Source organism: Malania oleifera, chromosome 5, assembly GCF_029873635.1.
Source record: "Malania oleifera isolate guangnan ecotype guangnan chromosome 5, ASM2987363v1, whole genome shotgun sequence".
In the NCBI taxonomy this organism is placed as follows: Eukaryota; Viridiplantae; Streptophyta; class Magnoliopsida; order Santalales; family Ximeniaceae; genus Malania; species Malania oleifera.
The window spans coordinates 50471243-50543331 of record NC_080421.1 but is presented as its reverse complement, the minus strand read 5'-3'; the positions used below and the strand labels follow the sequence as shown (position 1 = coordinate 50543331).

General features: G+C 39.3%; 2 protein-coding genes across 5 annotated transcripts; one reads left to right on the top strand and one right to left on the bottom strand.

Moving 5' to 3' along the window:
* Window positions 1–16188: 16188 nt before the first annotated feature.
* Window positions 16189–38741, top strand: LOC131154859 (protein LOW PSII ACCUMULATION 1, chloroplastic). 4 transcript variants are annotated; one of them, XR_009136681.1, is made up of 6 exons: window positions 16235–16586; window positions 18659–19231; window positions 19326–19376; window positions 19525–19696; window positions 32805–32844; window positions 38647–38741. XR_009136681.1 is itself a non-coding variant. In XM_058107653.1 (5 exons), the coding sequence occupies exons 1-4, from the start codon at window positions 16360–16362 to the stop codon at window positions 19664–19666; spliced, it is 993 nt and encodes a 330-aa protein (XP_057963636.1). In that variant the 5' UTR covers window positions 16189–16359; the 3' UTR covers window positions 19667–19696; window positions 32805–33038. The 4 variants fall into 4 exon arrangements, 2 of the variants coding, with proteins under 2 accessions (XP_057963636.1, XP_057963635.1); XR_009136680.1 differs by lacking the exon at window positions 38647–38741 and adding an exon at window positions 33052–33543; XM_058107653.1 differs by lacking the exon at window positions 38647–38741 and having other exon boundaries at window positions 16189–16586; window positions 32805–33038.
* On the bottom strand, window positions 33481–35609 carry LOC131154860 (photosystem I reaction center subunit IV B, chloroplastic). Its single transcript, XM_058107654.1, has 3 exons — window positions 35139–35609; window positions 33832–33897; window positions 33481–33725 (listed from the first exon to the last, which is right to left on the bottom strand). Exons 1-3 carry the CDS (start codon window positions 35391–35393, stop codon window positions 33621–33623), a joined length of 426 nt encoding a protein of 141 aa, XP_057963637.1. The 5' UTR covers window positions 35394–35609; the 3' UTR covers window positions 33481–33620.
* Window positions 38742–72089: the final 33348 nt, after the last annotated feature.

Below are 72089 nucleotides of genomic sequence, written 5' to 3'. Positions count from 1 at the left end.
GAATGTACATAGTCAAGAATTCCTTTCGTCTTGTGAGTAACTAAACTGAATTTTGCCCTATTCTAATTCCTTTCGTCTTGTGAGTAACTAAACTGAATTTTTCCCTATTCTATTTTCCAAGAACACAAAATCTGTAGAATTCCAACTTACATGATTTTAAACCTTTTAACAATTTTCTCTTGTGTAGTTCTTTCATGTCATGTTCTCCCATATGTCCAAGGCACATATGCCACAAGAAGGTCTTATCTGATTTAGCATCCATGGTTGCAACTCCACCTACAACGGTAGTTCCCAGCAACGTGTAAATATTCCCATCCAGTTTCTGCCCTTTCATCAAAGTCAGATTACCTTTCCATACCGTCAAGATTCTACCTTTGGACTTGTAATTGTAGCCATTACAATCCAAAGTACCAAGAGTTATTAAACTCTGTCTCAACTTAGGTTTATATCTTACATTACACAATGTTCTTACAGCACCATCAAACATTTTTATCTTTACATTTTCTATGCCAACAATCTTCCAAGAAGCATCACTACCCATAAGAACTATTCCAGAATTTACTAACCTGTAAGTGCTGAACCACTCCTTGTTCGGAGTTATGTGATAAGAACATGCTGAATCAAGTATCCAAGAGTCTGTTAGATTATTCGACTCCATTGAAACTAATAGAACATCATCATCTGCTAAATCCTCTTCTTGAACAACATTCACAGATTTAGAAATTCCCTCATGCTTATTAGCATTTTCCTTCTTCCAATCCGGACACTCCAGTTTCACATGCCTCTTTTTACCACAATTATAACATTGGATTTCCTTCTTCTTCTTCTTCGATTGATTCCATGATTTCTAATTAGACCCATTTTAAAACTTTCCTTTGCCTCATTCATTATAACTCTTTACCACAAGTCTTTCTCCTTCATTCCATATTTTCAACCTTTGATGAAAATTTAACAAAGAACTTGTTACCTCTTCCAAATCAAGTTTTTCTTTTCCCCATATAAGAGTTGTCACAAGATTTTCGTAGGTATGAGTTGAGGGCAAAGAATTTAACAGCATCAAAACCTTATCATCCTCATCAAACTTCACACCAACTCTCATAAGATCACTTATGATTTGATTAAATGCATTAATGTCTTGATCCAGACTTGATCCTTCAACCATCTTAAGCCAATATAAATGTTTCTTAAGAAAAAGTTTGTTATTGAGGGATTTAGACATGTACTGACATTCTAACTTTCGCCAGATAGCCGCTGGAGAATCTTCCTCCATCACTCGATAGAGAACTTCGTCGGCCAAACACAAGTGTATTGTAGATGTTGCCTTTGCTTTCAAATCTACCCATGTTGTCTCATCCATTCCTTTCGGTTGAGTATCAAGCAAAGCCTTAGCCATTCCTTGTTGTACAAGAATGTCTTTCACTCTCCTTTGCCATAAACCGAAGTTTATAGTTCCATCGAATTTGACTACGTCAAATCTTGTAGAAGATGATGCCGATGTCCTAACAACAATCGGTCTGATACCAATTTGTTTTAATATGGATCAAATAATGAAGATACACAATGGAATAAACAATAAGTCAATGTAAATAACACACAACCAGAACAAGATCAACATGAAAATTTACGTGGTTCGGCAAAGCCTACATCCACGAAGCAATGGCACACAAATTTCACTATGGAAATCAAAATGTACACAAAACACTTCTCAAATAATCACACTCGCTCTCAAAATATGCCCAGATGACATATATAGAGGTTCCTCGGAGGTTTTCCCCCATTTGCCCAACCACCCAATGATTCACTTCTAAAAATGAGTAGCACTAGGGCTATCCTAAGTATAAGAGTTACGTCGTATAATAATTAGCCCAAATAGGTCAGATCGTCTCCACGGGGAATGCAGATTAGTCTAACTAGCGCGAAACAGGAAAGAAAAAAAATAATTTTACTGAACATTGTTCAGATTCCATTTCTTGGGATTTTTGAAAGTTTGTGATGAAATTGAAGTGACACAAAATCTAAACTAAAAATTTAACATGCATAAAACCAACCAAACAACTCACTAATTAAACAAAGATAAACTAAAATTAAACCCTCAACAATGACTTAAGATTAAACACCCAACTCGACACAATGATAACTTGAACAAAAAAATAAAGCAAACAAGACTCATTCAAGAAAAAACTAAACTCACAATAAAATAACTCAAATAAAAATATTCAGCACCAACAATGGATAAAGAGAATTAAACTTAAACAAAGCGTTAAACTAACATTAAAGTGAATAACTAAAATGGCAAGGAAGATAGAAGAGAAAGAAGAAAGAGATGAGAACAAAAATAAAAGTAGCTTAAACACATCAATAAAACAAACTCAGCATTAATTTAATCTGCAAATAAACTTAATCCACTAATATTTTTAAACATAAATAGACCCAACATTAACTCTAAGAAAAAATACTCAATATAATACTCAACTGAAACTAAATATTAAAACATGTATTGAAATGACAAATGAAAAAAATAACAATAAAAAAACTAACAAAAAAGATTAGAGAGAGAAAGATTAGAGAGAGAGATAGATAGAGAATAAACCCAACAATAACTTAAAATATGAATACTCAATTAATAATTATTCCAAACAACACTTTAAAATATCTATGGAAAATAACAATAAAAAATAAATAATAACTCAACAAAACAACATTAAATAAACAAGAGGAGAGAGAGAGAGAGAGAGAGAGAGAGAGAGAGAGAGAGTGCTGAGAGATGGAGTTGGAGAGGAGAGGCTCGAGTATCCACACTTCCCAGCTGTGGCGCAACTCCCCAAGTCCTCAACAGCACCCCCCCCCCCCAAAAAAAACTCCTTTGCTGCCCTTTTGCATATAAAAAAAAACCCCAGCTCTCCTTAGCTGCTGCTAGCGCACAACTCCAACAAACATACACACATATATTGGGCTTGCATGGCCGGGTCACATCAAAGACCCGACCCACTCCTTTTTTATTTTTTTTCATTTGCTTCTCACACACCTCACTTGTAGCCCAGCGAACAAGCATGATTTCGACCATACTGAAACTCGTATCTTTCAAAGATCAAAACACAAAAGTTGTGGAACTCTTTATTAGATTTATTTATAATTTTGAATTGTCTCAATCAAAGTTTGGACGAGAAAGTTATGCCCAGATTACAGAGTAATGCCGAAACAGTCCACAAAACAACGTATGGTAACTTCACATCCGATTTCGACCTTGATGCAACTAGTATTTCTCAAAACATAAAACATGAAAATTGTAAAGCGTTTTCTTATCTTTTGACAGCATCTTGAATCATTAGAATCAGAGGTTGGATGAGAGAGTTACCAATAGATTACGAAGTACCGTAGGTTTTTAGCTTCCAGTAATCGCCCTGTGATAAAAAAAAATACCAAAATTTCATAATTTACTCAATAAAACCCAAATGTTATAAACATGACACAATGTTAATTTATTGAAATTAATTAGTCATTTAATTAAAAATATAATTCGTAATGCATGAATTAAAACACCTAATTATGCAATTTGAGCGCGTAATCACACCCCCCCCCCCAAAAAACGCTTTGCTAGTCCCTAGCAAATAACGTGAATGCAATCAAACTAGGGGAGAAGCACTAAAATTTCAATATTTATGAAAATTATATGTCATGAAATATTTTTAATGAGTTTAGGAACACAGAACACAAATTAATTCAAGTTACGTCTCAACTAGAAGATTTATACACCATTTAATAAAACAACCAAGATAATGGAGTGTAACAAAGCTCACGTGTACAAGAGAGAATCAGAATTCTAAGATTGATCACAAGCAAACATTAACGGCTTCAAAAACAGTCAATTAGTCTAAGACAACTGCACGTTCTTACTCTAATTCAAAACCATTGTACTGGCGGCTTTCACACTATTATACTTTAAAAGGCACCCACTTTCTTGATTAGTTAGGACCCCGGTAGTAAGTAGTCGTATCCAGTGCATGAATGTACAAAGGTGGCTTTCACACTACTATACTTTAAGAGGTACCCACTTTTTTATTTAGTTGGGGCCTCAGTAATAGGTAGCCCTTTCCAATACATAATTTGTAATGACCTGCTATTTAAATGGGTTTTTATTTTTATTTTTATACTATGACATTTAAAATGTTCTGATACCACACTGGATTAAACCCAATCATCAACCTAAGCAGCGAGAAGTAGAAATCAAATAAACATAATCATATGTAATTATATACAATACCAGAGTGCTAAAGTGTTTCTCAAAATATACATATATGTCTGTTTTCCAAAATACCCTTAACTGGCTTGAGCTATACAAAAATACTCCCAAAAATACTCACACTACTGTCAGGGCAATACCGAGGCCCCTCTATTTGCGAGCCTGATCTGCTCGCCTACCTGGATCACCTAAAAAATATTAAAGTAATTGGGATGAGCCAACGCTCAGTAAGACGAAATATGCTATTACCAGTGTGTGGCAAGTGAGTTACAATTTTATGAAAATATGTTTCTATATAATCATGTATAACTGGATCTGTAAATACAGTACAAGTAATAGGAACCACTACCATTTCCATGTTGCTTAACATATCTGTATTTTAGCTTTCTATTCAAAATACTTCTAATGTACACAAATATATTCTCTATCTCTGTAAATCTGTATATACGTAATACTAACTGAAAACTTTCCCTGTGGATAACTGTGTGTCATGATTTAACCCCTCATGACAGGGTTGTGTGGCCCGTAGGCGGGATCTATACTGGCTGGCCGACCAAGGTAAATCACTATACTCCCTCGATCTGATCTGCCCTCCTCCACCCATATCTGATGGGGAGCCTGTCCACTTTAGTGCATTATACGATCGACCTACTACTACGTATTATCTGAATAGGTGGTTGCACTCTGTAAACTGTATGTACCTACGATACCATGCTCTATAACTGTATGGTCCAACATGGTCTGATACTATATATACATATATACTCTTTTACTATTTTCATCATGTTTCCAAAATTACCATAACACTATCTTTCTATACTGTAAATACTGTAATCTCTGTATACTGTATTTGTAGCATCTCGATGCTATCTCTGTATAACTGTCTATATGCTCTGTCTGTATACTCTGTATGTTATGGTAATAGAAAATATGTCATACTATAAACACTGTATATACTATTCTAAATAAAGCTGTGAAATACTAATCTGAGTACAACTGTATAATCATAATACTTTGTAAGTACTGTAAAGCATAGCCACTGTATATATATATATACTCTGTAAAACATGGCATAGGAAAATACTGTAAAACATATTTCTGTACTATGTCTATATTCTCAAGCCACACAGTAATCTTAAAACATATTAATCATATTTGAATAAACTGTATAAATCTTTACTGTGAATATTACTCTGGTAGAACATTTATAACTTATACTGAAATCATACTTAAATAACCTAGCATAGCATATTTCCATTACCTATTTCCTGCTAAAAATCTCTTACTATTACGGGTCCAACACCCATAGGGTTCCCCACTCAGCACCTTGAAAACCACATTTTTTAGAACAGAATATCAATATTTCTTGGCCTACATCATTTCCTACAATTGTCAGAAGGCCGAAAACTGAATAAAAGACATTACCCTAGATTTGCAATCCCAACTTCGTTCCACCAACGATCCGCTCCGGTAGACTTGGAGAGAACTCCGCCAGGAGCGTCGTGGTGGCCTCAGATCGTCGATCCAGTGACTAACGGGGCCGAAATCGAAGGAAGAAGAGAGAGGAACCGTAGGCGTTGAGAGAGAGAGAGATAGCGGCAAATTTTTGTGATAAAAATCAGTTTAGGGCTATTTATACTGTGGGATTCGTTGACGAGCCACGTCATCTCGTCGACAAGACCTTAAGTAATTTCGCCGACGAACCCTACCCTTCGTCGACGAAATTCGGAGTAGCCCAAATTCTTCTCTCGGTATTTTCTCATCGACGAAGCTCGCCCTCATCGACGAGGTCCTGATGTACTCTCATTGACGAATCCCCTGTATTCATCGACGAGGCCCTGATAAATTTATTGGGATATTTTCCCAAAGTGCGAAGTTTACTGCCTCTTTCTATTCCTATTTCCATTTTTCTCCCTCTTTATTATTAAAATACTATTATTTTTCGGGTCGTTACATAATTGCTTCCCTCTTTTTTTATTTTTTATTTCCTTTTTCTTCTTTTGCAACTTATCCTTGGTTTACTTCTTGTTTTCATTTGCTTCAAACTTTTTCTTTTTTTCTTTTTTTCTCTCTAAGCCAATAGGATATGGTTCATTACAGTCCCAAACAATTGAAGTGTATATAAACCGGAAATGATCTAAGGTAGTCTTTCTAAGTCTTCTAACTTGTGAAGTGTGTGTAGCAAGACTTTCAACATCCATCTCTTGGTTACAACTAAATGAAATGGATAAAACTCTCTTTTAATTCAAACTTTGATTGCACTACATCTTACTTGTTCCATATCCTCAAAGAGAAAAAAAGTAAAAATTTGGGCATGTAACGTTCACAAATAAGGAATTCAGTATGCTCTGAGCTCAATACCAGTATTTCCCAAATATGGACCTAACTGAAATGCAAACATCACATACAATTTTCACATTAAAATTCTATCACATGGAAGTACACTATTGCACATGCAAATTCTCTCCCCCCAACTAAAATGAAACATTGTCCTCAGTGTGAAAGCATAGGAGAAATAGGAAAAGATATGCATAGGGGAAACAAACTAACAGGAAAAAAAAAAAAAAAACAATAGAAAGTCATAACCAACAAACATAGTAGAAAAAGAAAAGAAAGATGCAAATAAGAACAAATAAAACGAAAAGAAAAAGAAAAGAGTAAATGAGAAAGGCCAGAGGACCCCCCTGGGGTCTTGCAAAAGCAAGACCTCCTCATGTGGATTGAATGGAGTCATGAAAGGCTTGAGATGCTGGACATTGACTGTGAAACTGTTGCCATTCTTTGGATCTACAATTTCTACTGCACCATGGGAATGAACTTTTTCAACAATGGGCCACCCCATCAAGACTTCAATTTCCTAAGAAACAGATGCAATTTGGAGTCATAGAGAAGCACTTGCTGAGTAGGGAAAAGTTGTTTGTCTTTGATTTTTCTGTCATGCAGCAACTTCATCCACTCCTTTGCTAAGCGAGCATTGTCGTAAGCTTCCCTCCTAGACTTTTCGAGCTCACATACTAGCAATTTCCTTAAATCCTTGACATCATCAAGTGAAAAGTTAATCTGTTTTATAGCCCATAAAGCGCAATGCTAAATCTCAATAGGTAAATGACATGTCTTACCGTAGATTAACTTGTAAGGAGACATCCCTAAATTCGTCTTAATTGCAGTTCGGTAGGCCCGAAGTGCATCAACAAGTTTTTCTAACCAATCTTTTTTATTAGGACGCACCGTTTTCTCAAGTATGATTTTGATCTCTCTATTGGCCAACTCAACTTGACCATTAGTCTGAGGGTGATATGGAGTAGAGACCTTATGGGTCACTCCATACTATTGCATGAGTTTTTCAAACGGTTTGTTACAAAAGTGCAACCCTCCATCACTAATGATCGTCCTGGGCATGTCAAAACGTGCAAATAACTCATTAAGAAATTAGATAACAACCCTGTGGTCATTTGTTCTACAAGGTATAGCTTCCACCCATTTTGAGACATAATCCACAACAACTAAAATGTAAGAATTACCAAAAGAGTTTGAGAATAGTCCCATGAAATCAATCCCCCAACAGTCAAAAATTTCAAGAGTCAAAATGGGAGACATAGGCATTTCGTTCTTTATTATGATTTTCCCTAATTTCTGACAAGCCTCACAGGTTTTACAAAAATTCACAACATCTTTGAACATAGTAGGCCAATAGAGTCCACTTTGCAAAATTTTTGAAACAGTTTCTTTGCAGCAAAGTGGCCTCCACACGCTCCACTATGACAAAAATGCATCACAAAAGTAAATTCATCATCGGGCACACATCTGCGAACCAATTGATCAGAACAATATTTAAACAGATATGTATTATAAAAATAGTAGTGTCGCACCTCTACAAAGAACTTACACTTGTCCTGAGTTACCTAATGGTTGGGCATTTGGTCAGTGACAAGGTAGTTCACAATATCAGCAAACCAAGGAGCGCGCGACACTACAAAAAGACGCTCATCGGGAAAATTATCATTTAAAGGAGAAAGGGATACAAATATATCAGGTAGTTGTAAATGAGAAAGATGGCCAGTTACAACATTTTTTACTCCCTTTTTATCTCAAATGGTGATGTCAAACTCCTGAAGAAGTAGAATCTATCTGATCAACCTGGGCTTAGCATTTTTTTTGTCAACAAATATTTCAACGCATAATGATCAGTAAAAATAATAATAGGAGATCCAATGACATAAGAGCAAAATTTTTCCAAGGCAAATACAACAGCCAACAACTCTTTCTAAGTGGTGGTATAATTTCTTTTAGCATCATTCAAGGTATGACTTGCATAATAGATGACAGAAGGCTTGTTACCAACTCTTTGACCAAGAACGGCCCCAAGAGTGAAATCACTAGCATCAGTCATAATCTCAAATGATGAGTCCCACCAAGGGGGTTGCATAATGGGTGTCATGGTCAAATATTTTTTCAGTGTCTCAAAAGCCTGTTGGCATGCATCAGTCCATAAAAATTTAGTCTCAATTTGCAATAAAGAACACAGTGGTTAACAATACTACTGAAATTTTGAATGAAGCGCCTATAGAAGCCGGCATGGCCAAGGAAAGAACGAATATCCCTCACTGTCTTAGGAACTAGTAATTGGGAAATCAACTCTACCTTGGCTCTGTCAACCTCTATACCACGCTCAGAAACTAAATGGCCAAGTGCCAACCACTACTTACCATAAACTGACATTTTTCCCAATTCAACAACAAGTTCTTTTCTTCACATATTTTAGGATAGTAGTTAAAATTTTCAAACAGGTATCAAAGGACTTACCAAACACTGAAAAATCATCCATGAAAATTTCACACATCTCATCTAACATGTCAGAGAAAATACTCATCATGCAACGCTGGAAAGTAGCGGGTGCATTGAATGGCATTCTGCGAAAGGCGTAAGTACCAAAGGAGCAAGTGAAGGTGGTCTTCTCTTGATCCTCTGGTGCTACGACAATTTGATAATCTAGAAAAACCATCCAGAAAACAATAAAAAGCATTACTAGCTACTTTTTTGAGTATCTGATCTAGGAAGGGTAACGGGAAGTGATCTTTTCAGCTAACTGAATTTAATTTACAATAATCAATGCACATTCTCTAACCCGTTACTTTCCTAGATGGGATCAACTCTCCACTAGAATTCTTAATGACAGTCAAACCATATTTTTTTGGTACTACCTGTGTTGGGCTTACCCACTTGCTATCGGAGATGGGATAGATGATGTCAGCAGCTAATAGTTTCAGCACTTCTTTCTTTACCATTTCTTTCTTGGTTGGATTCAATCTCTGTTGCACATCATGAACTGGCCTTGCATCTCCTTCTAGAAAGATATTGTGAGTAAAAATTGTAGGATCAATCCCCTTGATGTCTGCAGTAGTCTAGCCTATTGCTCCTTGATGTTGCCTCAATACCTGCAATAACTTAGTTTCCTGCTTCAAAGTAAGATGAGAAGAAATTACCATAGGAAATATGCCCTCATCTGGGCCTAGAAAAACATATTTCAAGTCTTCAGGTGGTGGCTTCAACTCAAGTGTAGGGCCTTCTTCTTCTGATGACTTCATGACTTCTGGTAAGTCAAGAGCTTCAAAAGTTGGCTTACGCCAACTACTCATATAATGTGCATCTAAAAACTGAGGGGAACCATCTATCTCCGTGTATTGCCCCTCATATTCTGTTAACTCTCTAGACAAAGGAACTATCTTATAAAAAACATCAGGCTGCTCGGAAGAGTCATTCTCAAATGTACTGTCAGAACCAAACACAGATAACAACCCTAAAATATCAAAATCATCTATCACATCATCTGGACGTACCTCAGAGTCATCACAACCACTAGGCATCTTGCAAGCATTGAACACGTTCAATCCAATGTCATATTCCTGAATGTAAGCTTCAGCACTCAACTTCAACAATTGATCAACGCATTGGAGGTAGCAAGGAATGGGCGTCCAAGTATGACAGGTGCCTGGGAAATGGTAGAGATAGGCTACTGCATATCTAAAACCACAAAATCCACCGGGTAGTAGAATTTGTCAACTTGAACCAATACATCCTCAATAACACCCCGTGGTACCTTCATTGATTTGTCAGCCAATTGTAGCACAATAGAGGTCTCCTTCAGCTCACCTAACCCCAATTGCTCATATATTGAGAATGGTAGCAAGTTCACACTACTTCCCAAATCAAGTAAAGCTCTCCCAATGTGAGATTCACTGATCATAATGGAGATGGTGGGAGAACCAAGATCTCTGAGTTTCTGAGGAGTTTCACTCAATATCAATACACTAACTTGCTCTATCAAGAAAGGCTTCTTCTTTACATTCAATTTCCTTTTCACTGTGCATAAGTCCTTTAAAAATTTCGCATACGAAGGAAACTGCTGAATGACATCCAAAAGTGGGATGTTGATCTTCACCTACTTGAAAATCTTCTAAATCTCAGTATGCTATTTGTTCTTCTAACCAACTATCAACCTCTAAGGATAGGGTACCACAAGTCGGTACTCCTTACTAGTCTCAACCTCCACATCAACTGACTTCTTCAATTATGGGCTTACTTCCTTTGGTTTCTCTTGGACCTCAACTACCTCCACTGTAACTTTTGGTGTCGAGGCAACTGTTTGCCTCTCAGTAGATATCTTAGGTTGGGGGACTTCCTTCCCACTTCTCAAAGTAATGACGGCCTTTGCCGTCTCAATAGAATCCCCTAAAACACTATGCACTGGCTGCTATTGCTGTCGGTATACCTGAGGATTAGGCTGAGGTTGAGTTGGAAATTTCTCCTTCTCTAAGGTACTCAACTGTGTACTAATCTTATTAATGGCACCTCGTAGTTCATTGTTAGTTGTGGCCTAAATTTGCATGAACTTCTGAAGAGTATCCTCAAGAGACCTTTTGGTGGAACGGGTGCAACATTAGATGGAAATCCTAGAGGTGAGTAGTGCTGAGAAATCAGATATGGCTGATACGGGTGCTGAGACTGTGGTGCAAAGGACTGGGGAGGCTGTTGAAACTGTGAAGAAAAATTGACCAACCTGATCATTCCTCCATGAAAATTTTGGGTGATTCCTCCATCCTGGATTGTAAGTGTTTGAGAAGGGCTGATTGGGAGCTTTGTTAACCCAATTTGCTGAATGAATCTGATCAGACCTACTCTCTTGCACTACCGTTATGATCAGACAATTCTGGGCCTTATAGAGTCAGCGCATAGAGAGCACACCTCAACTGATTTCGCTGCTTTCACCTTCTCTAACTCCATAACCTCTGCCCTCTTAGCTAATGCAGCAATACGAGCCTAGATATCAGTTTCCTCCTTTACCTCATATCTACCTCCACCACCAATTGCCCTGAGAGGTTGGAGCCAATCGGTTGAAAGATTTCAGGCCTCTCCTCAAAGCCTGTGTAACACTGTCTACAAGCTTATCTATTAAATCCTAGCAACAATAGGCTAAAGCCGATCCTCCCAGAGCTGGCCTAATCAGGAAGCTATAGTGAAAGGCAGGCACATCGGCGAAGGTGTTATCATCGCCCATAAGAACGATCCATTCTATGGACCGCGGATCATCCGGTTGCCTGAAGCTTGACATGATGAAGGCGCTTTTTAGCCCTTCCCGAAAGAAAGAGGGAATATCATTGGTGCCCGATCAAATCTTGTATTCCACTGTTGTGCACTTTTAGTTAAGTAATCAAAGAATGCTAGTGCCTCATCTGGTTCGCTACTGAAGAACTCTCCATTACACATAGTTTGAACAAACTACTTACAATCAGGAATGAGGGCAGTATAGAAATAATTTACCATCCTCCAAGACTCAAACCCATGATGCGGACCAATATTAATCAGCTCTTTGAACCTTTCCCAACAAGCTTGGAAAGTCTCATCGCCTTTCTGCATAAACTGACTAATTTGCTCCTGTAGGAACTGGGTTCTCTAAAAAGGCTCACATTACATGTCAGTCCAATTAGAAATAGAGTTAGGTCTTAGAGAATTAAACCAGATCTTTGCTTTATCCTTCAAGGAAAAGGGAAATAAATGAAGCTTAATGTATTCATCAGTTCTTGCTCTAGTAATGAAGGTAGTACATACCAACTCAAAATCAGTCAGATGCTGATAAGGACTCTCAGAATCCATCTCGTGGAACTGAGGTATTACTAACAACATACCATGCTTAATGGTGAAATTCGGTGCATTATTTGGCAAAGCAATACAGGATCGTGTAGTGGTGCGTGTAGGTTGCAAAAAGTCTTTCAAAGTGCGTGGTGCAGGTGGATGTTCAGCCATGGTATCCTCAAAATTCTCTTCAAAAAGATCACTCAAATCAATTTCAATGTCCTTACTTACAACAGAAACAGGAAACCTACTACCTGTATTAGGTGATAGTTTGTATAGCCTATGTGAAATGTTTCTAACCCAAGGCATCAAACATCAACCCAAACAGCAGACAGTCACCAACATAGCAGCAGTCAAGTATGATCATTTTTTTTTCTTTTTCATTTTTTTTAAATATTATATTTTTTGTGTTTTAAAATTATGAGAAAAATCAAAATAAATGGAGAAACACTAGATTAAAACTAATTCTGGCACTCCCCGGTAACAGCGCTAAAAACTTAACTCACTTTTAAAAATGAGTAGCACTAGGGCTATCCCAAGTATAAGAGTTATGTCGTATAATAATTAGCCCAAATTGGTCAGATCGTCTCCACGAGGAATGCAGATTAGTTCTAACTAGCACGAAACAGGAAAAAAAAACAATTTTACTGAACATGGTTCAGATTCCATTTCTTGGGATTTTTGAAAGTTTGTGATGAAATTGAAGTGACGCAAAACCTAAACTAAAAATAAACCCTCAACAATGACTTAAGATTAAACACTCAACTCAACACAATGATAACTTGACCAAAAAAATAAAGCAAACAAGACTCATTTAGTAACAAACTAAACTCACAATAAAAATAACTCAAATAAAAATATTCAGTCTAAAGAGAATTAAACTTAAACAACGCGTTAAACTAACATTAAAGTGAATAACTAAAATGGTAAGGAAGAGAGAAGAGAAAGAAGAAAGAGATGAAAACAAAAATAAAAGTAGCTTAAATATATTAATAAAACAAACTCAGCATTAATTTTATCTGCAAATAAACTTAATCCACTAATATTTTTAAACATAAATAGACCCAACATTAACTCTAAGCAAAAATACTCAATATAATACTCAACTGAAACTAAATATTAAAACATGTATTGAAATGACAAATGAAAATAAATAACAATAAACAAACTAACAAAAAAGATTAGAGAGAGAAAGATTAGAGCGAGAGATAGATAGAGAATAAACCCAACAATAACTTAAAATATGAATACTCAATTAATAATTAATCCAAACAAAATTTAAAAATATCCATGGAAAATAACAATAAAACATAAATAATAACTCAACAAAACAACATTAAATAAACAAGAGGGGGGGGGGAGAGAGAGAGAGAGAGAGAGAGAGAGAGAGAGAGAGAGAGAGAGAGAGAGCTGAGAGATGGAGTTGGAGAGGAGAGGCTCGGGTCTCCACACTTCCCAGCTGCGGCGCAGCTCCCCAGGTCCTCAACAATAGCCCCCCCCCCCCCAACTCCTTTGCTGCCCTTTTGCATAAAAAAAAACAAAAACAAAAAGCCCTGCACTCCTTAGCTGTTACTAGCACCCAACTCCTACAAACATACACACATATATTAGGCTTGCATGGCCGGGTCACATCAAAGACCCGACCCACTCCTTTTTTATTTTTTTCTTTTGCTTCTCACACACCTCACTGGTAGCTCAGCGCACAAGCATGATTTCGACCATACTGAAACTCGTATCTTTCAAAGATCAAAATATAACAGTTGTAGAACTCTTTCTCAGCTTTAGCCAAAATTTTGAATCGTCTCAATTGGAGCTTGGACGAGAAAGTTACGCCTAGATTACAGAGTAATGCCAAAACAGTCCATAAAACAACGTATGGTAACGTCACGTCCGATTTTGACCTTGATGCAGCTAGTATTTATCAAAACGTAAAAGATGAAAATTGTAGAGTGTTTTCTTATCTTTTTACGGCATCTTGAATCATCAGAATTGGAGGTCGGATGAGAGAGTTAAGCATAAATTACGAAGTACCATCGATTTTTAAAATCGCCCTGCGATAAAAAAAAAAAAAACCAAAAATTCATAATTTACTCAATAAAACCCAAATGTTATAAACATGACACAATGTTAATTTATTGAAATTAATTAGGCATTTAATTAAATATATAATTCATAATACATGAATTAAAACACCTGATTATGCGATTTAAGCGGGTAATCACCCAACCTATAAGAATTCAAATTTTTGAAGAAACTACTCTAGTCCAGGTGTCACTTGTCGACGAACATAGGGGTTTCGTCAATAAGACCAAGAAGAACCGTCGTTGACGAATACAGGGCTATCGTCGTCGATGCCAGAAGTCTGAAATTTCCTACTCTCGGTAATTATTCATCGACGAACTTCAGAGCCTTCATCGACAAACCTTTGCTGTCCCCTCGTCAACAAATACATGGCCTTCATCGACAAGGCCTGCTGTGCTTCCCCCTTCATGTTTTTCCTTCTTCCTTCTTTGCTTATCAAAACAGAAGTATAAGAGATACATATAACAAGGGTTTATACTTATATCCCAAAAGAGAATTCAAATTTGAAATTATTTTATGTAAATAAATTCGGGTGCAACATAATTCATTGATCGCAACTCAAATCACAATCTCATGCATTTGACTACAAGACAAAACAAAATATAATATATCAATGTTACCTTTGAATTCGTAAATCATATTAATACATTCAATGACCCAAATTCATGAATCTGCAGATGTAATAAGCACCTAAGATGAATCAGATCAATACCCTCCGAATGGAAAGAAACTCGATGAGACAATTTTAGCTGACAAAGTACAAAATAGAAGAAGACTTTTCCATGACCTTCGAAATCAAAGCTCCATTGAATACCCTTGGATCAAAGCACATAATTCACTTTGTAAGCCCTAACTCTCGTGAGCAATTGGAAAACGAAACTTGATGAGAAATGTTTTTAAAAAATAACAATCAAATAAGAAATATGAGTGCAAAATTCAAGAGCAAGTCCTTCAACCGCACAATATTGCATTCATTTAATAAAGTTTCAAGAATCTTCTACTTTAGGTTAGAATCGGCATTCCTCCCATCTCATAATGGAATTCCTATTCCCACTTTTAGTGGAGAATGAGCATTAGAAGGGAATGCGTATTCTCAATTCTCACTATGAAAAATATAATCAAACATGGAAATGGAAATAAAATATTTTGATGGACATTTCATTCTATGTTGATGCGCACTAAATATAGTGTTAATCTCTAATATTAGTTTGAAAAGAATCTTGAAAAAAATTAAAATTTTTTAAAAGCCACCAAATTCAATCCCCCCCTCTCGGATGCCTAAACCAACAAAACCCATTAAAAATAAAACTACCAAATTAATTAACAAAAGAATGTTTAAAAAATAAAACATAACAATATTTTAAAGTTTGGTATGTGAAATGAGGACTTTCTTTCTACTAATAACCCACAAAATTAAGGGTAAACTAGTCTCAATATATGGAAAAAATTATATGAACCTTTCATAAGATTTTAGACATTTAAAATTTTGGACACTCATATTCTTTTTGAGAGATGAAATATATACAATCAAGAAAATCAAAATTTTTGAAAACTTGAAAAATATATTTAAAAAATTATAAGCCTTTGTTTTAGGAGTATAAATTTGGAGATTTAGTTTAAAATTTTTATAAATTTAAATATATATTAAAGAACTTAAAAAATTCATATAAACTAAGGAGGAGGTGGATGGTTTTTGTCTTAAAAATAAAAATGAAAAAAAAGGAAAAAAAATTTCCATTTTCTGTACACCCAAGTTCCCAACGGTCTGAAAGTTGGCACCGTGGCACTTCCATGATCACCCAACAAGCCGAAGCCTCCCTCCCGGTGGGTTGGTGGTGGGGCTGAAAATCTCCATAATCCGCTGATTTTAGGTTCCAAGGTTCTTCTTGGCTCCGGCGGACCAGGCCATGGCGTCACTGCTGCACGTTTCCTGCAGTCTGCAATTCCCCAACTTTCATAACAACAAAACCACCATTGGCACTTCAAGAATTTGCTTCCGCAGTAACACTAGCAGCCACAGAAAGGCCCTGTTTTCCTTTATGGATGGACGCGTTCCTGCCTCACGGAGCAGTTTGCGGAACTCCTCCACCATCACCTGTTCCGCTGCCAATAGGCCCTCTCCTTCAGAGATTAGGTTTCCCACCCTCTCTTTTCTCTCTCTCTCTCTCTCTCTCTCTCTCTCTCTCTCTCTCTCTCTCTCTCTCTCACACACACACACACACACACACACGGTGTTCTTTATGTAATGATTTTTTCTTCTTCTGTTCACTGCATTTTCTATGTAATGGGATTATTCTTGTTGTTTTTGCCAAATTTGCTGCTACTTACATCGGAGGAGGTTCTGATGTTCTGCATTAAATTTACCTCTAAAATGTGTGAATGCGTGAAATGACGATTTATGTTTAGTATTGCTATCAAGATGGTCTTCTTTAATCAATTTTGGATGAGAAAGGAGTTGGGTTTTGGTCTAGAGTGAAAATTATTGCGACTGTGTGGGTGGGAGTGGCTTGTGGGATATATGTGAACGGTATTTTGGCATATTTATCACTAGGCATTGTTTTTGTGGGTAGAGTTGAAGTTGATTTGAAGATTTCAGTTCAATTATGGGAAATTTTGTAATCCAGATTTGGCTGGGAAATTCTTTGTCTTGGTTTGGAATAATTAATTTCAATTCCAATTCCATTGGTACATTGGGCAAGCAAGCTGTGTAACTGAGACTGAGACCTGCAATTCAGAGGCCAAGGCCCCAATTTCTTGAAACTAAAACCTGATGATATTATAGCTGTAAATTTCAACATTTGTTCCATAGGAGCATACATAAGGAGGCCTCCTTAACATTTAGCATGTATTGTTGTTGTGGTGGTAATTGACATTGTTGCTGCTGTGGTTAACAAACAGTTTCTGTCAACTCTTTAAGCTGTTCCTCTGTTTCACTTGAACTAGTGGATGGCTTTTTTATCTGATTAGCTGGGGGTATGGATGAATAAAACATGGCCATTTAGATGAATCCCTATTAGTAAGGTTTGGTAGCTTCCATTTTAGAGGAAAGGTATTGGATGACCTCAAGAATCTACTTATCTGCTATTCAAATCCATTTGATCATTTGGGTTCTTTCTCTGGTTCTTTTTCATCCTCATGTAAAAAAAAAAGGGCAGCCCAGTGCTCAAAGTTCCCGCGTATGCAGGGTCAGGGGAAGGGGCGGACCATAATGGGTCTATAGCATGCAGCCTTACCTTACATTTTTGCAAGAGGCTGTTTTCACGCCTCAAACCCATGACCTCCAAGTCACACGGAGACAACCTTACTGTTGCGCCTAAGCTCATGTGAATAAATAAAATAAATATATAAGTGCATAATATATATATATATATATGGGCTGTGCATTCGTGTATGTGTGAATGGACGTTCATTCTCATTTCTTATTGCTCCTATTAGTGGCATATTCTTGTTATATGCTTCTGCACAAAATGGAGATAAGTCATAGCATATTGTTGAACTCCACTTTTCAATTATTCCAAGTTTATGTAGCTTGGTGCTCTAATTTACTCACTAGGCGGAGGATCGTATGTGACTGAATGTGTGACTGAATGTTTTTGTGAATTTTCGAATTCCCTGTTGCAAGTCAAATATCTAGTAATGTAGTTTTGATGTTAACTGTTAATATTTGCATCAAAGTGTCCAGTTTCTGCCTGTCTTAAGATTTTTGGGCTGCTAAATTTATGAAAGCTGTCTGTAATCCCAATGTTTTGGATTACATCAAATACTTGGATTCTGTATCATATTGAAATATGGGGCCTGGCAGTTATTACCAATTTAAGTCACCTGAAAGCTGTTGTCATCTAAACACTATCAAAGTGCTGTCCCATACATTGCACACATTTCTTTTTGTTATTGATGAGGTAAACGTCTATGCTATCAACTCATTTTTTATGCTGTATTTATGCCATGACATGGCATTGCTTGTATGCTTGGGAATGCACAATGACATTTTAATGTGTGAAATACCTTGATGTTCTACTATTTTGTTATTTATATTGTCCAAACAGAATGTTTTAGTAATAGAATTGAATGAATACCTTAGAAAATATAGCTGTTGCAGTTTCATTTTCTCCTCTAACTTAGTTTCTTTTCATCTATTGCTTCTGCTATCAGGTTCTATTTTACAAGTGAGGCTTCCTTGTAATCATACTTTTATTTGTTCTTCAGTTCAGCAGCCAAGATAAGGAATGAAGTACTATCTCCTTTCCGCTCTGTCCGGATGTTCTTTTATCTTGCTTTCATTGCTAGTGGTGCTTTGGGTGGACTAATAGCAACAACACAATTGATTGCTGCACTTGCAAATTCATCAAGAGCAGCTGAAGTCCCTGAGATTCTGAAGGGTCTTGGCATAGACTTAGGAGCAGTCTCCATCTTTGCATTCCTCTATTACAGGGAGGACAAAGTTAAAACTGCACAATTAGCTAGACTTTCGAGGGAAGAAAGCCTTTCAAATCTTAAGCTCCGTGTGGATCAAAAGAAGGTTATTTCTGTCAGCTCTTTGAGAGGAATTGCTCGCCTTGTTGTTGTTGCTGGTCCTGCATCCTTTATTTCCGAGTCTTTCAAATTTAGCCAGCCTTTCACTGACAGCCTTTTAGATCGAGGAGTTCTTGTAGTGCCTTTTGCTACGGATGGGAGTTCACCCAGTTTTGAGTTTGATGAGACTGAGGAAATGAAGGACATTACCAATAGAAGGAAGAGACTCTGGCAGCTTTCTCCTGTTTATGTTCCTGAGTGGTCCAAGTAGGACTTTTATCTTCAGAGAAAAAAAAAATTATTAATTTTTTAAATATCATCTCTTTTCTCATTTCCTTTTAAATTTTTTGGTTAAAAATAGGTGGTTAGATGAACAAAAGAGGCTGGCCGGTGTTCCCCCAGATTCTCCTGTGTAAGTCTGCTGCTCTGTCACCTGTCATTTGTCAACTCTAGCAAAAGCTCAAAATTGAAATCAACACTGCATACATGTGTGAACAGAACCATACTTCTGATATGATCTGACAACTGTGAAGTTGTGGAGCTAAATATTTATTTTGTAGGTATATGTCTCTACGCATGGATGGCCGTGTCCGTGGCAGTGGTGTTGGTTATCCTCCATGGAATGCTTTTGTTGCACAGCTACCACCTTTAAAGGGAGTCTGGTCAGGCCTTCTTGATGGCATGGATGGCAGAGTTCTCTAAAGAAAATGTTATGTATATCTGTTCATGAAGGTTAGTTTTTCAATCACCTTAGTTTGATGTTGGTGGATCTCTCTATTTCTTTGTTTTCACTCGGGATTTACTTTCCAAGATAAGGTATTCATTGCTTTATACATCTTTTTAAGCATATTTTTTGTTTAACCTTTATATTTTGGGCATTTTTTACTTATTGACTACATCATCAATCTTTTCAAAGTATGTATTCATGTTTCTATGAACATTGGTGCTCCACTTTTTTTCTTAAAAATCTTATTGGCCAATAATTGAAAAGAAAATTATAGACATTTCCTCCAAATAGCAGGCATACCAAACGTGCATTTCTTAATGTGAAAAGAAGTAATGGAAAAAGTTCTTCTTTTTTTTTTTTTTGAAAAGAATAAAATAAAACTTCTCTCTTTATAATAAGGGAATTGAAAAGAGTATGAGTAAAAATTTGCACGCCACACTCATGATGATGATGATTCAACAACTAAATTATTTCCAAGTTTTAGATTATACAAATGGAACCAGCTAGTCCAATGAGGTGTAATTGGATTCCTATGTAGTAAGTGCCATTGCTAGCCTAAATATATGGAGAAATGCATCATGAATGTGTTATTTTCTTTTCAACTTTGATTATGATTTTCCAAGAAAAATATCCTTATAGAACTGGAAAGTGGAGGCCAATCATGCTTAACTTACTGAACACACTATCTAAAAAGACTTTCTTGAACATATTTTCAATTGAACTTCAATATGGAATCTGAAATAATGCATACTCTTAGAAACTATTATCATTTTTCTATAATTGAGCTTATTGTTGAGATATTCCACTAGTTTGTCTCACATTGGAAATTTGAGTGGAGGATGAGTGGCTAATACTAGCTATATACATGGATAGGCTCAGCACTTGATGAGTTGAGCTTTTGGGTCAAGTTTGTGCCCACACGTGCATATCAAGCCCATGTGAGGCCTCCCCTAGTGCTAACAAGTGGCATCAGACTTGATGGTTTGAGTTAGGCTCAAGCATTTGTGCAAGGAAAATCCTATGGATGTTGACCTTGTGAAAGATCCTACTGATGTTGATCCCACGGATGAATGGACTCTGTGTTTCCTTGTTTTTTCCTATGGTTGAGTAATGGCTCTCGGTTTGTTGGAGTATGCAGCTCATATTGAGTGGAATAGATGCACAGGAAAAGCTTGTTGAGGAAAACAAGGAAGCTGGGTTGCGGGAAGAAATAGTCGATAGTTACATCTACGGTTTAGCCTTGAGAAGAAGCTATCAAAGGTTTGCCGAAACTATTGACGGTTTGCCAAAACCATCGACGGTTTGCTGAAACCATCGACGGTTTGCCGAAACCATCGACGGTCTAGTTTGGTGCTGATTTCGAATTTTGAATTGGGAAGATCAGTAGGTTGGGGATTCGGAGGCGAAACCTCCGCGGATTGCTACAAGGGTACTTAGGGAACTTCTTAAGTTTTTTGTATGTGTAGGGTTAGCATATAAACAAAGTTGTAACCTTAGTTTTATGATTGATAGTGAAAATCAGCTGCTTGCTCCTGTGGACGTAGGAACATTGCCGAACCACGTTAACTCTTGTGTCATTGTTTATTTGCTTTCATTTATTATCTATATATGATTGTGTTTCCATATTATTCATTGTTGGTTACTGCATTGCTCGATCTGAAATGAATAAGTTTTTTCGTTGTGCATTCAATTTGCACAATAAATTGGTATCAGAGCTATTGGTTACAATGGCTAGGATTCCCTTTGCAAAGTTAGATATTGTCAAGTTCGACAGATCGAGAAATTTTGAACTTTAGCAGAGGAGGGTTAAGGACTTAGTGCAGCAAGATATGGTGAAGACATTATACGGAAGGCAGTTGAAAGGCATGAACGACATGAGTTAGAAGGAATCGGAAGCGAAGCTTGTGGCAACTATTAGACTTTGTCTGCCTGATGATGCGATGTATCACGTCCTGGATGAGGAATCGCCAGTGGTAGTTTGGCTGAAACTAGAGAGTTGGTATATGTCCAAGTCATTGACGAACAAGTTGTATCTTAAGCAAAAACCATACGAGCTTAAGATGGCAGAAGGTTCAGATCTGAATCAACACATCAACGTATTCGAGGACGAAAACAAAGTGTTGATGCTGTTGAATTCTCTACCTACGTCTCCTACGTATGAAAATCTAGTTACAACTCTAATATGGTGAAAAAAACTCTAGAGTTGGAGGATGTCACAAGTGCTCTATTGGGCTTTCACCAAAGGAAGAAAGCCAATGATGAGAATTCTCAAGGTGAAGGGCTTGTGGTGAAAGGTAACCAGACTCATGGGAGAAGTAATTTCCAGAGTGGACCTAGTAACAATAAGGCTCGGTCTTATTCTAGGAAGAGGAAGGATGTACGGTGTTTTAAGTGCGGGAAAAAGGGGTACATAAAATCGGATTGTCCAGAGAGGAAGAAGGGGGAATGTAGAAAATAAATAAGGTTCATTAAAATCGGCGAATGTAGTGGAAGAAGGAGACTCAGAGAGCGGTGATGGTGATATGCTTTCCGTTTCATCAGGTTCAGATTGTCTCACGGAATCTTGGATCTTAGATTCGGCATGCTCTTATCACATGAAACTGAACAAAGAATGATTCACCACTTATAGGTTGGTAAATTCTGGTTCTGTTCTGATGAGAAATGATGTTTCATGCAAAAATTATCGGAATAGGGAACATCAGAATCAAAATGTTTGATGGTGTTGTAAGGACGTTGTGTGAGGTTAGGCATATACCGGAGTTAAGAAAGAATCTAATTTCATTGGGCACTTTAGATTGTAACGGGTTTAGTTACAAGTTTGTAAGTGGGGTAATGAATGTGAGTTATGGTGTTCTGACGGCGATGAAGGGGCAAAAGTTACCACGGAATATCTATACATTACTAGGTACTACAGTTGCAGGTGGAGCTGCAGCTGTTGAGTCTAAGTCAGATATTTTGTGGCATATACAGTTAGGGCATATGGGTGAGCGTGGGATGATGGAGCTTCATAAGAGAAACCTTTTGAAGGGTGTCAAATCATGCAAGCTAAATTTCTGCAGGTATTGTGTGCTTAGGAAACAGAATAGGGTGCAGTTCATGGCAGCCATGCATAAGACGAAGGGAATTCTTGACTGCATTCATTCAGATGTTTGGGGGCCAGTAAGGGTAGCATCACGAGGAGGACATATGTACTTCGTGAGGTTTATCGATGATTACTCACGAAAGGTCTAGGTGTACTTCATGTGGCACAAGTCAGAGATGTTTGCCAAGTTCAAATTGTGGAAAGCTGAAGTGGAAAATCAAATCGGGAGAAAGATCAAGTGCCTCAGGTTAGACAATGGTACTGAGTACATTGATTCGAGGTTCTAGGAGTTGTGCGAGTAGCATGGTATTAGGAGACATTTCATAGTAAGTATGCAAGACGCCACAACAAAATGGTGTGGAGGAAAGGATGAACCGAACTATAGCTGAAAGAGTTTGGTGTCTCAGGTTGAATGCAGGGCTTGCGAAGAACTTATGGGCAAAGGTAGTAAATATGACGTGTTTCTTGATTAACAGATCACCAAGGGCAGTGCTAGATGGGAAAGTTGTAGAGGAGGTGTGGATAGGCAGCGCGGTTGACTACTCTGATTTGAGAGTATTTAGATGTTCAGCCTATGTGTACGTTTCTAGTGAGGAGAGATCGAAACTTGAGGCAAAGTCTAGACAATGCATCTTTCTGGGGTATTAGAAAGGGGTGAAAGGGTTCAAGCTGTGGGATCCAAAGGCAAATAAAGTGGTGATCAGTAGAGATGTGGTTTTCAATGAGAAAGCCATGCGTACTTAAGAAGAAGAAGAGAAACAGGTGCCAGAAAACTGCAGCAGCAATGAGCATATGGTGTAGGTGGAGTTAGAAACTCAAGGTGGAGATGACAATGTGCAGAATGCAGGGAGTTCTAGCTCGAGAGACCAGCAGCAACGCAGTATATTTATAGACAGACCCAGAAGTACTATTAGGCCACCTCTCGGGTACGGATTTGATGATCTGGTTTCTTATGCACTTATTACTAGTAGCGGGAATTCTACTACTTTTTAGGAGGCAATGCACAACCAAGAGAAAAGTAGATGGATGAGTGCTATGGTGGAAGAGATGAAGTCTTTGCATAAGAAGTAGATGTGGGAGTTGGTGGAGCTTCCGAAAGGGAAGAGAGTAATAGGTTGCAAATGGGTGTATAGGAAGAAAGAAGTGGTGTCAGAAAAAGAAGGAGAAAAGTTCATGGCTCGGTTAGTAGCAAAGGGTCACTCACAGAGGAAATGACGTGATTATGATGAAATCTGCTCCCTTGTGGTTAGACATCCTTCCATCAGGGCAGTGTTGGGATTGATGGCGCATTTCGACATGCATTTGGATCAGATTGACATAAAGACAATGTTTCTCCATGGTGATTTGGAGGAGTTGATTTACATGGTGCAACCAAAAGGGTTCGGTCAACTTGGACAGAAGCACTTGTTTTGTAAATTGAGGAAATCATTGTACGGGCTGAAGCAATCTCCGAGGCAATGGTACAAGCGGTTTGACTTCTACATGATCCGGATTGGCTACAGGAGATGTGAAATTGCTATGTGTATGTGAAGAGTCTGGATGATGATTCATTCATTTTTCTGTTGCTTTATGTGGATGACATGTTGATTGTTGCGAGGAGTTTGACTAGGGCCAACAATGTGAAATCCTTGTTGAACAGAGAGTTTGACATGAAAGATTTGGGTGCGTCCAAGAAGATTCTTGGGATGAAGATTCACAGGGACAGAGCTACCAGGAGATTGTGGTTATCTCAACGTAGTTATGTTGAGAAAGTGTTGGAGAGGTTTAGCATGGACAATGCAAACCGGTGAGTGCACCGTTGGCGAATCATTTTAGGTTGTCTACCGCCCAATGTCCGAAGGCAAACGATGACATTCATGACATGTCAAAGATCTCATATGCCAGTGCAGTGGGATGCTTGATGTATGGTATGGTTTATACAAGACTGGACCTAGCACAAGCTGTCAGTGTGGTAAGCAAGTTCTTTTCAAATCCAGTTCGACAACATTGGGATGCAATCCAGTAGATTTTCATATAATTGAGGAGTACTACAGACTACGACATTATGTTCAGCAAGCAACAGGATGTTCCCTTAGTGGTAGGATATGTGGATGCAGACTATGCAGGGGACTTGGATGACAGGAGGTCTACTGAATCAGAGTATATGGCAGTGGCTGAGGCTGCCAAGGAAGCATTGTGGCTTACAGGATTGGTCAAGGAGTTGAGTATTCAACAAAGTGGAGTTCAACTACATTGTGATAAAGTGCCATTTATTTGGTGAAGAACCAGGTGTATCATGCGAGGACTAAGCACATAGATGTGCGGTTTCACATGATCAAGAAATTGGTTGCTTCTGGTGAAGTATTGCTTGAGAAAGTTAACACGTCTAAGAATGCTGCAAATATGTTGACAAAACTTGTTACCACGGACAAGTTCAAGCATTGCTTAGACTTGATCAATGTTTCTAGTTATTAGATGGCAGGCGTCCCAACCTACTGTCCCAAGTGGAGTTGCGGGTTATGCTTTCGTATTTCGCCTAAGAGGTGAATATTTACTAAGGTGGAGATTGATGGAGTATGTGGCTCATATTGAGTGGAACACATACACAGGGAAAGCATGTTGAGTAAAACAAGGAAGCTGGGCTGCGGGAAGAAACAGTCGATGGTTATATCAACGGTTTAGACTCGGGAAGAAATCGTCGATCGTCTAGTTCGGCGCTGATTTCGAATTTTGAATCGGGAAGATCTGTAGGTTGGGGATTCAGAGGCAAAACCTTCGGGGATTGCTACAGGGGTACTTTGGGAAACTTCTTAAGTCTTTTGTACATGTAGGGTTAGCACATAAACAAAGTTGTAACCCTGGTTTTATCAATGATTGATCGTGAAAATCAGCCGCTTGCTCCCGTCGATGTAGGCATATTGTCGAACCACGCTAACTCTTGTGTCATTGTTTATTTGCTTTCATTTATTATCTCTGTGTGATTGTGTTTCCGTATTATTCATCATTGGTTGCTGCATTGCTCGATCTAAAACGAATCAATTTTTCTGCTACCCATTCAATTTGCACAACATGGTTGGTTGCATGATGCGTGTGATGGAATGATTTCTATTCAGGAGGGAGTAGTTGAAACTCACAAAGGACAAAGGATGAGTGATTTATATACATGGAATCATGGATGGACCCAAGACCTATGGTTTAAGCTTTTGGAACAAGTTGGTGCACACCCATGTATATCAAGCCCATGTGAGGACTCCATGGTGCTCACACCTATGGCTAGGGTGACATCCATGCTTTCTCTATTTGCATAGGAATGAGGAATGTTCAAATATAGACTCCCAGTGCCATCTATTTTTGTTTGACTATAGTTTTGGCTCTGCTTTGCCTCCAACTTTTTGGCTTTTCCAAATCTGTACTTACAAGGTTATGGCCAAAAACTATGTTCAAGAAAGATTTTATTCTTCAGTTTGTTTTTGAAAAGGCTAATTAAGATTCTTGTCGAGCCCCTCTAGTATATGGAGAAGAGTCAGGTTCTAGAAAAAAAAATATTTACTCCATGTTTGGTATGTAGGAATAGAATGGAATCAGAGGAAATGGATTTGAATTTATCACTTGATTTCGTCATTCTCTCCATTCAATTTATTCATTCCATTCCTTTCCTACCCCATTCCATTCTACAAACCAAACATGGTGTTAGCAATGGAGGATAGCTTGCAGATAATTCTAAGTGACCAAATTTTGTTTGAAGATTTAAAAATTAGAGTTTGTATTAGTTTAGGGTTTAGTAATTTTCAGTTACTTTGGGTTTATTTTTATGTTTTTGATTTTTTGGGATGATTTGGTAATTTAATAGTTTTATTTTAGGGTTTCTTAGTTGCCTAAAAATATAGGCTTATGATTTAAGAATAGGCAGCTTTTGATGATTAATTAAGTTTCAAGTTAATTTCCCTCATGTCTCTTGTCTCTTTCTCCCTCGTTTCCTTCTTTTTCCCTTTTTTCCCCTCTTCTTTTTGTTCCTTCTCCTGCTCCTCCTGTTTTTATCTCTATTCTGTCACTTCTGTCTCTCATATTCTGTTCTTTCATGCAGTTTCTCCCTTCTTCTCCTTTATTCTTTCTTCTTTTTCCTTTGTTCTCTATGTTTCTCCAGCTCAATTCTCTCTCTGTGTTTCTGTCCTGCATCACTTACTCTTAAGGAAAATTTTAATTTTCAGTTTGTGTTTAGAGGACTAATTTAGGAATCTTCCCAACAACATTTTAAGTAGGAGTCATACCCTACTAAAGTGTGGAGAAGAATCAGCCACGTAATGATCTGTAGAAATCTTGAGTATCTTTAGGGAACTATATATTTTATATTATTAAGAGAGATTTTTTTAGGAGATTGTTTCCATATTTAGATCTTCCGATTGTATTATAAATATTGTAAATTGGTCTATACAATTTTATTTCAAGAAATACAGAAATTCCATTCTGTTTTCATGGTATCAGAGCTAGGGTTTCTAAACCTTAGTTTGCAATGGCCGACGGCTCCGTCAACAGCAGAGGGTCGAGCTCCTCTGAAACTCTCGACGGCAACTTTGAAGCCACCTCCATCGTGGGGTTCGAGAACTCCTCCATGGGTTCCTCTTCGTCACGTGCACCGTCGCTGCACGTGACCGGCGTGCTCTCCGACCCTCTTCTCGTCTTTATTTACCGAACCTTTTTTTTTTAACTGAGCTCTTTGGTAATAGGCAGTGGCAAAGGTGTCCACCATAAGGGTTCCGATCGCCGAGATCATGGCCACAAATCTGGTGACAGGAAAATTTCCCCACAGGTTCTCGCTAAGACAGGGTGACGTCAGGTGGTCAAAGGCATTCGGCAACACATGGATGAACCCGGTGGCGTGGATCACCTTGGCGGCGAAAGCCTTCACCATGAAGAACACCCCTTTGTCGGGGCTCTGCGTAGGTACCGACTTCCCGATCACCGGCAAGCACACTCTGATAGCACCCACCACCAGTATGGAAGCAATTGCCACGAGCTCATACCGCAAAGCCTGGGTTCTGTTGGGGCCCTTGTTTCTGAAGAACTCTCATACAAAATCAAAGAATTGCCATGAGTCCGTTGGGTTCTTCTTGATTCTTATTTGGTTGTTAAGAATAAAGAATGGAGGGAGGGGAGCTTTTTATTGATGGGAAAATGTTAAGGCACGACCTATCTAGGTTGGTAGACCAAACCTCGTACAAAGCTTCATCTTCCACAAATATTTCTTTGGGTTTTTTAGCCCAAAGAGGTAATTTTTTGCAAGCCTTGAATATAACCTCTAAATCCAAAACTCCTTGGATTATTGATTTCGGTGCTTCTGACCACATGACCGATGCCTATCATCTTTTCTCATCTTATTCACCCTGTGCTGGAAATTTGAAAGTTAAAATTGCAGATGGATCACTCTCGTCTGTCGCAAGCAAAGGGAATATACGACTCTCTGACTCCATCACACTAGAGTCCGTTCTTAATGTTCCTAATTTATCCTGTAACTTACTATCCATTAGCCAATTAACTAAAAACTCCAATTGTTCTGCTAAATTTCTTCCCTCTCATTGTGTTTTTGAGGACCTATCATCGGGAAGACAATTGATAGTGCTAAGGAGTATGAGGGACTGTACTACTTTGAGGAGGCTAATGGGAGTGAACAATGTAAAACTACTATTTGTGATTTTGCATCTGTTTCTAGTGATAGTGAAATTTTGTTATGGCATTCTAGGATGGGTCATCCAAATTTTCAATATCTAAGACGTTTATTTCCTTCCATTTTTTCAAAAAAACGTCTTTTGAATTTCAGTGTAAGATTTGTAAACTTGCAAAATACCGGCATAATTCATTTCTAGAATCCACATACAAACCATCCAGACCCTTTACTATGATTCACAGTAATTTATGGGGGCCCTCACGCTCTCTTAATCGCACTCATAGTAGATGGTTTTTTACTTTTTTTTATGATCACACTCGTATTTGTTGGGTTTACTTGTTGAAAGATAAAACTGAAGTCCATTCTATTTTCGCCAGTTTCCACTCCATGATTCAAATACAATTCCAAACTCACATTCAAATTTTACGTACTGATAATGGTACGGAATATTTCAATGATATCTTGGGACATTATCTTCAAGAAAATAAAATTGTTCATCAAAGTTCCTATGTGGATACTCCTCAACAAAATGGGGTTGCTGAATGTAAAAATAGGCATATTCTTGAAGTAGATCGGGCATTGATGTTCACTACAAATATGAAAAAATATTTTTGGGGCGATGCCATTTTAACAGCTACATTTCTCATTAATCGAATGCCTAGTTGAGTTCTTTCTTTTGCCACTCCTCTCCAGAAACTCCAGGAATGGTTTCCCAACACTCGGCTCCACTCCAATCTCTCTCTAAAAATCTTTGGATATACTGCATTTGTTCATGTTCATGCTCACAATCGGGATAAATTGGAACCTCATGCCATTAAGTGCGTTTTTATTGGTTACTCTCCTACTTAGAAAGGCTACAAATGTTATTATCGTCACAAAAAAATTGTTTGTTAGCCTTGATGTCACATTCTTTGAAACCACTCCTTACTTCCTAAAGCACTCTCTTCAGGGGGAGAAATGGAGTGAAAATCGGTTCTTTGATTTCTCTATTGATGAATCTGTGCCATACACTAAGTCTACCATTGCATCATTTCCTGACTTGTCATGTATAAAAGATCACTTAACCTCAAGGGGAGATGCAGAAAAACAAAACAACACAGAAATACTTGTTTACCCAAGAAAGCCAAACACAAAGAACAGGGAGAATCTCATATCTAAGGCACAAAGAGAGTTGGAACTGGTGATAGCTCCGAGCAACCATGAGTCCACCCCCAATCTCGATCAGGTAATAGATGGTCATGAGCTCCCTGCTGATAAGCTTGTACCTGATAATTTCAATTTACCCATTGCGGTTAGAAAACAAAACAGGTCATGTACGCAATATCCCTGATCAAAATACATGTCTTCTAAAAGCTTCTATACAAAATATCGTGTTTTTACTTCTAACCTTGACAAGATAAAAATTCCAAAGGATATCCAGGAAGCTTTGGAGATTCCTAAATAGAGGGAAGCTGTCATGGAGGAAATGTGGGCTCTGGAAAAGAATGGAACATGGGACGTTATGAATTTGCTGAAGGGGAAGAAGCCAGTTGGTTGTAAATGGGTCTTCATAGTGAAATATAGAGCTGATGGGACAGTTGAACAATATAAAGCCAGACTCGTTGCAAAAGGGTTTACATAGACCTATGGCATTGACTACACAGAGACATTTGCACCAGTGGCAAAATTGCATACAGTTTGGGTCCTCCTATCCTTGGCAGCTAACTTAGATTGGCCACTATGGCAACTCGACATTAAGAATGCATTTCTAAATGGCGAGTTAGATGAAGAAGTCTACATAATGATACCACCAGGTTTCAGTAAGAAAGGTGAAGAAAACAGAGTGTGTAAACTCAAGAAGTCCTTGTATGGACTCAAGCAATCTCCCAGAGCATGGTTCGACAGATTTGCAAAAATGATAAAGAATCAAGGATATCGACAAGGGCAATCAAATCACACTATGTTCTTCCAACAGTCTGAAAGTGGTAAAAAAACAATTTTGATAGTGTATGTTGATGATATAATTTTAACTGAAGATGATACAGTGGAGATGGAAAGATTAAAGAAAGTCCTAGCTGCTGAGTTTGAAGTTAAAGACCTAGGACAATGCAGTACTTCTTGGGAATGGAAGTTGCTAGATCAAAAAGGGGTATCAATGTCTCTTAGCGAAAGCTTGACCTCCTAACCGAAACTAGCATGCTTGGATGCAAACCTAGTGAAACCCCGATTGAAGCTATAAAGAGGGTCGAAGACTGCAAAATACCAGTTGAAAAGGAGAGATATTAGAGATTGGTTGTTAAACTAATTTACCTATCGCATATTAGACCCGACATTGCATTTGCGGTAAGTGTGGTAAGTCAACACATGCATTCACCAAAAAAGACTTACCTAGATGTTGTGTATAAGATCCTCAGGTACCTCAAGGGTTCTCCGGGCAAAGGACTCTTCTTCAAGAAATGTGAAAGCAAGGAAGTAGAAATTTTCACAGATGCGGATTGGGCAAGATCAGCAGAAAATAGAAGATCTACCATTGGATATTGCACTTTTGTATGGGGAAATTTGGTAACTTGGAGGAGCAAAAAACAGAATGTAGTGGCTCAAAGCAGTGCTGAACCTAAATTCAAGGCAGTTGCACAAGGGATATGTGAATGTGGTTACGGAAACTCTTGGAAGAATTACAAATCCCGGTGAAATTCCCTATCAAACTCTATTGTGACAACAAAAGCAGCCATCAATATCTCTCTCAATCCAGTTCAACATGATAGGCTACACATATAGAAGTGGACCGACGTTTTATCAAAGAGAAGGTTGAAGAAGGAACCATCTGTCTAACTTATGTATCTATCAAGGAACAAACTGCAGACATCTTTACTAAAGAGCTAGCCCGCCAGAGCTTTGAAGATTTCATTTGCAAGTTGGATATGATCAATATCTATGATCCAAGTTGAGGGGGAGTGTAGAAATCCCGAGTATCTTCGAATATCTTGGAGTAATTTAGGGAAGTATATTGTATATTATTGAGAGAGATTTGTTTAGGAGATTATTTCCATATTTAGATCTTCCGATTGTATTATAAATATTGTAAATTGGTCTGTACAATTTTATTTCAAGAAATACAGAAATTCCATTCTGTTTTCATGATCACTTCTGTGGAAATTTTCGAATGTTTATGGATGCAGTCATTTACATGATAAAATATATAAATTTGTACATTTGTCAGGTGATTAATTTTCAGTCCACTTGAACACCTCATATTCGTTGTGTCGTCGTGTCTAGTGCACCAAAGATTGTTTTAGTATGACATAGGAATAGTTGTTGGATTTGAGGGAAGGATGTTTGAATGTTGAGGCTATGTGTGAGGATATGCATATGTACATACCTGTAAATTCACACATATGCATGCATTGACCATGCTTAGCATATTGTTTCCATAAATTTGCATCATAAGAATTTTATAGGATGTAATACTGTTTTGAATTTGGACAATTTTGAAGTTTTCTTTTAATATTGGCTAGATATAAAAATTTCAAAATTTATTTACAAAACCCACCTCCTTCCACCCCACCTGCGCAGGTATGTGCTATTAATGAGGAATATTTTAAAGAATGGTTTGTGATTCTGGATCTGCAGACCTTCATTTCCTTGGGGTTCAACGTCTAAATAGAGAATTGTGAGACTAGATTGGGTTGTGACACCCGTCTTAAGTTGAGCTTAGTAGTTTTTCTTGCCAGATATTTGCAATTATTCTTTTTTGATTTTTTTGCGAGACTGATGTCTGAAGATAGTATGATGTAATATTTTAATTTTCTCAAAATTGGAAACAAAATTCAAGCTTCACGAATTATGAGTTTTGAGTATCAAGACATAATTTCAAAATGTGGTTGTTGTACACTTGGTTTAAATAACTTTTTTAATGTTTCTCAAGTTGCAAGGCTTCACTTTTTTGGTGCCTTTTGCACCTATAAATGCATTGTTGGCTTTTCATATCTTGAGATCGTAAAACTGATGTCACTTCTTCAATGCCATTGATTGATGGACCTTTACCTTCATATGCTATTCAAATGCAACAGTATGATCTTTTTTCGCTTGTTGTATAAATAAAAAGATTATCTATAGCCCAGCTATTAGAATTGCAGATGATCCATTTTTTCTCACTTAATGCCGCAAGTATTGTCCCACGGCCTGTCCTCGACAATGCCAATTTTTTTTTTCTTTAAAGAAAATTGTTTTTTGTTAGTTTAATTTTCCCTCAACAAAAGAGGGATGTTAATCCAACAAAAGCAGAAATATTTATTGTAGAAATAAAAAAAACTTTGATCAATTTTCGGGTTTTCTTTTCAGTCACATAACTTTGTTCAGATGAACCCATCTTTTGCTAACTAACTTGCTTATTCTTGAATTTGTTGAACAGATTTTGCTTGAAGAACTGCATTTTAGATCCAGGAGGATAAGTACGTCATCATATTACAAGAGTTTGGGTACAGTTTTTTCATCTATTATACAGATATAAAGGGGATTTCCTGATTTGGTGTCAGCTGTAATGTGTGAGCATCCTGGTGGATGGAGTGATATTCCACCAATAGTTTGGTAGAAAATTTCTGGTCCTGAATTATGCATAGAAAATTTCATCAGTTGGCTTATTTTATTTGCTGGGGCAGGTCTGAGCCGGTCTGGGTTCACTAACGAATGCTAAGATACCTAACCAAATTGAAATTCACGAGAAGCAAGAAAACAAGTTCAGAGTCAATGTGGATGCACATATTGTCAGGTGATCGAACTTTGCCACAGCAGAAATGTATTTGAAACCAGAGTTTGCTAAATTTTCTGCTAGAGCATTTCTCATCGCACATGTTCTCCATGTATGAGCAGCACTGACAAATTGATCATTTTCGTTCTCATAATATCGTATCAGCCGGGCTGGCCAGAAAGATCATGAAGCAGACTTCCCAATTTTCCCTCTAATTCTTGGTTGCCAAATAAAGCTCGTGAGAAAAATCTAGCAGGTTTTCTCAGAGATACTAAATGATTTGACATTGGGTTTGTATGTTTTAGTATGGTCCATTAACAGGCAGGAGAGAGATTTGGTATTTTAGCAGCAGTACTAATGATTGAAGGAGGAATTCTAAGACGAGAGAAGTCACTGAAGCAAAGTATTATGATACATAATGAGGACATTACTACACATTGAAGCAACACAAAAACAAAAACCACACACAAACATGGACACTCATTTAACTTCTTCAATCTCGTCCAAAGCATAGTTATTTGTTGAAACATTTGCATAATTCACCTTGTTGAACCGGACCACAACCGGGTACCGCGATTTCGGATCCTGCTCCAATTAAATACCAAAAATTAAACTAAAAAAAGCTAAATAAATGAGAGAGAGAGAGAGAGAGAGAGAGAGAGAGAGAGAGAGAGAGAGAGAGAGAGATGACCTGGTCAACAGCCACGACAGATCCGATGCCTTTGTACCAGTAGGACTCCTTCCTGAGAATTTTCACCTGTGGTGAAAATAAATAGTCTGAATAAGGCGATGATGGTTAATGGCTACCGCTAGCCACATATACTTTAGTGTTTGGGAGCTTAAAAATTAGAATTTCTGTAAATAAAACACAATACAAATTCTATTGAGTTTTACTACAAATTCATGCAAATTAAAATCAGAGTTTGAAATTTATATTCCATCTTTAAAAGACGGGTCTCACATTTCAAATTTGTGCGAGTTTGAACGACATTTAGCACAATTTTATGTTTTATTTTATTTAAATATACATGAATTCAAATATTATGTTTGAACTATAAGATCGTGTTTGAGAGAATGGATTTTGGAGTTCGGATTTTAATTTTAATGAACCTAAAAAAAATTTAATACGATTTTATACTACATTTATTAAAATTTTTACACAAAGTCTAAATCGAAACCTTAAATCTGTGCTACCAAACCCTCATTAAGCTTCCAAATGCTCATTAAGCTCCCAAACATGAGGTTGTTTTGATGGGGAGTACAAAATTTGGGTCTTTAAGTTATGGATTTAAACAAACGTAATATAATTTTATACTACGTTTTGCCTAAATTTATAAAAATCCAAATCTAAAGTGTTCAGGTTTCAAATACATTACTTTCCATGAAAAACGGGTTGATAATAATAATACGTTTTTTGGTTGAAATTTAGAATTTTTATACTTATGTTATGGTTGGTAATATGGATTTCGAGTTTTGAGTTTGGATTTGTATGGAATTGAACAAAATTTAATAAAGTTCTCTACTACATTTTATCTGAATTCGCACAAATATAAACATAAGGTCCCAATTTCAAACTTGCAAATACTTACTTAGCTAAGATTTAAAACATTGAATAAATAAAGAGTTGTATTGAATAAATATTTACGTTTTAGTTATAGCTATGGGTTATACATAATATTTTTTTGTATTTTCTATTGGTTTTATTATTCAACCAATATTTATGCATTAGTATAAATTGAAAAACTTTATTTTAAATTTAGATTGTTTTTATAACTTAATTAAATGCAATAATATTGACTCGATATGAATTAATGAAAATTATTAAACAAAATATGGTGTTGAAATTTTTTGATTTAATTGAAAATTTAATTTATTAGAACATTTTAAAATGTAAAAAAGCAGAGACCAAATAGAAAGCCGACTGACAAAGATTAATTAATTAATTAATTAATTAATATACGCGTACAGTAATACGTACGTATATGCATGTGAACTCACCTTGGTGCCTCTCTTGGGTCCAATCGGAGGCGGCTTGGGCGGGGGCGGAGCGGGCCCTCCCTCCGGCGGGGGCTTGGTGGCGGCCGGCGGCGCCCCCTCCTCAGCCGCCCGGACAACCAGTCTTGAACTTGAGGCGTTCTTGGAGAGGAATAACGGTGGGAAATTGGTGCGTGGAGGGAAGTTGGTAGTGTTGGGGGCGAGGTTAGGGGCGAGCCCAAACACAGAGGCAGCAGAGGCCATGCTGCAGCTACCCATGCTTACGTACGTCTCCTCCTCCTCCTCCTCCTCCTCCTCCGGCGGCTGGTGTACGGATAAATCGCGCACAGACGGGATGAGTTCAACTGAGCGAGATTGGGTTGGGAGGTTTTGAATGCCTGGATGGGTTTTCTGTGTTTAAATTTTGATTTTCTGGGCGAGTTATCTGTAATGTGAAAAGTGGTGTGCGACTTCTCGGCCACTAGGGGGCTGCCATCTGTGCGACCATATCCCGTTTCGTTGGATAATATCATTCCAATTATCTTCTTGCGACTCGGAGGGTGGACTCGCCGAGTGGGAGTGGCTGACTCAGTTTGCGTGGGTAGTTGGACTTACTCGAGCACCGAGCAGACATTCACAAGTTTGTCCACTCTGTTCACTTGTCACTGATTGAAGAATGCTTCACACTTTGTGGTACTCGCGTATTACATGAATGTATTCACAGACATTCATGCAGCAGATAAGTGAATTATATGGTGAAGAGTAAAGTAACATGATTAATTGGTTGAATAAGGGATTATAGACAATAATAAGACCATAGACAAGCTTGACTCGTGATATTCTTTTCACTACAGGTGTTTGATGTCTCTTTAGACGATTTTGATGCTAAGTTTCATAATCAAATTTTTTCCGAACTAACTTTGGACACTAACTTGAACTTACGTACTAAACGAGCCAACCAAACATGTAACCGAGTTACTCATGAGTCAAAACGATTTGAGCCCATTACACTTAAGAATCAACTTATCCATCAAATAAGTTTCAAAATCAAGCTTTAAAATTACTTATTTATACAATGAACGAGTCTAAACGAAATGCTATCGAGTCCAACTACCAAATTGCTCATAAATGGTTTGATTTGTGTATAGTCCTACTCAAAACTAAAAATCCAAAATGAGGATAAAAAGAAAATTTTAAATTTAGATCAAAATAAACCATGCATTTAGCCAACCAAAAATATCACACTTAACACTTAAATTATATATATATATATATATATATATATATATATGTAGAAAACTTAATTGATAAATGTATAAGTATGGAAAAATGATCAAAATAAAAATCCCACATGATATAAAATAAGTAAATGAAAAAATATAGATTTTTAGTAACAAATTCATATTTTTTCTTATTTTGCATACAATATCTTCTTTATAACTCTTCAAAAATCATATCCATTTCTACTATTAATTAAAAGAACTCTTGATGACTTTTAGTCTATAATTTTTTTTTCATAATTGTTTTATATCTTTGTGCATATCTTAGAGTACTAACATCCTTTGGGGATATAGCAATTGTTGAAGTGGCAAACAACTTATTGCCAAACTTGAGGAGCGGCGACAAGTGATCAACGAGGTAAGAGATGATGCCCAATTGATGGGCAATAGAAGGCTGCCCAATCATTAAGTGAAGAGATGAAAGTATCCACCTAAGCGAGACCATAGGGAGTCAACCACAATAATTATGTTGTTTAATGTTTGGTAACTCCTTAAAATTATGATTAGAATTATTATTGAATTTATAATTTGTAACCGTGCAATTTAAAGGTGGCAATAATTTGGGCACAAGTTGGGTTTATTTGAATTAGAATAGGTATAAATTGGTATGTGATCAATCTAGTAAGCATCTTTTAACTAATTATACACATAATACAATGACGCAGCACTAAACAAGCCCCAATACCTTCTCGCTCTCTCTCTCTCTCTGTAATGACTCGAAGAATAATGGTATTTAAATAATAAAGAAGAAGGGAAATGGAAATAATAGTTCAAACCTCGGATTTTACATAGAAAATTGGCATAAAATCTCTCTCTCTCTCTCTCTCCTCCCTAGGTTTCTCTCTCCTCTCTTCGATTTTGGCTCCATCGTTTGTCACATCGATGATTTAAGGCCATCACAACGCTCATGGAAAAGTTCTCTCCAAATCTACGGGAATGGATCGTTGGTGGGGCAAAATTGAAATTCGTCCCTAATTTTAGGTAAGGCTTTTTAAGCAAAATTTGGTCTTTTCGTAGTTATAGGAAATGATATTCACATGAAAATACTGAAGTTTAGTTCTGTAAGTTGTCGTTTTCAGGGTGTTGAACGGGAAATCCTGCTAGTGTAGGACGAGCACATTTTAGGGGGTTTCTTTTCAGTGTCAGGTAAGAGAATAAACTAAAGCAGTCATTTTCCATGAAAAATATTATTAATTAGAAGAATTGTGTTTAGGAAAGCATATATTATTTTTGTATATTATTGAGAAAATGCATATTTGGAAAAATACTGCTATGATGTAGAAATGTGTATATATATATATATATATATATATATATATATATATATATATATATAAGTATGAAATGCCAGAAATTATGGTTTTAGAATGGAATGTATGGTGTATTCAGCATTGTGTGACATGAATATTATTTTACATGAAAAATATTATATTATGGTTATCTTACGTATAAAGCATTTTTTAGAAATTATGAAATAATACAGTACATTATGGTTTCAAAATACATGATAAATGAATTATTTATTCAGAATAATATTTATGAGATGTTCGACGTAAGGCCATGATTGATAACCGGCGCAAGACCGTGTATATGTATGATTTTGGCGCAAGGCTACAGATATGAAAGTAAATGGCACAAGGCTGTATGTATTTACATTATTATAGAAAATGCTATCAATCTATTTACGTTAAACTGTATATTATCATGTATTATATACTATCAGAACCCGGATGATAGTTTAGTTCAATTACAGGAGCACAGTACTGTAACTATACAGATCAGATTACTATGTTCAGATTTGTGCTAACCGCCCCACGAGGGGGTGGAAGATGGATAGTCGATGTGACTTTCAGTGTAGAGTGTAGACGTCCACTTGGCAGTCCAAACCAGGGTATGGTAGGCCCATCGTACTTACAAATATTTTTGACTCGGCAGTGGTAGGCCAACCATTGTCGGGTCCCGCCTTCGGGCTGCACAACCTGTCATAGGGGGTAATACATGACATTAGCTAACTATACATCCTAGGTAAATTTTCAGTAATATTAGCTATATTAGATATTTTATGAACTGTATGATTTATTAGAAAATATGAAAGTGTATGATTATTCAGTATGTTATGATGAATGTTTTCAGGTGTATGAAATATACTATATTTGTATAATTGCATCAAATATTCATGTTGTCACACAGTTGTCTTAGTTTACTTTCCCTTACTGAGAAGTGTCTCACCCCCGAACTTAAATAATTTTCAGGAAACCCAGAAGGACCGGCGGGTCGTGGTCGCCGTTGAGTCTATTGTGCTACCCCGTTAGGAGGGTAAATTTGAACTAGGATCAGGAGATTCTGATGTGGGATCCTAGTAATATTTTTTGTATTTTTGGGAGATTGTATATAAATACATTGTTTTGGAATATAGTTAACTCTAGTATTATATATTTTGTGGTTATGAGAATGATGATTTACATTTACTACTGCCTAGGTTCCGTTGTGTATGACAGGTGTCCCCGCTATCCACATGTTCAGATTGACTATTTCATTTATTATATTTTATTATATAATAAGTTAAGCAAGTCATTACAATTTGGTATTAGAGTCTAGGATACTAGGTTTTGTAGACTCTAGAATGCAACAGTAATAATACCAGTGTATAAGATAAGGGGATTTGAGGTCTGGTCTTGTAGTCTAGATGCTGGACTTCCATGGTGGTTTGTGTGATTTTCCTAGGGTGATGATTTCAGGAAAGTCATGGTAAACTATCGTCGGGTTAGGTATCTAGGTTGCAGAATTGAACCTTGAATTAAGACTAGGAGAGATGAATTAATTGGGGATACATTATTAGTTGGATGATATGTTGTGGTGATAGGGGTTCTAAGTTAAGTTATTTGTTTTTCAGGATGGACCTTGGTGGTAATAGTGCCCACACCAGTGGGAATGAGGGTGCTGGACCCTCAAGCGCTGTGGGTGGTGATTCAGATGCAGTCTTACGCAGTGTAGCACAACAAGTCATGGCTGAAATTGCTAAGAGCTCAAGGGAATAGGATGGTCCGTCGGTAGGCCACGGTAGCTTGATCAAGAAATTTATTAAGATGAATCCTCCGATTTTTTCAGGAGGAACTGACCCTGCAGTCGCTGAAAACTAGGTGCAGAAGATCGAGAAAGAATTTGCAGTGCTGCAGTGTTTAAAGGAGCAGAGGGTACTATTCGCTACATATAAACTGACTGGAGAGGCTGAGAGATGGTGGTCGACGGTGAAACTCTTAGAGCAGTAGAGGACAGTACCTGTGGAGATGACATGGGAGCAGTTTAAGGAGACATTCTTCAACAGGTATTTTCCATCCTCATCCAAGGAAGCTAAGATACAGGAGTTCTTGAATCTAACGCAAGTGTCGATATTGAAGTTACAGGATTTTACTAAAAAAGGTGAAAAAGATACGGAAGTTTGAAAGAGGCATGAGAAGAGAAATACATAAGCAAGTGTCGATATTGAAGTTATAGGATTTTACTGAATTGGTGGATAAAGCCACTATAGCAGGGTTAGGGAGTGGTTGGAGGCTAAGGAGCAGAGGCAGAAGAAGAGATCTGCACCTTCCGATTCCTAGTAGGGAGGTGGTCGTGGTTCGTGGAAAAGAGGTTGCTACTACAGAGATCAGAGGTAGGAGATCGGGAATCACAGTTTTCAAGGTGTGCAGCAATCTCCAGTTTGCTCGACTTGCGGGAAGAGACACCTGAGGGAGTGTCGTACCGGGCCAGGTGTCTGTTATCTGTATGGGGAGTCAGGGCATATGACGAGGGGCTGTCAAGCTCAGATTGGTATTTCTCCTGCTCCTAGACCTGCTCGAGGATGCTACTAGGCACCACGTGCAGGCCAGTAAAGGAATATGGCCCCAGCTAGGGTTTTCTATTTGATGTCGGGTGATGCTGAGGCGGTCGGTGACGTGGTGACAGGTACAATTAATATGTTTTCATTTAAAATTATTGCATTATTTGACTCAAGGGCCACACACTCGTTTGTATCTGTGGAGTGTGTTAAATTATATGGGGCAGACACAAAAGTATTAGATATTGAATTATTAGTGACTACACTGACTGGGTCAGTGGTTTGTCCAGCTGATATTCATGGGAGGATTTTATTTGTTGATTTGGTAGTGCTGGACATGCATGGGTTTGATATCATTTTCGGCATGGATTGGCTAGCAGCTAATTTTTCCAGTATAGACTGTTATGCGAGAGAAGTGATATTCAGACCGCCAGGAAGACTAGAATTCAGATTTACAAGGTCACGAGTGCAATCTCTACCTTAGATGGTCTCAGCTGTTCAGGCGAGGAGACTACTCCTGAGTGGTTGTTATGGATTCGTGGCCTTTATAAAGGAAACAACAGGGAATGAAATGAAGCTTATTAACACGCCAGTAGTGAAAGAGTTTACAAATGTGTTTCCAAATGAATTACCTGATTTGTTACCTAACCGTGAGGTAGATTTTCCCATTGATCTACTTCTAGGTACAGCACCGATCTCTAAAGCACCGTATCGAATGGCGTCGGTAGAGTTGGAAGAATTGAAAGATCAATTGTAGGATTTACTTGATAAGAGTTTTATACGACCTAGAGTATCCCCGTGGGGAGCTCTAGTATTATTTGTAAAGAAAAAGGACAGGTCTATGAAGATGTGCATAGATTACAAGGAGATTAATAAAGTGACTATCAAGAACAAGTATCCTCTACCCCGTATCGATGATTTATTTGACCAGCTCCAGGGTACGCGGGTGTATTCCAAGATCAACCTCAAGTCAGGCTACCATCAAGTAAAGGTAAGAACAGAAGATGTATCGAAGACGGCTTTCAGGACTAGGTATGGGCATTACAAGTTCCTTGTTATGCCGTTTGGTCTGACAAATTCTCCTGCGATATTTATGGATTTGATGAATAGAATTTTTCTTCCCTTTTTAGACCAGTTTGTTGTTGTTTTTATTGATGATGTACTGGTCTATTCAAGGAGCTATGAGGAGCATGAGATACATTTGAGGCAGGTTTTGCAGATACTCAGGGAGAAGAAGTTGTATGCCAAGTTCAGTAAATGTGATTTCTAGCTCGAGAAAGTTGTGTTTTTGGGGTATGTTATCTCAGGAGACGGAATTTCTATGGATCCCAGTAAGATTGAGGCAGTAATGAATTTGGCTAAGCCGAGGAACATCCAGGAGATTAGAAGTTTCTTAGGATTAGCTGGATATTACTGTCGTTTTGTCGAGGGGTTCTCAGCTTTATCAAGGCCCCTGACACGACTAACTAGGAAGAATGCCAGATTTTAATGGAACGACATTTGTGAGTAGAGTTTTCAGGAATTAAAGTAGAGGCTAGTTACAGCACTAGTACTGATCATCCCATCAGGGGTGAGGGTTATACTATCTACAGTGATGTGTCCTTGAAAGGACTTGGTTGTGTACTAATGCAGCATGGTAGGGTGGTGGCGTATGCGTCTAGACAGTTGAAAAAGTATGAGAAGAACTACCCTACCCATGATCTCGAATTGGCTGCAGTGGTACACGCATTGAAGATGTGGAGGCAATACCTATACGACGAGTGGTGTGAGATTTTCTTTGACCACAAGAGTATAAAGTATTTCTTCACTCAGAAGGAACTGAATATGAGACAGAGAAGATGGTTGGAGCTTATTAAAGATTTCAATTGTACCATCAATTATCACCCAAGAAAAGCAAATGTGGTAGCTGATACACTGAGCAAAAAGTTTGGGGAATTAGCGTTGACGGCTATGGGAATCCAGCATCCGATCATGATGGGCCTGGAGAGACTCGGCATAGAGTTGGTAGAGAGTGATCGTCCAGTATGTATCGCCAGTTTAGTGGTACAGCCTCCTCTGCACGAAAGAATTAAAACTTCTTAAAAGGAAGATCCGAAATTAGCAGAGGTGATAGATAGAGTGCAGACTGGTCAGGGAGAGGAATTATGTATTTCATATGACGGGGCATTACAATTCCGTTCTAGATTGTGTGTTCCGACTGACGCTGACATCAGAAAGACTATTTTGGAGGACACCCCGGAAGTATGAAAATGTACAGGGATCTGCAAGAGTTTTATTGGTGGAGTGATATGAAAAGAGAGATCGCCAAGTATGTAGCCCAGTGTATGATGTGCCAGTAGGTAAAAGATGAGCACCAGAGGTCAGCGGGTCAGTTGCAGCCACTATTTATCTCAGAGTGGAAATGGGATCATATATCTATGGATTGCTGTCGAAACCACAATTTTAACCAGGCTACCCCAAGGACACCCAACAAAACAAAAGTTGACTCCAAGCCCTGAATGACCCCGAGTTTTGAAACTAAGGCCATGACCTTTTGCTCGAGAGTCCACCAGATACTAACCCCCGCTCTTCCAAAAAGAAAAAGAAAGAAAGAGAGAGAGAGAGAGATAGAGAGAGAGAGAGAGAGAGAGAGAGAGAGAGAGAGAGAGAGAGAGAGAGAGAGAGAGAGAAAGGGTGTGAAGTTAAGTCCTGCGAAGGTCCAGTCTACACTTTAAGGCTCGTAAGCAGGTTGTTAATCTTTACAGTTTTGGATTGTCTCTTTCACAATGAGCCTAGGTCTTGTTCTGAGTTTTTAAATCTTGAATTTAAAGTCCCAAAATCTAACTTGCAATCCCATGAATGAAAAGGGTCATTTCATTTCAAAACCCGTTTTTCTTAATAGGTCTAGGATTTCAATTGCTAAACCCTAGAGTTCAAATTCTTCATAATAACTTGAGTCTGTTAAACCCAAAATCCGGTCTCATCCTTTCAAGTCTAATTTTAATCTTCCAAAAGCTAACTTAGTTAACTGGGTGCTTTTAAATATCCATGAGTTCGAGATCTTCCAAATTTGGGTTTAAGTTTTTTAAAACCTCAATTCATTTAAAAGGGAGTGGTTTCATTTGATGAATAAGGACATATCCTGTTTAGGCATGTCAAAATTGGTTAAAATTCAGTCAAAATTAGTCAACCATTTTGGTCAAATCCAGTCAAGATTAGTCAACCATTTTGGTCAGATCAAGTCAAAATTGGTCAACCTTTCTGGTCAATATTTGTGAACAGATCTAATCAGCATTGGTCAAGCTTGGTCAAAATTGGTCAATGGAGAGTCATCAAATTCCTTCAGTCAAAATTTGCCAAATGGAATTGTAAATTTGACACAGAAATGAATGTCGCAGAATTGAAGGGAGCATGCACAAAGAATAATAAATACATAATAAAGATTACAAAAATCAAAATACAAAGAAGAAGAAACAAATGTTGAATCCTTCCTTGCCCCAATCCGAGCTTGCCAAGCTGAGACAACCAAAAAGCCCCCATCTCCTATGCTGACATCTGAATCACTTCAGCTACCTGCACACAGAGAAGCAGAGCAAAATAAAATTGGTTAGCAATAGCAGAAGAAAATCATAAAAATCTAAAAAACTAAAAGATACCTTTCCCTCCATCACCAAGCTACCACTTGGAATGCTCCCTCTCAAAGCCCCTGCACAGAAAAGCCACCAAAGTAATCTGTTAGTGGAAAATTCAGGAAAATAAAATAAAAATAAAAAATGGAATCACACGTGATTGGTTAAAGGGAATTATTCCCTGACAATCTGTTGGTGGGGAATTCCATTGGGAGAAGGCCACACTGAGAGTTTTGGCGCCAATCAGACTTCAAGCCTTCCTATAAATAGGAAGGCTCCTACTGTAGCAAAGGCGGGAGGGCAAGAACATAGAAACCCTGCGGGAATTGGGAGAGAAAGGAAATTAGAAGGAGAGAGGGAGGTTATACCAAATTGAAAAAGAAGAGGTTATAAAAGAGTAATTCTACAGGGATTGAATAGAGAATCGGGAAGGAGCCCCATAGAGGGAACTCTGTAGAAGAAGAGAGCAGACAACACCACCCTGTGCCCACCACACAACCAGACATCAGAACTGACTAGCACAAACACATCAGAGTAGAATATCAGACACTCATACTTACTTGTTGGAGAAGAAGACCGAAGGAGCTCGAGTTTAGGTAATTTCCTTTTTCATTTCAAATCCTGAGATTGCTAGGAAATGCTGGATATACTGTGTGCAGGTTCTCCCATACCCGAATTGTAATTTAGGTTTGGATCAGCTTTTGAGAAAACACCCATACCCAAACCAGGTCTTAACCTGAATTTGGATTTGGATCTCCTGACACGAATTAAACTTATTCAACCCAAACCCGAAATTGGTTTGGGTGAACCTGAACCCATCACCTAACATCCTGAGCCATTTATCTCCTTGCACCTGAAGCGCAATGATTGTAACCCGAAGCCTACTGAAGGTAACCCAGGCCCATTTCTAAGAGTTCTGACTCGGGCCCCATTTTGGAAAGGTAACCCACGCCTATTTCAAAGAATTCCGACTCAAGCCCATTTCGAAAGTTACCTAAGCCCAAGCCCATTTTTAAATTTACTCGGCCAAAACTCATATCATTTCTCAAGACTCACTTTTAAAATTCAAACCCCGACCCAATTGATTTTCAAAATCAACCTAGCCCACAGTTTATTTAAAATCTCACTACGGACTCGCCTTAAAAGTCAATCAGCCTATTTCAGAATAGCCCCGTGACAACCTGGCCAAAGCCCATGTTGAATGGCTAAGCCCAGGAGTCTCTTAATTAAAAAGCCCACTTCCAATTCTCAAAACAAGCCCATTTTCAAAACTTAGGAAACCCACCCACACGACTAAGGTCTGTCTAAGCTCATACACACTCCCGGGTTGAATCGTGCGAGTCGACTCGAGTGTCACTTACGGTGTTAGAAACGAGTCAACTCGTTTCTATCCCTGACCTCCAAAATCTATCCCCACCCTAACCAAACCCCAAGACTATTCACACACTCCAGGATACAGAACCCGTCTTCAAACCTGAACCTGAACTCCTAACCCTTGACTTAAAAACTGAGATCCTGATCTAAGCCTTCCATAAACCCCAAGCCAGAACCATCACTGCCAGAACTTATCAACACTCAGATCATGACATTTGAAACACATTAAACAAAATAAAACAGCAAAATAAAATAGGGAAAAGAGAAGGAAAATTATCTTTTCCGTGGGGTTTGGCCTTGAGAGTTTGAATAAGCTCTCCCTTGAGAGTCAGCCTTTATCACTCACACCCGAACGCTTCTCGGGGGGCTCGCAATTCACCGTTGGCATCTCCGAAGAACTCTGGGGTCATTCACATGTGATCGCGAAGGATTGGGGAGGATTTTTTTGAAAGCGAGGGCTTAGGGGGGGTGCATTTTCATCTTACAGAAAGCATTTGAGGGCAAACAAAAAGGGATGTGAAATTTTGATCGTGGTGAGGTGAGTTGGGGAGGTTGCGGAGCGTTGGAGACTTTAGGGCATCAGGGATGTGAGCTGGAGGATGGACGAATGATATCTGCGGTTAGGTTTTCCAAAGGAACAAAAGGAAGAAGAAAGAGAAGAATGGAGAGCATTTGAAAATAGATGGAAAAAAAAAAAACACAAAAATTAGAGTTTAAGTATCTGAGGCTTCCAGGTCATAGGATCTTACCACGTGGCGCGTTTATGCCCATCTGATCACATAAGTCACGCGTCAATCCTAGAGCCACGCAATTCACGTTTCTCATGATCGCCTCAGATCAAGCCACGTCTTCAATCTGTGCACGTGTAAGCTGTCACCCTTCGATTGAGTTGTCTTTCAACAGTTACGATTCACTCTCGTCAATAGCTCTAACACACTCGACCATCACCGTCCGATCTCTTTAGAATATCAATGGCACATATCGTTCGTGTCAGAAGCATTAAGTGCTGTCAGTTCCTTCCAGCCACACGTGTTTGTCTCCTTCACCCGCCATGCGACACGTGGCCGCCGTGTTCCCCTTAACCATCAATGCCAGGGGGCGCATTGTCTCCCAACCGTTCGATCACTAGGGCATCAAACAGTTCTGATTTGGCCGCGTCAGGGACATCAACCCCGCTTGCTCTCCACGTGACACGTGGCATCGGTTATTAATGCCTAGCTGTCTCTTTATACTAACCGTTCGATCCACACTCCAACGGACGATCAAGATCGCGACTTGTCAAAGACTCGCTACAACACCTTTCCAGATCACGACAAGTCACGCCTTCAGTCATATCCCCAATTAATGCCGCAAATCACCCTAGCTCGAGCTGTTGGATCTTCGTTCCCGTTAACGGTTGTGATCTGACTTGTCAGAAGCTCCATAAATACCCGCATGCTTCCCTACACGTGTCGTGACACGTGGCACTCGATCGAGTTTTTCATCGCCAATTTAACGGATCCTTCTCAGCCCTCGAATTCGCTCCATCAATGGATGCTCCTAACCATGACATGTCAGCCGTCCATGCCCCCTAATTTGCTTGCTCGTGTCTCGCCACGTTGCTGTCCGGCCCTGACCAGGCCTTAAATCGGTTCCCCTGGACCAGTCAACGTTTGATCGGTCCTATCCCCCTTCTCGAACCAGTTTTCACCAGTATATTCAGTTTTATTTCGTATTTTACTTTATTTCAAATAAATCTTTTTTTTTTTCTATCCAATAAAATTCTTTAAAAATTATAAAAAAATTCAAATAAATACTAGAAAAATGAGGAAACATCCAAAAAATATTCTACCCACTTTTCACACACACACACACACACGCATGAATGTACACACCCATGCATGTGCACTTTCACGGCTACATTCATGCATCCTGACACTCCTGCACATGTACACTGACGCATGTCCACATTCATTTATACTCGCATACCCATATACACCCATATCCAGACACTCACATAGCCACACATTCACGTGCATGCATGCATGTGATGTAACACCCTCACGCACGCATGCGCTCATGTACGCTCATACTCAACACATACATCCATGCATGCATTCACGTACATTCACATGTACATGCACGTACGAGCATGTAGCCTCACACACACACATGCGTACATGCGTTCATATACACCCGTATTCATACACGTGCACATTCATGCATCATGCATCTTCCATACACTCTAACATGCACTTGAATTCATAGTCCACATGTAAGGCAACGCGTGTTGACTTATGGTCTCGACCAAGACCTTAAACTGGTTTTTCCCTGAACTGGTCAATGTTTGATCGATTCATCTTTCTCGAAATCGGTTCACACCAGTTTTCTCCATTTCACTTGTGTATTATTATTATATCTAGAAATTCACAAAAAAATCACAAAACTCTCAAAAAATCCAAAAAAATATTTTCATGCTTTGATTTTCAGGTTTTATTTTGTGCTATTTTAAAGTTCGGGAAAAATCACAAAAAATCACAAAAAATGTTTTCACACTTAGGAAAAATCACAAAAAATGTTTTTTAGGCACAAAAAATCATTTTCATCCCGAACAAGTTTCAAAAACCTCACAGAATAGTATTTTTCCTATTTAGAAAAACCTAAAGATTTCAAAACCCCTGGGAGCGTATTTTTTATCCTATTTTTGATTTTCCTTCCCGATGATTGCAACCAAGGGCATAGACTCTTCAGAGTATTGGCTTGCCCTGGTTTTGAGGGAATACCTATATAGTATTTTCTTTCTTTTGATTTTTGAAAGGGAGTAATTTTGAAAGGCTTATTAGATTTATTTTGGGGATAATTTTTTATTAATCTAGTACCGTTCGTAAGAACGGGCGCGTAGGGGGTAGTAATACCGTCCCTTCACTAACCGTACTACCAAGCCCGACTCTGGTGACGCAAACTGATTCTACCCCTAACGGGGTAGCAATCAAGTGTTCTAACTGCACTTCGAAAGGTTAGTGGCGACTCCATCACACATTGTTTTTCACGAAAATTTTTTTTTTAAATCACACATCCTTTTCCCAGTTCGCAGCCGTACCCACATTTTTTACTAGAGAGTGGTTCTCTGGCTGGGTCCGGGACGTCGTGACAGCTTGGCGACTCCACTGGGGACACTTGAGAGTCGAGCCGATGATTAATTGAGGACTATCCCAAAATCCAAATCTAATGAGCCTTCTTGATTGCTCCTTCCCTATTTTGTACACATTGTCCAAATGATTATTTTGTTTGCAGGTACTTCGCAAATCAAATCACAACAAGTAATTGAAATAAATGCTCGGTTTTGCTTGTTTTTTCGTTATCTACTGAATGAGCATGTGATTAACTGTGATTTAGCATGAGATGATAAGCATGCAATTACTTGTTTTCATGACTTGTGTGAATAAAGCATGTGTTTAAACTCTGAATAATGAATGGATGTGGGGTAGAGGGTGCAGGTCAAAATTGTTGAACTCACACACTCTCACAGCTCTACACTCGGGCTTTCCCTTGCTAGGATTAGAAATGAGTGTAATAGTGCCAGTTGCCACGTGGCATGGCCTATGGGGACCCGCGAACCACTCCACTCAGTGCGAACTTTGTCCGGGCCTCTGTGAGGGAGGATGAGTTTTAATATGGGGACATTTTCCAATAGGGGTAAGAGTTTAACCACACATGATTGACCATAATCCCTTGCCTAAGGAAGAGCCTCAGAAAACCCTTGTACGTACTTACCTCGGGTTTAGGACAGAGGCTCCATCCTTCTCTTCGTGATCTTATACATTTATGTCTTGAGCTTTAAAATGTGTTGCATGCTTATTGACATCTTGCATTTCATACTAGGCATTCCCATCTGCTTGGCTAAGGTTCCGTTTAAAATCTGACTCATCCATGGAGAGCACAATAGTCCATCATGAAACCGAATCAGTAGTGCAGCTATACTTCGAAAATCAACAAAAGAAGAGGGGTGACAGTGCAAACGAGGTTGTGGTTGAGATTCTAGACAGGGTTGACATCAACACTCAATCCAATTCCTTGAAGGAGCTGAGAGATATTTGGAAGGGGTGGACGCCTCAGAGACGTTTGACATTTTCTCAAATATATGGACACATTGGCTTTTTATTGCATGTTTCCGTAGACTCTCACATGATTGAAGCATTGGTGGAATTTTGAAATCCTTCGTACTGTTGCTTTACTCTGGATGGGGTAGACCTGGCTTCCACCATAGAGGAATACATTTCACTGCTGTATCTGGCTAAACTTCCGACGCCCTACAAAACGTATACGCCCGCTTGAACATCTGTCACCAAGGATTTGTTTAGGGCCACCGAGGTTAAGGTCCAAAAGTTGGGGGGACTTAGAAGTTGCTTGGGAATACCTAAAAGAGTTGATGAAGGAGGAAAAGGAAGAAGCCCAGTTGCACCTATTAGCATTAGCCATCTATGGTCTGCTTATCTTTCCAAAGGAATTGGGAACCATCGACCATGCAACCATTGCCATCGTGGCCCAGGTGAAGGAAGGGGTTAACCCAATCTATGGTATTCTCGTAGAAATATTTCGGTCTCTTAATAGATGCAGGACCAGGAGGCATGCTAAGTTGACTTACTATGTCCATTACTCAACGTTTGGATGATGAGTCATTTGCAGTGCATCCAGGGATACTTTCGTGCTTCTTTCTTAACGATCAGAATACCTTTGGAAGAATTTAAGGCAGCTCGTTGGGGGAAACATGCTAGTAGGACTGAATGGAAAGGCTGGCTGCAGAATCTAGTCAATAAGGGGATCGTATGGCAAGCGTCGTGGATCGACTAGTCTAAAGTAATATACAGATGTGGAAACCCTCCTTGGGTCCCGCTACTAGGCCCTTGGGGTGGGATATCCTACGCATCACTTATGTTTCGAAGGCAAGTAGGTGCAATGCAGTTCATACCCATGACCTATGGGTTGGTAAATGCTTAGTTCACATATGAAGCTGATGATAGCCAAAGGAAGATTCAAGAGTTTGTTGTATCGTGGAAGCATGTGCACATAGTCAAATCCAGCAGTCAGAATTCGGGAGCCCAGGAAAGTTATGAACTATGGAAGCGTAATAGAGTGAATCCTCGAGTCCTGCAGGAGACAGCAAAGAGACAACCGAAAGAAATCGTGCATCCATCTGAGAGAAAGACCGCCGAAGAACAGTTACAAGAATAAGGAAAGGAATATCTGGCAGATCCTCAACGCGAGCCAAACAAGCGGCCAAAGATTCAGATCTCAAAGTCAAAGAAAGAATTGGATGTTTTGAGAAAAGAAAAACAAAAACTTCAAATAGCACTTGGTCAAAAGATCCGACAGCTAAAAGAGTCCAAAGCAGAAGTTGAAGAAAAATCTCGGTACATACAGAACTTGGAAGAGCGGTATGACAAGCAGCGATACCATTATAATAAAGTGCTTGAAAAGCTGGAGCCATATGTGACAAAGGCTGACTACTGGGAAGCCCGATACAAAGCACTAAAACAGAAAGTGGACAGTGCGGCACTCACGAAGTCAAAACCAACCCCAGTAGATTCAAGCTGCCTTAATGGGAGTAGACCAGGGAATCAAAATCTGACATCTATTTAGACTATTCTGTATTCCTCGCTAAAAATTGTATAAGAAGTTAAAAATGAAATGATGAGGATTTTTTTTCTAGAACCTTGGCTAAGGCACATAGGACTGCATAATTATATTTTTTCATCCATAATTTCATGCATACTCATAAACATCCATTACATGCATTTTTCCTAAAAGATGCGAGTTTTTAATGAACGGGGGGTGGAAACAGACAGAATGTGACTAAGATCCGGCAAAATTGAGGCATATACGCACCCTTACAACACTCATGGAAAAGCCAAAGCCATGGCAGAACAATTGGAGAGTCATGTTTTGGGTATCGAGCAAGGGCAAGAAAAGCTGAGCAATCAAATGAAAAGGATACTAGACCTTTTGCTTAACAAAGGAAAGAAAGTCCAAGACAAGGATCATAAAGAAGAAACTGATCCTATCCATCTGCCAGGTTTCACACTAATTCATGGGTAGTCCTCTAGATTGCCGCCATTCACGTAGGAGAAACTGCAGCATGGTTTGCCACCTTTTGTCCTAGTAGCAACAAGAATGGGAATATCCTCATCGACAATGGCAGGCATAGGAACAAGCAAAACAGCGACATAATACCGCTGTGACAAGTTGGAAGAACGACTAAGGGCCATAGAAGGGACTCGAACCTCCAACACCACCTGACCCTTAAATTATTGCTTGGTGCCTAATGTTGTATTCCCTCCAAATTTAAAAATGCCGGACTTTGAGAACTTTGATGGGACCACCTGTCCTCGGACCCACATCCACATGTATTTCCAGTTAATGGCCGCTTACACTGACAATGAGAAGTTGATGATGGACTGCTTCTGGAGCAGTTTCATAGGGACAGCAGCTAGATGGTATGTCCAGCAAAACAGGGCCCAAATCCACACATGGGGAGACTTGGCTGATGCTTTTGAAGCACAATATTGCCATATCCTGTAAATGGCTCCTGATAGAATGTCCCTTTCAGAGAATGCGCACACCGTTGGAGGGATGCGACCACTCAAGTAGACCCTCCGGTTAGCGACCGTGAAGCTATATCAATGTTCGTAAGGACTTTAAAAGACCCTTACCGTTCACACTTGGTAGGATCCACCCCCCATAACTTCATGGACATTATGGCAGCGGGGGCCAGAGTGGAAGCCGATGTTAAGGCTGGATGGATAAAGGTTAGCAGTGTCAATAGTGGCTCAAACAAGAAGTGGGCCAAAGGTAGGAAGGAAGAAGAGACCCAAATGATACAAGGGTCTATCAAGAGCCGAAAGCAGAGAATTCGAAGCCAACGACTTGGGGAAAATTTCTATGTGGAACCGGTAGTGAACCAGACACTGCATATGGGCCTAAGACCCTAGTTCGCGGCCCCCTTACTGAGACCGGCACCGACAAATGATTAAGTCCAAGAAAGAGATATGCCTAGGAATACTAGGAGGATTGATCCAATCCCAATGCCCTACGTAGATTTGTTTCCTTATATGTGTGAAAGGGGAATGGTGACAACCGTACCAGCTATTCCCGTCACCAATCCACCCCCTCGATGGTTCGATCCCAAAGCCCATTGTGCATACCATGCAAACTCTCCAGGTCACTCCATCGACCAATGCTGAGCTTTCAAATATAAAGTTCAATCATTAAAGGATGCGGGGTGGCTTGCTTTTGATGACAAACCAGCAGGCATCCAAGGAAATCCTTTACCAAACCATGGGGAAGGCCAGGTCGAAATGGTCGAAGCAAGACTCGGAGGGACATAAGAAGCCAACCTAGAGTGCGTAACTTTAGACTGGATATATCAAGAGCTTAGGAAGGTAGGCCTAATGGAATCGAAGGTCACCTATCCCGAGGGCACACGTTGTGAATGCCAGAGTTCGTCGAAAAAGACCGTTCAGGGTTGCAAAACTTTCAGAATGTTTTTATGCAAAATGGTGAATGATAAAGTTATAGAAGTCGGCTCCATTCAAAAGGATGGGGAAATTTCAGCTATGTGAGATATGGAGCAAGAGCACACCTCGTGCCCCCATCAACCCTTCATACCCTTAGCGAAGGGAACCGACTATGTCCCCAAGGTGCTGACTCATTTGGTTATCTCAGTACCTCAGTCGTTCCCTTATCAAAATGACAAAGCGATACCCTAGAAGTATAATTACCAAGCCCAAGGCGTGGAAGATACAAACAATGTCACGGGAATAACCCGTAGTGGTCGAGTATACGTGCCATCACAATCAGGAAAGCCGAATACGGAACAAATTGGGGAATCGAGTCGGAGCATTAAGAAGCCAGTTCAACCACAGCAGGCTGAAGAATTCTTGAGGCTTATCAAACACAGTGAATACAACATGGTTGACCAATTGAACAAGATGCCGGCATATATATCTGTTCTATCCTTACTTTTAAACTCAGAAGTTTATAGAGAGGAACTGTTGAAACTTCTTAACCAGGTGTACATACCTCAAAATATCAGTGTAGAAAAGTTCAGCCATGTGATTGGGGGTTTGTTCGCGATCAATTATATTACCTTCAGTGATGAGGAAATCCCGTCGAAAGGGAGAGGGCATAACTAGGCACTGCATGTATCGGTCAAATGCAAGGATCATATGATAGCATGAGTTCTAATTGATAACGGTTCATCTCTCAATGTCATGCCAATGACCACTCTTCAGAAGTTGCCAGTAGACTTCTCATATGTGAAGCAGAATAATCTAGTGGTAAGGGCTTTCGACGGAACCCGTAGGGAGTCAATAGGGGTAATCGAGATTCCCATACTAATTGGGACAGTTATTTTTGACATCACATTCCAGGTTATGGACATCACACCTTCCTACAGTTGCTTTTTGGGAAGTCTATGGATCCATAACACTAGGGCGGTCGCATCTTCACTGCACCAAAGGCTGAAGTTTGTAGTAGGGAACCAATTGGTCTGTGTATATGGTGAAATCGACGTTATGATAACAAAGCCCACTTCCACTCCTTACGTGGAAGCTGCAGAAGAGGCGTTGGAGGACTCATTCCGAGCCTTTGAGATCATAAATGTCACGACTATAACAGAAGGATCTCCTATCCCACATCCTCAGGTCTCCTCCGCAGCATATATGATGACATCTGAAATGATTAGGCAGGGGTACCATCCAAAAAAGGGTCTCGAAAAATACCTACAGGGAATCTAAAAGTCGTTAATGCTCAAAGAAGTGAAAGATAGATATGGCCTTGGCTACATACCCATGGCGGCAGACCGGAGGAAGAAAGTTGAAAAGAAAAAGATGCAGAGGGTAGAAAGGCTCACCGGTGAGACGAGCTCCAAGGAAGGTCTGGTTGTCCCATCCATCAACCAAACCTTCGTGAAAAGTAGCCATACCAACCTGGAGGCAGAATTGCGGCAATTAAGAATATCAGTGTTGGATTTTGAAGTCCTCTCAAGCACCTCCACAGAGTGGGTCCATCATCTCTAACCAGGAGTGCAGCTTCAAAACTGGAACTCTTTTGATTTTCCAGATATCATCATGTAATGATCTTCGTTCAAATTTTTTTGGTTCTATTTTTGTATTCCCCCGGCCACTGAAAAAACTAGGGAAGCTTCTTAATGAAAATGAATTATGCATTTCTTGTCATTTATGTGCATCTTGAAAATCAGTTGCTAGAATTTGTTTGTTAATTTCATGTAGGAATAAAGGAAATAACAACACCAGAATCCATTGCCAAGTAATTGACATTAACTTTGAAAATCTAATCCATGAAACTGAAGTTGAAGATCAAGAAATAAACTTATCCCCTGAAATGGAAAGAATGTTAAAATTAGATGAAAAACCAACCTTGACCAGTAGTGATCCCACCATCATGATTAATCTGGGAACCGAGGAAGAACCCAAGCAGGTGAAAATTGGTGCATTACTAAAGGGTGAGGAAAAGAACAAAATGATTGAATTGCTAAGAGAATATCGGGATGTGTTTTCCTAGTCGTACCAAGACATGCCAGGTCTAGAAACGGATTTAGTGACCCACAAGATCCTACTTCACCCATATTCAAAGCCAATAAAGCAAAAACTGAGGAGAATGCGGCCAAAGATGTTACTCAAAATAAAGGAGGAGGTACAAAAACAGTTTGAGGTAGGATTCTTGGAGGTAGCCTAGTACCCTAAATGGATGGCCAACGTCGTCCCAATAATCAAGAAGAATGGTAAAGTATGAGTTTGTGTCGACTATCGGGATTTAAATAAAGCAAACCCTAAGGATAACTTCCCTCTCCCGCACATTGATGTGTTGGTAGACAACACCGCAGGGCATGCTTTATTTTCATTCATGGACAATTTTTCTAGGTACAACCAGATTTGGATGGCACCTGAGGACAAGGAGAAATGACCTTCATCACATTATAGGGGACTTTCTACTATAGGGTCATGCCATTCAGACTAAAGAATGCTAGAGTCACTTACCAAAGGGCTATGGTAACTCTCTTTCATCACTTAATGCACAAGGAGATTGAGGTTTACGTTGACGACATGATCATTAATTCAAAAAATGAGAAGGACCATGTGTTAAACTTGGAAAAGTTGTTCAGGAGGTTCCGAAAGTGCCAATTGAAGTTGAACCCTGAAAAATGTACCTTTGGTGCTACATCTGGGAAGCTATTGGGGTTTAGAGTAAGTGAGAAGGGGATCGAGGTAGACCTTGACAAAGTCAAGGCTATTCGAGAGATGCCTAGCCCAAAATCTGAAAAGGAGGTGCGAAGTTTCTTGGGTAGGCTCAACTACATTGCTCGGTTCATATCTCAATTAAAGGCCATTTGCGAACCCATCTTCAAGCTGTTAAGGAAGAACAACCCAGAAAAGTAGAATGAAGAGTGCCACGTGGCTTTCGAAAAGATAAAGGGGTATCTCTTAAGCCCCCTAGTACTGGTACCACCAGTGCCCGGAAGGTCGCTAATTTTGTACCTAGTGATTTCAGAAAACTCCATGGGTTGTGTGTTAGGCCAACATAACGAGATGGGGAGAAAGGAAAGGACCATTTATTACCAAAGCAAGAAGTTCACAAATTATGAGTCTAAGTACTCTGATCTGGAAAAGTCATGTTGCACTTTGGTATGGACGGTTTGTAGGTTGAGGCAATACACATTGTATTACTCCACTTAGTTGATCTCCAAAATGGACCCAATCAAGTACGTGTTTGAAAAGCCTGCAGTAACTGGACGAGTAGCACGATGGCAGATGTTGTAAACGGAGTATGATATTTCTTATGTCACCAGGAAATCTATCAAGGGAAGTGTCATTGCAGAGTACTTAGCTAAAAGGGTCGTGGAGGATTACCAACCTATGGAGTTTGAATTCCTAGATCAAGATATTGACTCTATAACCCAAGAGGAAGAGGATCTTGAAAAATGGATGATGTTGTTCGATGGGGCAGTCAACGTTTGGGGACACGGAATAGGTGTTGTGCTTATATCATCGGATGGGAAACATTATCCAAAGGTAGCTAAGCTCATCTTTCCTTGCACTAACAACATAGCAGAATACGAGGCATGTATACTAGGGTTGCAGGCTACTATGGATCGAGGCGTCAAGCAATTAATAGTAAGAGGAGACTTGGCCTTGGTCGTCCACCAACTTACTGGAGAATGGGAAACCCAGGATTCCAAGCTGGTACCGTATCGGTAGTATATTCAAAAGATGATAGAAGGGTTTGACAGTATTAGTTTCTCTCACATGCCGAAAGAGAACAATGTGATTCCTGATGCATTGGCCACACTAGTATTCAAAGTAGAAGAAGGGTTGAATATCAAAACCATTCAGATCATAATACAGTATGAACCTGCCCACTGCATGTTGATAGAGGAGGCTAACGGAAAACCTTGGTTTTATGATATCATGACGTACATCCAGAAAAACGAGTATCCCAAAAGGGCAGCCAGTAATGATCGGAAGAGTATTAGAAGGTTGGCCATGGGTTTCTTCTTGGATGGCGAAGTTTTGTATAAAAGAAGTCATGACATGACCCTCCTACACTGTGTAGAGGCACGGGAGGCCCGACAAGTCATGCGTGAGGTTCACGAGGGAGTCTGCGGTACCCATACAAGAGGCCACTCATTGGCCCGGAAAATACTTAGGAGCGTATACTACTGGATAACCATGGAGAGAGATTGCATTGACTATGCTCGAAAGTTCCATAAGTGCCAAGTTTATGGTGATCGGATTCAAGTCCCACTGGCCCCGCTTCATGTTCTTTTTGCACCTTGGCCCTTTTCAGCTTGGGGCATGGACGTGATCGAGCCGATAAATTCGAAGGCCAGTAATGGACACCGTTTCATCTTTGTGGCAATTGATTATTTTACTAAATGGGTAGAAGTTGTCTCGTATTCCAGTGTCACACAGAATGTAGTAAGTCGTTTCATCAAAAGAGAGTTGATCTACCGGTACGGAATCCCTGAAAGGATAATCACAGATAATGCCAAGAACCTGAACAACACAGTAATGACCAAGCTATGCAATCAGTTCAAGGTCAGGCACCACAATTCAGCGCCATATAGGCCACAGATGAATAGGGTGGTGGAAGTGGCCAACAAGAACATTAAGAACATCTTGGAGAAAATGACAGAAACTTACAGAGATTAGCATGACAAGCTTCCATTCGCTCTGATGGCTTATAGGACTATAGCTAAAACCTCCACAGGTGCTACTCCTTTCTCTTTGGTGTACAGGATGGAGAGAGTGGTCCCTGTAGAAGTTGAGATCCCATCTCTGAGAGTTATGAAAGAAGCAGAGTTAGCTGAGGCAGAATGGGTACAATCCCGCTATGACCAATTAAACTTGATTGAGGAGAAAAGGATGGCCGCTATAACCCATGGACAATTGTACCAAAGAAGGATGATAAGAGCATTCAACCAAAAAGTGCGGCCCCGACAGTTCCAGGAGGGGGACCTGGTATTGAAGAAGATTTTACTTATATATACGGACCCTCGCGGAAAGTGGACACCGAACTATGAAGGGCCTTTTTTGGTGAAAAAGGCATTCTTAGGAGGTGCCTTATTGTTGGCAGATATGGACAGAACCGACCTATTACATGTTGTTAACTCTGATGCTGTAAAAAAGTATTATGCTTGATTGCTATGTACATCTTCAAAAGAAATTAATGAAAGGATTACAGTGTCATTTCATGTTTTCTCTCTTTGCTCATGACTTTGATTGAATGACGGATGACCATCTTTGGAGCACCAGTTTTCCTGTAAAGAACCCGATGTCTTTGAATCATTTGGTAAACCTCTTTGAACTTCAAAAATCAAACCATTTTCTTCAAAAAGTCATTTCCAAAAATCAAACCGGGTTGGGCTTTTCAAGGGTTTGGTAAATCATACGAGACAAAAATTGGTTACCGAAGTGATGGCAAGCCACCTTTTCCGCTACCCAAAAAGAAAAAGGAAAAACCCCTGGTGCAAGGCCTCTTGAGCCTAAAAGAATTCAATTCTTAATCAATCCATCAAAAGATCACACCCCACATTAGGGCAGTTTTAAAAGAGATTCAGTCCCCAAATGGAGTTCAAACTAAAATAGAAATGAAAGATCCTCCATAAAAGGGAAAGCAAAAAGAAGAAAATGTAGAAAAAGGCGAAAAAGGAAAAAAGGGGACATGCTTAAGGTGTGATCTTCGACCAAGGATTACCCTTTTTAAAATAAGAAAAGTTTGAGTCATATTATACCCTTTTATTCTCTAACCAATACCCTAAGCCTACATTACCGTCCAAACAAAAGTCTTGATCCGATTGGCGTGCCTCATTGTATCAAATGATTTGTCAGACTCAATGATCGATTCTGAACTACGTTATGACCTAATCCTGAAAAGGTACGTAGGCAGCTTGTTCAAAAAGGACGAGTTCGGTCAAATTCTTGCACAAATGTCGCACCCCAAACTGGGGCAGAATTGGTTGCTATAGGATAGGATTTTTGAGCCTTCTTTTTCTCATTCTTCTGAAAACCTAATTCCCTGAGCCTATGTTTCGTCCTAAGTCTTAAAGACCATCCAGAGATCGAAATGTGAGCAAAGCACCAAAATGAACCTCGACCAAATAACGGAACTAAGGGTACCGTTCAACCTCACAACATCAAGAAGGGTCGGTCTCCTTCTAATTGAAACTAGGGCAGTTGTCGTAAGAATAGGAGGTTTAGTTTTCATAAATTAATGTCGATACCTTTAAGGATAGGGAATGTTGTTGTGAAACTTATCTTCTTCCTGAATAAATTTTGAACGTAACAAAACAACTATTTTGCACAACTTGACATCTTGATTCAACACATTAATGACATAAATGCATAATCATTCTCATTATTAGGAGTCCTCCATTTATTGAAGTCAAAAGTAGGGAACCCAATACACCACGAGAGTGTTCGGGCACCAATAGGGGACCTAAAGCACGTCAAGCATTAGTAATGAAGGAATACCAGGTCGGATGCGGAGTGCTCTTTCAAGCTTTGAAAATCAATGGGAGCATTGGTGATCAAATATCGAGACATATTCTGAACACTCTCTGAATTCTGAAGATCATGGAAAGTACTGACAGCCAGACACCGGGCAATTTTTTAAGCGCCCATTGGAAACCGAAAGATAGCCAAAATCAGTGGAAAAAAAAAAACTGGGGCAGATTTTGAGTGCCTGTTGAATTTGTAAACACGACCAGGATCAGTGGTAAGCAGACACTAGGGCAGTCTTTGAGCATTCGTTGAATCTAAAAATGGCAAATCTCAGTGGCCGATGAATGTAACTAGGGCAGTCTCATTGAATCCAATTCAAGCGGTTGCCCATCAGAATGCGAATTGAACACATAGCAAAGATTAGTGGCCGATGAATGAAACTGGGGCAATTTCGAGTTCCATTAGAAAGAATTCAGGTCACTTCATATGAGACTAGAACTTAAAAGTGTGGCCAAGATCTGAGATTGAGTTATGGACCGCGATCGTGTTAGGAGAAGAAAGGTTATGCATCCTCATGCATTTCATACATCCTCATGCATATCACACATTTAAGGAAAGGCATTTGCATTATAGGTTGCAGCATACAGACATATCTTGTAACAAGCATCATGTACATATGACAACATGCCTCTACATTCACGCATCATAATTTGGTAACACGCATACATATAGACACAAAAAGCATTTCATCTATACTCATTTGGCGGAGTGGTCTTTTGAATAATCTTTCAGTGAAACATCCTTGTCTTGACAATGTTTGAAATCGGGACAATCGAACCCGAACACCGATTGACATATTTAGAGACTGGGACAGCCGACCGTAGGAACCAATTGAGGCATTGGTCTTTGAGCTTCAAATCGGGAAGCCTAAAACAGTTAAAGAACCTTGGGATTCGACTCCCAACTGATCATCCCCAATAGGGCAACCTTTTTGGGACCTAGAACCCCGCACTAGAATGCTTTGGGCCCAAGAGATCTCGGGATTCAGCTCCCGATCGATCACCCCTAGTGGAGTAACTCTGAGCCCTACGCTTGAGAATATTTTCCAAGAGATCTTGGGATTTCATTCCCGATTGATCATCCCTAGTGGAGTAACTCAGAACCCTACATTTGAGGACATTTTCCAAAGGATCTTGGGTTTTGATCCCGATTGATCATTCCCAGTAGGACGACTGTGTTTCAAACCTAAAAAGACATTTTTTCCAAAAAGAAAAAACCTAAGGGTGGCCTACGCCTGAATGATCATTTATCACTCATGGCATGGCCCAAGTTACCTTCCTGAGGCGCAGAAACTCAGATTGAATATTCCGAGGCCCGTTACCCTCTTGTGACGAATAGCCGGATCAAATATTCCGAGGCACGTCATCCTCCCCTAAGGCACGGAAACCCGGATTGAATATTCCGAGGCCCGTTACCATTTTGTGATGCACAAGCCCAGATCGAATATTCCGAGGCACGTCATCCTCCCTTGAGGTGCGGAAACCTAGATTGAATATTCCAAGGCCCGTTATCCTTTTGTGATGCACAAGTCCGGATCGAATATTCCGAGGCACGTCATCCTCCCCTGAGGCGCGGAAACCTGGATTGAATATTTTGAGGCCCTTTACCCTTTTGTGATGCACAAGCTCAGATCGAATATTCTGAGGCACATCATCCTCCCTTGAGGCGTGGAAACCCGGATTGAATATTCCAAGGCCCGTTACCCTTTTATGATGCACAAGCCCGGATCGAATATTCCAAGGCACGTCATCCTCCCCTGAGGCACGAAAAATCATATTGAATATTCCAAGGCCCGTTACCCTTTTGTGATGCACAAGCCCAAATCAAATATTCCGAGGCACGTCATCCTCGCTTGAGGTGTGGAACCCAGATTGAATATTCCGAGGCCTGTTACCCTTTTGTGATGCACAAGCCCGAATCGAATATTCCGAGGCACGTCATCCTCCCTTAAGGCGTGGAAACCTAGATTGAATATTTCGAGGCCTGTTACCTTTTTGTGATGCACAAGCCCGAATTGAATATTCCGAGGCACATCATCCTCCCCTGAGGCACGAAAATCTAGATTGAATATTCCGAGGCCCGTTACCCTTTTGTGATGCACAAGCCCAGATCGAATATTATGAGGCACATCATCCTCCCCTGAGGCGCGGAAACCTGGATTGAATATTCCGAGGCCCGTTACCCTTTTGTGATACACAAGCCCGAATCGAATATTCTGAGGCACGTCATCTTCCCTTGAGGCGCAGAAACCTAGATTTAATATTTTGAGGCCCGTTACCCTCTTATTCGAATATTCTTAACACGTAACCCTCATGTCAAAAAAAAAAAAAAAGGGAGTGGTGGCCAAAGCGGTGGCCTGGTTAAAATAAGTGCCTTTTTTCTTTGTAGACTTGTTTACTTCAAAAAAACGTAGGAGGGGTCCTACTGTTACATTGAAGTAAAAAAATCTACAAAGAGGGGCAGCTGTCGACACAACAATTTTAACCAGGCTAGCCCAAGGACACCCAACAAAACAGGAGTTAACTCCAAGCCCTGAATGACCCTCAATTTTGAAACTAAGGCCATGACCTTTCGCAAGAGTCCACCAGATACTAACCCCTGCTCATCCAAAAAGGGGAAAAAAAAAAGAGAGAAAGGGTGTGAAGTTAAGTCATGCAAAGGTCCAGTCTACACTTTAAGGCTCGTAAGTCAGTTGTTAATCTTTACAGTTTTGGATTGTCTCTTTCACAATGAGCCTAGGTCTTGTTTTGAGTTTTTAAATCTTGAATTCAAAGTCCCAAAATCTAACTTGCATTCCCATGAATGAAAAGGGTTGTTTCATTTCAAAACTCGTGTTTCTTAATAGGTCTAGGATTTCAATTGCTAAACCCAAGAGTTCAAATTCTTCATAATAACTCGAGTCTGTTAAACCCAAAATCTGGTCTCATCCTTTAAAGTCTGATTTTAATCTTCCAAGAGCTAACTTAGTTAATTGGGTGCTTTTAAATCTCCATGAGTTCGGGATCTTCCAAATTTGGGTTTAAGTTTTTTAAAACCTCAATTCATCTAAAAGGGGGTGGTTTCATTTGATGAATAAGGACATATCACATTTCGGTAGGTCAAAATTGGTTAAAATTCAATCAAAATTAGTCAACCATTTTGGTCAAATTCAGTCAACCATTTTGGTCAAATCCAGTCAAATTTAGTCAACCATTTTGGTCAAATCCAGTCAAATTAGTCAACCATTCTGGTTAGTATTGGTCAACAAATCTAACCAGCATTGGTCAAGCTTGGTCAAAATTGGTCAATGGAGAGTCGTCAAATTCCTTCAGTTAAAATTTGCCAAATGGAATTGTAAATTTGATACAAAAATGAATGTCCTAGAACTGAAATTGCAGGGAGCATGCACAAAGAATAAAAAATACATAATAAAGATTACAAAAATCAAAATAAAAAGAAGAAGAAACAAATGTTGAATCTTTCCTTGCCCCAATCCGAGCTTGCCAAGCTGAGATAACCAAAAAGCCCTCCTCTCCTATGTTGACATCTAGATCACTTCAGCTACCTGCACACAGAGAAGCAAAGAAAAATAAAATTGGTTAGCAATAGCAGAAGAAAATTGTAAAAATCAAATAAACTAAAAGATACCTTTCCCTCCATCACCAAGTTGCCACCTGGAATGCTCCCTCTCAAAGCCCCTACACATAGAAAAGCCACCAAAGTAATCTGTTAGTGGAAAATTCAGGAAAATAAATAAAAATAAAAAATGGAATCACACGTGGGATTGGTTAAAGGTGACAATCTGTTGGTGGGGAATTCCGTTGGGAGAAGGTCACGCTAAGAGTTTTGGATCTAATCAAACTTCAAGCCTTCCTATAAAAAGGAAGGCTCCTACTGTAGCAAAGGCAGAAGGGCAAGAACATAGAAATCCTACGGGAATTGGGAGAGAAAGGAAATTAGAAAGAGAGAGGGAGGTTATGCCAAATTGAAAAAGAAGAGGTTATAGAAGAGTAATTCTGCAAGGATTGAATAGAGAAGCAGGAAAGAGCCCCATAGAGGGAACTCTGTAGAAGCATAGAGCAGAGAACACCACCATGTGCCCACCACACATCCAGACATCAAAACTGACCAGCACAGACACATCAGAGTAGACTATCAGACACTCATATTTACTTGTTGGAGAAGAAAACCAGAGGAGCTCGAGTTTAGGTAATTTCCTTTTTCATTTCAAATCCTGAGATTGCTAGGATATGCTAGATAAACTCTGTGCAGGTTCTCCCATACCCGAATTGTAAATCGGGTTTGAATCAGTTTTTTAGAAAACACCCGTACCCGAACCATGTCTTAACCTGAATTTGGATTTGGATCTCCTGACCCGAATTAAACTTATTCAACCCGAACTCGAAATTGGTTTGGGTGAACCTGAACCCATCACTTGACATCCATATCCATTGATCTCCTTGCACCCGAAGCCCACTGATTGTAACCCGAAGCCCACTCAAGGTAACCCAGGCCTATTTCAAAGAATTCTAACTCGGGCCCCGTTTTGGAAAGGTAACCTAGGCCTATTTCAAAGAATTCTGACTCAAGCCTATTTTGAAAGTTACCCAGGCCCAAGCCCGTTTTTAAAGTTACTCGGCCAAAACTCATATTATTTCCCAAGGCTCATTTTTAAAATTCAAACCCCGACCCAATTGATTTTCAAAATCAACCCAGCCCACAGTTTATTTAAAATCTTACTCCGGACTCGCCTTAAAAGTCAATCAGCCCATTTCAAAATAGCCCTATGACAACCTAACCAAAGCCCATGTTGAATGGCCAAGCCCAGGAGTCTCTTAATGAAAAAGCCCACTTCCAATTCTGAAGGCAAGCCCATTTTCAAAACTCAGGAAACCCACCCACACGACTAAGGTCACGTAACCCCATTAAGATCTGTCTGAGCTCATACACACTCCCAGGTTGACTCGCGTGAGTCGACCTAAGTGTCACTCACCGTGTTAGAAACGAGTCAACTCGTTTCTATCCCTGACCTCCAGCATCTGTCCCCACCCTAACCAAACCCCAACACTATTCACACACTCCAAGATACAGAACCCATCTTCAACCCTGAACCTGAACTCCTAACCCTTGACTTGAAAACTAAGATCCTGATCTAAGCCTTCCATAATCCCCAAGCCAGAACCATCACTACCAAAACTTATCAACACTCAGATCATGACAATTGAAACACATTAAACATTAAATAAAATAGTGTAAAAAAAAAAGAGGAAAAGAGAAGGAAAATTATCTTTTCCATGGGGTTTGGTCTTCGGAGTTTGAATGAGCTCTCCACTAAGAGTCAGCCTCTATCACTCACACCCGAATGCTTCTCAGGGGGCTCGCAATTCATCGTTGGCATCTTCTAAGAACTCCGGGGTCATTCACACGTGATGGCGAAGGCTTGGGGAGGATTTTGTTGAAAGTTAGGGCTTAGGGGGGGGGGTGCATTTTCATCTAATATAAAGCATTTGAGGGCGAATGAAAGGGGATGTGAAATTTTGATCATGGTGAGGTGAGTTGGGGAGGCTACGGAGCGTTGGAGACTTTAGGGCATCAAGGAAGTGAGCTGGAGGATGGACGAATGATATCTGCGTTTAGGTTTTCCAAAGGAACAAAAGGAAGAAGAAAGAGAAGAACATAGAGCATTTGAAAATAGATAGAAAAATGAAAAAACACAAAAATTAGAGTTTAAGTATCTGAGGCTTCCAGGTCATAGGATCTTACCACGTGGCGCGTTCACGTCCATCCGATCACATAAGTCACGTGTCAATCCTGGAGCCATGCAATTCACGTTTCTCATGAACGCCTCAAATCGAGCCACGTCTTCAATCTATGTGCGCATAATCTGTCTTTCAACGGTTGCGATTCACCCTCGTCAATAGCTCTGACACACTCGACCCTCGTCGTTCGATCTATGTAGCATATCAATGGCCCATATCATTCGTGTCAAAAGCATTAAGTGCTGTCAGTTCCTTCCAACCACCCGCATTTGTCTCCTTCACCCTCCATGCGACATGTGGCCGCTGTGTTCCCCTCCGCCATCAATGCTAGGGGGCGCGTTGTCTCCCAACCTTTCGTTCACTAGGCCATCAAACGGTTCTGATTTGGCCGCATCAGAGACATCAACCCTGCTTACTTCTCCACGTGACGCTTGGCGCCGATTATTAATGTTTGGCAGTTTTTTTATACCAACCATTCAATCAACACTCCAACGGACGGTCAAGATCGCGACTCACCGAAGACTCGCTGCAACACCTTTCCAGATCACGACACGTCACGCCTTCAGTCGTATCCCCAATTAATGCCACAAATCGCCCCAGCTCGAGTCGTTGGATCTTTGCTCCCGTTAACAGTTGCGATCTGCCTCGTCAGAGGCTCCATAATTACCCGCTTGCCTCCCTGCACGTGTCGCGACACGTGGCACTTGATCAGGTTTTTCATCGCCAATTGAACGGATCCTTCTCAGCCTATGGATTCGCTCCATCAATGGATGCTCCCAACCACGACACATCAGCCGTCCATGCCCCCTTATTTGCCCACTCGTGTCCCACCACGTGGCAGTCCAGCCTTAACCAGGCCTTAAATCAATTCCCCTAGACCGATCAACGTTTGAACGGTCCTGTCCCCCTTCTCAAACTGGTTTTCACCGATTTATTCAGTTTTATTTTGTATTTTACTTTATTTCAAATAAATTTTTTTTCTATCTAATAAAATTCCTTAAAAATTATAAAAAATTCAAATAAATACCAGAAAAGTGAGGAAAAATCCAAAAAATATTCTACCACTTTTCACACACACACACACACACGTGAACGTACACACCCATGCATGTGCATTTTCACGGCTACATTCATGCATCCTAATACTCTTGCACACGTACAGTGACGCATGTCCACATTCATTCATACTCGCATACCCATAACACCCACATCCAGACACTCACATAGCCACTCATTCACGTGCATGCATACATGTGACGTAACACCCTCATGCACGCATGCACTCATGTACGCTCATACACATCCACGCATGCATTCACGTACATTCACATGTACATGCACGTACGAGCATGTAGTCTCACACACACACATGCGTACATGCGTTCATATACACCCGTATTCATACACGTGCACATCTGTACATGCATCATGCATCATCCATACACTCTAACATACACTTGAATTCACAGTCCACGCATAAGGCAACATGTTTTGACTCATGGTATCGACCAAGACCTTAAACTGGTTTTTTCCCGAACTGGTCAATGTTTGACCGGTTCATCATTTTTGGAATCAGTTCATGCCAGTTTTCTCCATTTCACTTGCGTATTATTATTATATCCAAAAAATTCACAAAAAAACACAAAACTCTCAAAAAATCCAAAAAAATATTTTCATGGTTTTATTTTGTGTTATTTTAAAGTTCGGGAAAAATCACAAAAAATCACAAAAAAATGTTTTCACACTTAGGGAAAATCACAAAAATGTTTTTTAGGCACAAAAAATCATTCTCATCCCGAACAAATTTCAAAAACCTCCTAAAATAGTATTTTTCCTACTTAGAAAAATTTACAGATTTCAAAACCCCCGGGAGCGTATTTTGTATCCTATTTTTGATTTTCCTTCCCGATGATAGCAACCAAGGGCATGGACTCTTTGGAGTATTGGCTTGCCCCGATTATGAGGGAATACCTATATAGTATTTTCTTTCTTTTGATTTTTGAAAGGGAGTAATTTTGAAAGGCTTATTAGATTTATTTTGGGGATAATTTTTTATTAATCTAGTACCGTTCGTAAGAACGGGCGCGTAGGGGGTGCTAATACCTTCCCCTCGCGTAACCGTACTCCTAAGCCCGACTCTGGTGACGCAGACCGATTCTACCCCTAACGGGGTAGCAATCAAGTGTTCTAACCACACTTCAAAAGGTTAGTGGCGACTCCATCACACATTGTTTTTCACAAAAAAATATTTTTCAAAATCACACATCCTTTTCCCAATTCGCAGTCGTACCCACATTTTTTATCAGAGAGTGGTTCTCTGCCTGGGTTTGGGACGTCACGACAAATTTATCTTAGGCCTACCGTTGACATCACATGACTAGAATGCAATTAAGGTCATTGTAGATCGGTTGACTAAGACCGCCCATTTCTTCCCTATCAAGATCAACTATTCCCTTAACTGTTTTGCGGAGATTTACGTTCAAGAGATAGTCCATTCTCACGGAGTGCCTGTGTCCATAATGTCAGATCAAGACCCACGTTTCACATCATGTTTCTAGAGGAGCTTGCAGGAAGCTTTAAGGTCTCAGCTATCGTTTAGCACGATATTCCATCCTCAGTCAGATGGATAGACTAAGAGGACAATACAAATACTAAAAGATATGTTCCGAGCATGTGTATTGGATTTTGGGGGTAGTTGGACTCAGTTCTTGCCACTGGTAGAATTCGCATATAATAACAACTATCAGACCAGCTTTGGCATGGCACCATTTGAGGCTTTATACGGTTGGAGAGGTCGATCTCTTTTGTATTGGGACAAGATGGGTGAGCGGCGAGTTATGGGACCAGAGTTTGTGCAGTAGGCATATGATAAGGTTCGGCTCATTAGAGATAGAATCAGTGCAACTCAGAGCCAATAGAAGAGTTATACCGATAATCGCCGTTGGAAGTTAGAATTTGACATTGGGGATCATGTATTTCTGAAGATAACTCCATTAAAAGGGGTTATAAGGTTTTGAAGAAAGGGTAAACTTAACCCTAGGTTCATCGGTTCGTTTGAGGTTTTAAAGAAGGTGGGACCAGTTGCCTAGGTGTTAGCTTTACCACCTGCGTTATTTAGGATGCATGACGTATTTCATCTTTCCATGCTGAGGAAATACGTCCCAAGCCCTTCTCATATAATCAGTTTTAGTGAATTAGAGCTTAGTGATTCGCTAATTTATGAGGAGGTACCAGTGCAGATTCTAGACAGAAGAGAATAGGAACTACGTAATAATAAGATTCCTCTGGTAAAGGTTTTATGGAGGAATCTTGCAATAGAAGAGGCTTCTTGGGAGCTCGAGGAGCAGACCAGACAGAAGTACCTGCAATTATTCCAAAAAGTTTAGATGTAACTAGGAAATGTAAGTAAATATGTAATATTTCTTTTGCAGGTACATGTAATACTTTAGTTAGTAAGTAATATTTTTAGTTTTGGGAGAATTTTATTTTATATATGTAATCTCCCAAAACTTGAAATGTAACCACGGTATTCCTCCGCCATAAGTGAGGGTAAGTAATAAAATGAGTAGACCATTTTGCCTTTAAGGGATGATGAGTTATACGAATAGTAAATTTTGAGGACGAAATTTTATAAGGAGGGGAGAATGTAATGACCCAAAGAATAATGATATTTAAATAATAAAGAGGAAGGAAAATAGGAAACAGATTCATGTTCATAGACGACGTGGTACTATGCTCGTTGACGAAGGTGCATTTCGTCGACGAGAAAATATCGAGAGATGTTTTGGGTGATTATGAATTTCGTTGATGAAGGTGAGAGTTCGTCGACGAATTGCCTCTTGACATTGTCGATGAGATGACGTGGCTCGTCGACGAAACCCATATTATAAATAGTCCAAACCTTAGATTTTACGCAGAAAATTGGCAGAAAATCTCTCTCTCTCCTCCCTAGGATTTCTCTCTCCTCTCTCTTCGATTTCAGCTCCGTCGTTCACCAAATCAATGATCTGAGGCCACCACAATGCTCCTGGGAAATTTCTCTTCAAATCTATTGAAGCGAATCGTTGGTGGGGCAGAATTGAAATTCGTCCCTAGTTTCAGGTAAGACTTTTTAAACGAAATTTGGTCTTTTCATAGTTATAGGAAATGATATTCACGTGAAAATACTGAAGTTTAGTTTTGGGAGTTGTCATTTTCAGGGTGTTGAACGGGGAACCCTAAGTGTGTAGGACGAGCGCATTTTAGGGGGTTTCTTTTCAGTTTCAGGTAAGGGAATAAACAAAAGCAGTCATTTTCCATGAAAATTATTATTAATTAGAAGAATTATGTTTAGGAAAGCATGTATTATTTTTGTATATTATTGAGAAAATGCATATTTGGGAAAATACTGCTATGATGTAGAAATGTATATATATATATATATATATATATATATATATATATATATGAAATGCCAGAAATTATGATTTTAGAATGGAATGTATGGTGTATTCAGCATTGTATGGCATGAATATTATTTTACATGAAAAATATTATATTATGGTTATTTTACGTATAAAGCATGGTTTAGAAATTATGAAATAACACGATACATTATGGTTTCAAAATACATGATAAATGAATTATTTATTCAGAATGATATTTATGAAATGTTCGGCGCAAGACCGTGATTGATAGCCGGCGCAAGGCCATGTATATGTATGATTTTGGCACATGGCCACTGATATGAAAGTAAACGGCGCAAAGCCATATGTATTTACGTTATTATAGAAAATGCTATCAATCTATTTATGTTAAACTATATATTATCATGTATTATCTACTATCAGAACCCGGATGATAGTTTAGTTCAGTTACAGGAGCACGGTACCGTAGCTATACAGATCAGATTACTATGTTCAGATTTGTGCTAATCGCCCCCACGAGGGGGTGGGAGATGGATAGTCAATGTGGCTTTAAGTGTAGAGTGTAGACGTCCACCTGGTAGTCCAGACCAAGGTGTGGACGGGCCCATCGTACTTACAGACATTTTTGACTCCGTAATGGTCGACCAGCCATTGTCGGGTCCCGCCTTCAGGCTGCACAACCCGTCATAGGGGGTAATACATGACATCAGCTAGCTATACATCCTGGGTAAATTTTCAGTATTATCAGTTATATCATATATTTTATGAACTGTATGATTTATTAGAAAATACGAAAGTATATGATTATTCAGTATGTTATGATAAATGTTTTTAGGTGTATGAAATGTACTATATATGTATAATTGTATCAAATATTCATGTTTCCACACAACTGTATTTAGTTTATTTTCCCTTACTAAGAAGTGTCTCACCTTCGAACTTAAATAATTTTTAGGAAACCCAAAAGGACCGGCGGGTCTTGGCTGCCGTTGAGTCTATTGTGCTACCCCATTAGGCGGGTAAGTTTGAATTAGGATTAGGAGATTTTGATGTGGGATCCTACTAACATTTTTGTATTTTTGGGAGATTGTATATAAATACAGTGTTTTGGAATATAGTTAACTCTGGTATTATATATTTTGTGGTTATGAGAATGATGATTCACATTTATTGCTACCTAGGTTCTGCTGTGTGTGACAGGTGTCCCCGCTACCCACAGGTTCGAGTTGACTATTTTATTTATTATTTTTTATTATAGAATAAGTTAAGCAGGTCGTTACACTATCTATCTTTTTTTCATTCCTTCCATCCTTAGTCTCTTCCTTTTTATCTCTCCTTATCTCTTCTAATTTGATTCTTTTCACCTTCCTCTTTTCTTCCTCCTTTTATGATTTCTATGATTCTTATAATCCTTATACTTGCACCTATTATAAGGGTTAAGCACAGTGAGTCCATCTAAGTCCACACCACCATGCTCTCACATGACATATTATGCTGCCAGTTCCTAGAGTTATAAAGCAAAAACACAATATAGTTGGGGTTAACCATTCTCACTAATGTTGTTCTGGAAATGATTTAGTACTAATTTGTCGAAGAGAGTTTTCATGTAGTATCTCAAACCTCCCATAAGGTAGTGATTGGGATGAAGACAATCATGGGTGGTTTCAAAAAGGACACGAGGTCTTGGATGGAGGGCATGAGAAAGGACATGCTTAGCGATTCAAGGTTCATAATGTTGAAAACTTCACTTGTGAGTTTGTTTCATATTGGAAAAGGTGAGTGGATAATGGGTGCTTATATACATGGTTGGGCCTAAGCCCTAATAGACTTAACCTTTTAGGTCAAGTTGGTGTTCACTCATATGTATGAAGCACAACTATGGACTCCTTCGATGCTAACAAGTAGTATCAGAGCCGACGATTCGAAACTCCGGGTGAGGGAGTACCGTGTGACCAAAGATGGATCCGAATAGGGTCAAAATGTGGGAGGTAGGATTGGTTCGGAGGCACACATGTAATACAATATGTGACACGTAAGGTGGGGCCGTAAGGCTCACTTAAGCGACTGTTGGGGAATTAGTCTCATAAAGGAGAAGATGGCTTCCGTTTAAGGGGAAGTAGTTGGAACTCACAAGTGGGGGAGCTTCCATTCAAGGGGGAACTGTTGGAACTCACAAGTAAGGGGGAGATTGTTGAGAATTCCACTTGTGAATTTGTCCCACATTGAAAAAAGTGAATGAATGATGGATACTTATATACATGGTTGGGCCCAAGGCCCAATAGGCTTAAGCTTTTGGGTCAAATTGGTGCTCACCCATATAACGACCTACCTATTTTACCATAAATTTTTTTTAATAACATAAGTAATGATCCCCATAATCTGCTAAACTGACATAATTATGATTAACCTGGACTCATGGGTACCAGGGATATACCTGTCATACGTCTTTAATACCTAAGCAGCGAAAAACATAAATTACATACATACCTTCCAACAGTCACTGCAAAAAATCAAAGTATTAGTAAAGGATCAAATTCGTTACTAATACTTATAAATTCGTCACTAATACTATCAGTGACAAATTTAAAACTATTAGGGACGATTTTAAATTAGTTGTTATATATACCGTTACTACGAGCTATTAGTGACGAATTTTAAATTCGTCACTAATAATAGAGTATTAGTGATGGAT

Bases quoted from the DNA above. Each gene is read 5' to 3' on its own strand.
- LOC131154859 (XM_058107653.1), top strand. From the start codon at position 16,360: ATGGCGTCACTGCTGCACGTTTCCTGCAGTCTGCAATTCCCCAACTTT. The intron at 16,587-18,658 runs GTTTCCCACCCT...TTTGTTCTTCAG, and splicing joins CCCTCTCCTTCAGAGATTAG to TTCAGCAGCCAAGATAAGGA. The intron at 19,377-19,524 runs GTAAGTCTGCTG...TTTATTTTGTAG, and splicing joins GTTCCCCCAGATTCTCCTGT to GTATATGTCTCTACGCATGG.
- LOC131154860 (XM_058107654.1), bottom strand. From the start codon at position 35,393: ATGGGTAGCTGCAGCATGGCCTCTGCTGCCTCTGTGTTTGGGCTCGCC. The intron at 33,898-35,138 runs GTGAGTTCACAT...TTTTCACCACAG, and splicing joins GACCCAAGAGAGGCACCAAG to GTGAAAATTCTCAGGAAGGA. The intron at 33,726-33,831 runs GTCATCTCTCTC...TAATTGGAGCAG, and splicing joins CTGTCGTGGCTGTTGACCAG to GATCCGAAATCGCGGTACCC.